This window comes from Lolium perenne, chromosome 3 (genome assembly GCF_019359855.2).
Source record: "Lolium perenne isolate Kyuss_39 chromosome 3, Kyuss_2.0, whole genome shotgun sequence".
In the NCBI taxonomy this organism is placed as follows: domain Eukaryota; kingdom Viridiplantae; phylum Streptophyta; class Magnoliopsida; order Poales; family Poaceae; genus Lolium; species Lolium perenne.
The window spans coordinates 303,149,792-303,221,880 of NC_067246.2; the positions used below are offsets into that span (position 1 = coordinate 303,149,792).

The 72,089-nt window shown below is 43.2% G+C and overlaps 1 protein-coding gene and 2 long non-coding RNA genes across 5 annotated transcripts; all 3 read left to right on the forward strand.

Annotated features, from left to right (window-relative positions):
- The first annotated feature begins 407 nt into the window (after positions 1-407).
- On the forward strand, positions 408-3,816 carry LOC127345276 (probable proline transporter 2). Of its 2 annotated transcripts, none has more exons than XM_051371721.2 (8): positions 408-642; positions 765-989; positions 1,725-1,869; positions 2,122-2,311; positions 2,538-2,662; positions 2,767-2,982; positions 3,070-3,300; positions 3,369-3,816. In XM_051371721.2, the coding sequence occupies exons 2-8, from the start codon at positions 769-771 to the stop codon at positions 3,516-3,518; spliced, it is 1,278 nt and encodes a 425-aa protein (XP_051227681.1). In that variant the 5' UTR covers positions 408-642; positions 765-768; the 3' UTR covers positions 3,519-3,816. The 2 variants fall into 2 exon arrangements, with proteins under 2 accessions (XP_051227681.1, XP_051227680.1); XM_051371720.2 differs by having other exon boundaries at positions 410-642; positions 1,775-1,869.
- Positions 3,817-27,242: 23,426 nt separating this feature from the next.
- Positions 27,243-29,117, forward strand: LOC139829855 (uncharacterized). The gene is made up of 5 exons (XR_007878609.2): positions 27,243-27,407; positions 27,496-27,592; positions 27,758-27,834; positions 28,709-28,799; positions 28,969-29,117. It is a non-coding gene; the product is annotated as an uncharacterized lncRNA (long non-coding RNA).
- A 5,484-nt stretch (positions 29,118-34,601) lies between these two features.
- Positions 34,602-38,913, forward strand: LOC127345277 (uncharacterized). Of its 2 annotated transcripts, XR_011756192.1 has the most exons (7): positions 34,602-35,342; positions 35,431-35,527; positions 35,693-35,769; positions 35,943-36,095; positions 36,642-36,732; positions 36,902-37,013; positions 38,737-38,913. It is a non-coding gene; the product is annotated as an uncharacterized lncRNA (long non-coding RNA). The 2 variants fall into 2 exon arrangements; XR_007878611.2 differs by lacking the exon at positions 35,943-36,095 and having other exon boundaries at positions 34,610-35,342; positions 38,737-38,909.
- Positions 38,914-72,089: the final 33,176 nt, after the last annotated feature.

The window sequence follows — 72,089 nt, forward strand, 5'->3', positions numbered from 1 at the left end:
AAACAGACATACTCCCTCCGTCCATAAATAGATGCCAAAAATTTATTTAATTTCAGATGTATCTGTACACTAAATCATATCTAGATACATTTAAATTTAGACAAATTTTTGGCATCTATTTTTGGACAGAGGTAGTATTTAGCTACATTTTACCTGCAGGAACCAGGTGATGTAGTACATGTTTGTCCCTGCCTAAATTAACCTGTGATAATTTAGAGCTTGGAGGGAGTAGCACATTTTTGCAGTTTAATCAGCAGCATTCTTGTAGGAGAGAGGGACCTACGCACGCACTGGATACTGAGAAGATCGACTTTAGTGCGTCTTCTGATTGATATACATAATCATATACCCGCAAAAAGAAGATGTACATAATCATATGCCATTTTGTGACTTCACCGCTTATATATGTGTTGGCTTATATGTCTGTTAGGCCAACCTCCTTCCATATCTTCTCCCCATGTCTGCCCACACTAATTCGCTAGCTTGAACACCTCGACGAACGGCCGGAAGCAGGTGAGGAAGAGAGAAGAAAGCAAAGCAATATAATGGCTTCCTCTTCGCTCGACACCGAGTCAGCCCAAGCACACAAGGCCGGCGACGGCGGATACACCACCGCAGCCACTGCTCACGCAGTAGACACAGGTTGCACACATGATCGGTCAATCAGCAAGCATATATATTCATCCGTTTGATCCAACGCCGCGATATCTCCACTCCTGAATATTGTGTCTGCTTGTTAACTTCGTGAAGCATGCATGTGGCAGATTCATGGCAGCAGGTTGGGTTGCTGCTGGTGACGGGGTTCAACTGCGCCTACGTGCTCAGCTTCTCCAACCTGATGATGGTGCCCCTGGGGTGGTGGTGGGGCGCCGCCTGCCTGCTCCTCGTCGCCGGCGCCGCCTGGTACGCCAACTGGCTCCTCGCCGGACTCCATCTCGTCGACGGCCACAGGTTCATCCGCTACAGGGACCTCATGGGCTACGTCTTCGGTACGTACGCATGCATACGCACGCCGCGTCTCTCGTCTCGTTTTAATAGCTCTCGCTCGTTTCTCCCCCAATGTGTATTGCAAGAAAAAAAACTACTCCCTTCATTTAAAAAAAGCTACTCAACTTTAGATATATTGGAGCAGTTTTTTTTGGAACGGAGGAAGTAGTATAAAATGTTGGCCCTGTATGATATTTTTATAGGCCTTTGCATCAAAATGATGCACAACTTTCACTTATATTACATAATTTTTAAATTTAGTTTACATGGTCTGATACGAGACTAGACTAGCGATAGTCCCGTGCACGAGACATCCCGTGCACAATATCATTAGATATCATCACGTTTCAATGTGTATGCTCAAACTGAAATACAATGTTTATCAATGAAACTTGGTGAAATAGATGGCACGACTCTTAAAGCAGGATATCGACCATAGAACCATGCACGAGACCTCATGTGCATAGGACAAACACATTTCTCAGCCTGATACAACTATCTACTTTCGGCTACCTCAGCCGCTTATATAGCGCAGTATATCTCTCTCTTTTGTTCTCTTTATGGAATCAATCAATGCGATACAGTTTATACTTTATTTTCTCTTAATAAAATTCGGCCTCCAGCTTTTAAAAATGTAATTAGTGATGGTGATTCATGGTAAATGAAGAAAATTAATGCATGCTATACTGCTATATATAAACCTCCCTTCATGGAAATTAATAAAGGTTATCTTGAAGGGACAAACATGACAGGAAAATGCAGGCTGACTCATCTTGTTGTTGTGAAGGGACAAACATGTACTACATCACCTGGTTCCTGCAGTTTACCACCCTGCTCCTGGGAAGCATGGGCTTCATTTTACTAGGTGGAAGAGCTCTCAAGGTATGTAATTATTTAATTATGTGAATTACTTTAGTGCATTAGGTTTGTAATTTTCGTTTGGAACCAAGAAAAACTTCGATACATGAAACACAATTCTATCTAATCGAGCGGCATGTCGGCTGCCTTAACCCTCAAAAGAAAACTTTAGTGCAGTTAGTCGATTATATGAATCATATCGCATTAGAGCAAGCAGCGTGTATGTTTAATTTAACAAATCCCAAAACTCAAATAATTGGCATGCGTTTTCACCAGGCAATCAGCGCCGAGTTCACCGGCGACTCCACTCCGAGGCTGCAGTGGTTCATCGCGGCGACGGGCGCCGTGTACTTCGCCTTCGCCTACTTCGTGCCGACGATATCCGCCATGAGGAACTGGCTAGCCACCTCCGCCGCACTCACCGTGACCTTCGACGTCGCCCTCCTGGCCGTCCTCGTCAAAGACGGTACTGATGAGTGATGACTGATGACTGATGACCATGCATCCATTTATTTTTTTCTTGTTGGTTTGAGATAGCTTATACATCCTTTTCTTCTCCTGTTAGCGAGGCTGCTAGTAGCACTTTTTTTAAAATGCTGTGACTGAATAACAGAAAGCGGTAACCGAGCTTTTTTAGTTTGACAGCGAAATCTCACCAAGTTCGCAATAAATATAATTTTGTGCGTGCGTAGGCAGATCGAGTAAGCAGACGGATTACACGATCCACGGGACCCAACAGGAGAAGGTGTTCAACGCGCTGGGCGCCGTCGCCGCTATCCTCGTCTGCAACACCTCCGGCCTGCTCCCCGAGATACAGGTGGGTAATTAACATGCATCTTCCATGCATCCAAGATGATGGTGACATGTTCATCTGACGATGTGGATGTGTTTCGTTTGACAAACAAAAACAAAAAATTATAGTCGACCCTGCGGAAGCCGTCGGTGTCCAACATGAGGCGCGCGCTGGCGCTGCAGTACACGGTGGGCGCCGCGGCATACTACGGGATCAGCGTCGCCGGCTACTGGGCCTACGGCGCCGCCGCGTCAGAGTACCTCCCGAACCAGCTCGGCGGGCCGCGCTGGGCGTCGGTGCTCATCAATGCCACCGCCTTCCTCCAGAGCATCGTCTCGCAGCACGTACGTGATCCCAATCTGTTCTTCAACCTCGCTCCTCTTACTCGATCCCGTTGTTCATCTTGTGCTAACTGCTAGCTGACCATGCAGCTGTTCACGGTGCCGATCCACGAGGCGATGGACACGCGGCTGCAGAGGCTGGATGAGGGGATGTTCTCGCGGCACAACATGGCGCGCCGCCTCGTCGCCAGGGCGGTCCTCTTCGGCGTCAACGTCTTCGTCACCGCGCTCTTCCCATTCATGGGCGACTTCGTCAACCTCTTCGGCTCCTTCGCGCTCTTCCCGCTCACCTTCATCTTCCCCAGCATGATCGTCCTCAAGGTGAACTCATTTTCGTAGCAAAGAGTGAAGGGATGGATGGCCGGATTTTTGACTTTGGTGTTGTGCAGATCAAAGGGGAATGCGACGGGAGATGGCACATGCTCTGGCACTGGGGCATCATCGTCGTCTCTTCGGTTCTCGGCGTTGCCACCACCGCCGCGGCTGTACGCCTGATCGTGCACAACGTCAGCGTGTACCGTTTCTTTGCCGACATATAGAAAGACACACCGGACGTCCAACACCGGTGCGCTTATGGGCGCTCAAGCGCAGGATACTGGATAAACATATGCACGAAGATTCAGCGCGTCCAGACGTGTCACGACTATACTAGTACTGTAGCAGAATATCTCATTCAGGCCAACTCGTGGGCTCGGTGGCATTGGACAAAATTAAGCAGTAATCGCCTCACTGGAATGGGGAAATATTAATTTCAGTTACTTCCTCCGTTTTTATATGTAAGAACACATTGTATTCCGAGGCAAAACTTTAACCAACAATTTGACCAATAGAATATAAGTTATATGACACAAAAAATATAGTTGGAAACATTTTCTAAATATGAATCAATAGTTTTTGATGACATATAGTCCATGTTTAGTTGATCACCTCGAAATGCGTTGTGGTCTTATATACCTTGAAAAACAAATAATCCTCTATCACCCCTCCTTTTTTTTTTTGATAATGGACACTTTATTACTCATCTAAAGCAATTACACCCGATCTCTGCATAGTTAAGATGCGCACACAGCCGTTCAAAGAGAGTTAATAATCTGGAGTGCTAAAAAAAGCGAATTACATATCAGGCATGAGGAAATGTAAAACGCCTAAGGTGAAGGCGGAGACCCAATCCGTAGATTATGATGCCACCCATGTAAGGAAAAAGTATCCCTCGCCGTGTCCTCCAACCATGTATAGACCTCCGTAAACATGTCGTGGTTCTCCACCTTCTGCAGTGCAGACCACGAACGGAGAGTAGTGGTACATCTGTAGATAACCTGCAAGAGAGAACAATTCTTATCATTAAAAACTTTATCATTTCTACACATCCATAGTGACCATATAATGGCAAGCGCCCCCACCCTAATAAACATTCTAAATATGTGATCGATCCCATGAAGCCAATTACCGAAGATGTTAGCCACACTAGACGGGGGATACAAATTAGAAGCTACTTGGATGCATGACCATATAGATCTGGCAAAGCGACATTGGAAGAACAAGTGTTTAATCGTCTCATCATGTTGACAAAAAACACACCGCGTACTCCCATGCCAATTGTGTTTCACAAGATTATCTTTGGTTAGGAATACTCCTCGACGCAAATACCAACCAAAAATCTTAATTTTGAGCGATATTTTCATTTTCCAAATCTTCTTGTTTTTATCAACCGGTATTTCTGATTGGATAATGGCATTGTACAATCAACTTACAGATAATTTTCCATTGAATTGTAAGTTCCAACGAAATTTATCTTGCCCTTCAGACAACTGGATGGATTCCAAACGCAATAGTAAGAGGTTCCATGCAAGAAGTCTCGGACCGATTAAATCTCGTCTAAACGTCACAGCCGGAGGTGAAATTGCCATTACTAATGCAATGGTATCACTTTTGCGACACACAATGCTGTATAACGCTGGATATTGTTCAGAGAGAGGCCTATTCCCTAGCCATGTATCCTCCCAGAACCGTATCTGTGATCCATCCTTAATAATGAAAGTACCATATCTGAAGAAAAATTTCTTCCTTGCCATTAGGCCAGCCCAAAAATTAACCAGTCTTTGTTAGAGCAAATATGAAACGAGCATGCAGAATCAAGGATCCACTCATCATTACCAGAAACACAACTAGGCAATCGCCATCAGAATTATCACTGGAAACAACAGCAGCCTTACCATCACCATCAGATTTGTTTTTCGGTTGGTAAGTACCATTTCTTTTCTCTTTGTTCTGCAACATCCAGAAATCATCAATATCGTGGTTAGTTTTCTTACAATATTTGCAGAATTTACCATATTGCCCCTTGGACTTTGAACGACCTTTGTCTGTCTTGCTCTTATCTCGGTTGTAGTTGTTGTTTATGTGCTCAGTCCTGCCTCGGAACTGCAGTGCTTCTGCCTTAGATGACGAACCCTCTGCATGCACCATAGATTTCATATTTTCCCTCTGCTGGAGGGCCTCATAAACTTCGTCAAGGGTTAGTTCATCACGGCTGTATAACCAGGTGTCTTGAAAATTCGTAAAAGAATTAGGAAATGAGACTAACAGTATTAGAGCGAGATCATCATCCTCATAATTTACCTCCATGGACAGCAAATCAGAAACGATTTCTCCAAAGATCGATAGGTGATTCATCATTGACGCACCTTCTTGCAGCTTGTGTGAAAACAACTTCATCTTCACATGCATCTTACTGGTTAGATCTTTAGACATGCAGATCGATTCTAGTTTCAACCACAATGCTATTGCATATTTCTAAGCCAGCACTTTCTACAAGATATTATTGGATAGATGAATCTGAATTAAAGACAAAGTCTTACGATCTTTCCTATTTTCATCGTCGATCCAGGTCTTAGCATCTTTCTTGCCAAATCCATCAAGATCTTCATGCAGATCAGAAGTTTGGGCAAGAATCGCCCTCATCTTCACTTGCCACAAAGAAAATCTCGTGGTGTAATCCAGCTGCGGTAGATCAAATTTCAAGGAAGACATTGATACGTCTCCAACGTATCTATAATTTCTGATGTTTCATGCTAGTTTTATGACAATATCTACATGTTTTGCTCACACTTTATAATGATTTTATGCATTTTCCGGAACTAACCTATTAACAAGATGCCGAAGTGCCAGTTCCTGTTTTCTGTTGTTTTTGGTTCCAGAAAGGCTGTTCGGGCAATATTCTCGGAATTCGACGGAACAAAGACCAAATATCTTATTTCCCCCGGAAGGTTCCAGAACACCGAAGGAGAGTCGGAGGAGGGCAGCAGGGGGCCCACACCATATGGCGGCGCGGGTGGCCCCCTGGCCGCGCCATCCTATGGGGAGGGAGCCCCGTGGCCCCTCCGACTCCGCCTCTTCGCCTATAAAGTCCCTCATGACCTAAAACCCCGATACCAATTGATGAAACTCCAGAAAGACTCCAGGGGCGCCGCCGCCATCGCGAAACTCCAATTCGGGGGACAGAAGTCTCTATTCCGGCACGCCACCGGGACGGGGAATTGCCCCCGGAGTCATCTCCATCGACACCACCGCCATCTTCATCGCCATTGCTGTCTCCCATGATGAGGAGGGAGTAGTTCTCCCCCGAGGCTGAGGGCTCTACCGGTAGCTATGTGGTTCATCTCTCTCTCCCATGTGATCTTTATGTGATCATGAGCTTTGTATCACTATTAATCTATGAGCTACTCTAGTGATGTCATTAAAGTAGTCTATTCCTCCTTCATGATGTAATGTTGACAGTGTGTGCATCATGTAGTACTTGGTGTAGGTTATGATTGTAATCTCTTGTAGATTATGAAGTTAACTATTACTATGATAGTATTGATGCGATCTATTCCCCCTTTCATAGCTATTGTTGACAGTGTGTATGCTATGTTAGTACTCGGTCTAAATTGCAACGGTCTATTATGCACTCTAAAGGTTACTTTAATATGAACTCCGGATGTTGTGGAGCTTGTTTACTCCGGCTTGAGGTGTGCTTTTGTAGCCCTACACAATGAATGGTGTTTGTTATCCAACAAGAGAGTGTAGAAAGTAGCATTTATTTATTCAGTTATGTGATCAATGTTGAGAGTGTCCACTAGTGAAAGTATGATCCCTAGGCCTTGTTTCTAAGCATTGAAACACCATTTCCAACAAGTTCTGCTACATGTTTGCTTGCTGCCATCTTTATTTCAGATTGTAATTACTACTTACAATCCTCCATATTACTTGTATTTTACTATCTCTTCGCCGAACTAGTGCACCTATACATCTGACAAGTGTATTAGGTGTGTTGGGGACACAAGAGACTTCTTGTATCGTAATTGCAGGGTTGCTTGAGAGGGGTATCTTTGACCTCTACCTCTCTGAGTTCGATAAACCTTGGGTGATTCACTTAAGGGAAACTTGCTGCTGTTCTACAAATCTCTGCTCTTGGAGGCCCAACACTGTCTACAGGAATAGAAGCGTGCGTAGACATCAAGCTATTTTATGGCGCCGTTGCCGGGGAGGTAAGGTAAAAGGTATTCACATCCTCCGACTACTAAGCTATTTCCTAGCACTGTTGCCGGTGTGTGAGTGCTCGAAGTTATTTCCTTTAGATCCTGCAATTATATCTTTTTGTTTCTTGTTTTTATTTTCACTAGTTAGGCTTAAGGGAAAACAACAAAAAAATTAGAGATCTTTATGAACTTTATATTGAATTAGGACATGATGTGTTTGAAGAAAGAATTAAAAAACCCATGGAACTTTGTTTGCAAAATAGTTGTAGCAATGTTATTAGCATGAACTCTTTGAACACTATTATTGCTAATGCTATGGAAGAATTTAAGCTTGGGGAAGCTGGTTGTGATATTTTTAGTCCCCCAAGTTTTGAGGAGAAAATTTTCTTTGATGATACTTTGCCTCCCATTTATGATGATTATAATGATAGTGGTATTTTGGTGCCACCTACTATGAAGGATAAAGTTTATTATGATTATACCATGCCTGCAATTGATGATGATTACAATGATGGTTGTGATAGTTTTGCTCCCACTACAATTAATAAGAATGATTATGCTTATGTTGGGAGTAGTAATTATTTTATGCATGAGACTCGTGATAAGAATTCTTTATGTGATAGTTATATTGTTGAGTTTGTTCATGATGCTATTGGAAAATATTATGAGAGAAGAAAATATGGTTGTAGAAATTTTCATGGTACTAAAACATCTCTCTACATGCTGAAAATTTTGAAGTTACTCGTGTTTTATCTTCCAATGCTTGTCATTTTGATCTTCATGAATTTATTTGTGTACAAGATTCCTATGCATAGGAAGCGGGTTAGGCTTAAATTTGTTTCATACTTGCTTTTTGATGCTCTCTTTGCTTCAACTCTCATCCTTATGTGAGCATCATTAAAATTACTGAGTCCATCTTAATGGCTATAAAGAAAGCACTTCTTGGGAGATAACGCATGTTTTTATTTTGCTACTGTTTTGTTGTGTCTTGAAGTTGTTACTACTGTAGCAACCTCTCCTTATCTTTATTTTATTGCATTGTTGTGCCAAGTAAAGTCTTTGATAGTAAGGTTGATACTAGATTTGGATTACTGCGCAGAAACAGATTTCTTGCTGTCACGAATTTGAGTAGCCCCCTCTGTAGGAAACTCAGAAAAATCTGCCAATTTTTGTGTGTGATCCTCAGATATGTACGCAACTTTCATTCAATTTGAGATTTTTCATCTGAGCAAGTTAAGTGCCTCTAAAAAATTTGTCTTTACGAACTGTTCTGTTTTGACAGATTCTGCCTTTTATTTCGCATTGCCTCTTTTGCTATGTTGGATGGATTTCTTTGTTCCATTAACTTTCAGTAGCTTTGTGCAATGTACAGAAGTGTTAAGAATGATTATGTCACCTCTGAATATGTGAATTTTTGACTATGCACTAACCCTCTAATGAGTTTGTTTTGAGTTTGGTGTGGAGGAAGTTTTCAAGGGTCAAGAGAGGAGGATGATACAATACGATCAAGAAGAGTGAAAAGTCTAAGCTTGGGGATGCCCCCGTGGTTCATCCCTACATATTTCAAGAAGACTCAAGCATCTAAGCTTGGGGATGCCCAAGGCATCCCCTTCTTCATCGACAACTTATCAGGTCACCTCTAGTGAAACTATATTTTTATTCCGTCACATCTTATGTGCTTTACTTGGAGCGTCTGTGTGCTTTTATTTTCATTTTGTTATCTTAGTTCTCTGAATAAATCTGATCCTATCATGCTTGTGTGGGAGAGAGACACGCTCCGCTTTTTCATTTGAACACTTGTGTTCTTCGTTTTACTTTTAATGTTCATGGCAAAAGTTAAAAGCTACTGCATTTATTGCTATTTGGTTGGAAACAGAAAATGCTTCATGTGGTAATTGGTCTATGGTCTCGAATAATTTGATACTTGGCAATTGTTTTGCTCAAATAGATCATGTTTAAGCTCTTGCATCATGTACTTTGCACCTATTAGTGGAGAATTACTGTAGAGCTTGTTGAAATTTGGTTTGCATGATTGGTCTCTCTAAAGTCTAGATATTTTCTGGTAAAGTGTTTGAACAACAAGGAAGACAGTGTAGAGTCTTATAATGCTTGCAATATGTTCTTATGTAAGTTTTGCTGTACCGGTTCATACTTGTGTTTGCTTTAAACAACCTTCCTAGCCAAAGCCTTGTACTGAGAGGGAATTCTTCTCGTGCATCCAAAACCTTGAGCCAAAACCTATGCCATTTGTGTCCACCATACCTACCTACTATGTGGTATTTCTCTGCCATTCCAAAGTAAATTGCTTGAGTGCTACCTTTAAAATTTCATTCCTTGTCTTTGCAATATATAGCTCATGGGAAAATAGCCTTAAAAACTATTGTGGTAAAGAATGTGTAGCTTATGTATCTTATTTCTTATAAGTTGCTTGTTGAGCGGTAACCATGTTTCTGGGGACGCCATCAACTATTACACCTTTGTTGAATATCATGTGAGTTGCTATGCATGTTCGTCTTGTCTGAAGTAAGGGTGATTTGTCATGATTAAATGGTTTGAGTATGCATATTGTTAGAGAAGAACTTTGGGCCGCCAAACAAAGCCATGTATCATGGTGGAAGTTTCAGTTTGGACATTAATCCTCAATCTCTTATGAGAATATTATCTGTTGTTGAATGCTTAAAACATTAAAGAGGAGTCCATTATCTGTTTTCTATGCTGTCCCGGTATGGATGTCCTCGAGTTGAGATCTATCAAAAACGAGAAATCAAATGCGATCTATCTCCTTGGGCCTTTGTACATGCGGCATAGAGGTACCCCTTTGTGACACTTGGTTGAAACATATGTTATGCAATGATAATCCATGTAAATCCAAGCTAATTATGACAAGGTGCGAGCACTATTGGTATTCTATGCATGAGGCTTGCAACTTATAGGATGTCTTATGCATAACACATATGAATTATTACTACCGTTGACAAAATTGTTTCTATGTTTTCAAAATAAAAGCTCTAGCACAAAAATAGTAATCCATGCTTCCCTCTGCGAAGGGCCCTTCTTTTACTTTATGTTGAGTCAGTTTACCTACTTCTTTCTATCTTAGAAGCAAACACTTGTGTCAACTGTGTGCATTGATTCCTACATACTTGCTTATTTGCATTCATCATATTACTTTGTGTTGACAATTATCCATGAGATATACATGTTGAAGTTGAAAGCAACTGCTGAAACTTATATCTTCCTTTGTGTTGCTTCAAAACTTTCTACTAAGAATTTATTGCTTTATGAGTTAACTCCTATGCAAGACTTATTGATGCTTGTCTTGAAAGTACTATTCATGAAAAGTCTTTGCTATATGATTCAGTTGTTTAGTCATTATCTTTACCATTGCTTTGAATCACTTCATTCATCTCATATGCTTTACAATAGTATGATCAAGATTATGTTAGTAGCATGTCACTTCAGAAATTATCCTTGTTATCGTTTACCTACTCAAGGGCGAGTAGAAACTAAGCTTGGGGATGCTTGATACGTCTCCAACGTATCTATAATTTCTGATGTTCCATGCTAGTTTTATGACAATACCTACATGTTTTGCTCACACTTTATAATGATTTTATGCATTTTCCGGAACTAACCTATTAACAAGATGTCGAAGTGCAAGTTCCTGTTTTCTGTTGTTTTTGGTTCCAGAAAGGCTGTTCGGGCAATATTCTCGGAATTCGACGAAACAAAGACCAAATATCTTATTTTCCCCGGAAGGTTCCAGAACACCGAAGGAGAGTCGGAGGCGGGCAGCAGGGGGCCCACACCATATGGCGGCGCGGGTGCCCCCTGGCCACGCCAGCCTATGGGGAGGGAGCCCCGTGGCCCCTCCGACTCCGCCTCTTCGCCTATAAAGTCCCTCGTGAACTAAAACCCCGATACCAATTGACGAAACTCCAGAAAGACTCCAGGGGCGCCGCGACCATCGCGAAACTCCAATTCGGGGGACAGAAGTCTCTGTTCCGGCACGCCGCCGGGACGGGTAATTGCCCCCGGAGTCATCTCCATCGACACCACCGCCATCTTCATCGCCATTGCTGTCTCCCATGATGAGGAGGGAGTAGTTCTCCCCCGAGGCTGAGGGCTCTACCGGTAGCTATGTAGTTCATCTCTCTCTCCCATGTGATCTTTATGTGATCATGAGCTTTGTATCACTATTAATCTATGAGCTACTCTAGTGATGTTATTAAAGTAGTATATTCCTCCTCCATGATGTAATGTTGACAGTGTGTGCATCTTGTAGTACTTGGTGTAGGTTATGATTGTAATCTCTTGTAGATTATGAAGTTAACTATTACTATGATAGTATTGATGCGATCTATTCCCCCTTTCATAGCTATTGTTGACAGTGTGTATGCTATGTTAGTACTCGGTCTAAATTGCAACGGTCTATTATGCACTCTAAAGGTTACTTTAATATGAACTCCGGATGTTGTGGATCTTGTTTACTCCGGCTTGAGGTGTGCTTTTGTAGCCCTACACAATGAATGGTGTTTGTTATCCAACAAGAGAGTGTAGAAAGTAGCATTTATTTATTCAGTTATGTGATTGCTTGTGACGGTAAAGCACTCGTCCGTTGGGAACCCCAAGAGGAAGGTGTGATGCGTACAGCGGCAAATTTTCCCTCAGTAAGAAACCAAGGTTTATCGAACCAGTAGGAGTCAAGAAGCACGTTGAAGGTTGATGGTGGCGGAGTGTAGTGCGGCGCAACACCAGGGATTCCGGCGCCAACGTGGAACCTGCACAACACAACCAAAATACTTTGCTCCAACTTGACAGTGAGGTTGTCAATCTCACCGGCTTGCTGTAACAAAGGATTAGATGTATAGTGTGGATGATGATGTTTGCAGAAAATAGTAGAACGAGTATTGCAGTAGATTGTATTCGATGTAAAAGAATGGACCGGGGTCCACAGTTCACTAGTGGTGTCTCTCCGATAAGATATAGCATGTTGGGTGAACAAATTACAGTTGGGCAATTGACAAATAAAGATGGCATGACAATGCACATACATGTTATGATGAGTAGTGTGAAATTCAATTGGGCATTACGACAAAGTACATAGACCGCTATCCAGCATGCATCTATGCCTAAAAAGTCCACCTTCAGGTTATCATCCAAACCCCTTCCAGTATTAAGTTGCAAACAACATACAATTGCATTAAGTATGGTGCGTAATGTAATCAACACATACATCCTTAGACATAGCATTGATGTTTTATCCCTAGTGGCAACAACACATCCACAACCTTAGAACTTTCTGTCACTGTCCCAGATTTAATGGAGGCATGAACCTACTATCGAGCATAAATACTCCCTCTTGGAGTTACAAGTAACGACTTGGCCAGAGCCTCTACTAATAACGGAGAGCATGCAAAATCATAAACAACACATAGATGATAGATTGATAATCAACATAACATAGCATTCAATATTCATCGGATCCCAACAAACGCAACATGTAGCATTACAAATAGATGATCTTGATCATGTTAGGCAGCTCACAAGATCCAACAATGATAGCACAATGAGGAGAAGACAACCATCTAGCTACTGCTATGGACCCATAGTCCAGGGGTGAACTACTCACACATCACTCCGGAGGCGACCATGGCAGTGAAGAGTCCTCCGGGAGATGATTCCCCTCTCCGGAAGGGTGCCGGAGGCGATCTCCTGAATCCCCCGAGATGGGATTGGCGGCGGCGGCGTCTCTGGAAGGTTTTCCGTATCGTGGCTCTCGGTACTGGAGTTATTATCGACGAAGGCTTATGTAGGCGGAAGGGTAGGTCAGGGGGCGCCACGAGGGGCCCACACGCTAGGGCCGCGCGGCCAGGGGGTGGGCCGCGCCGCCCTACTATGGCGTCGCCTCGTCGCCCCACTTCGTTTCCCTTTCGGACTTCTGGAAGCTTCGTGGAAAAATAGGATCCTGGGCATTGATTTCGTCCAATTCCAAGAATATTTCCTTACTAGGATTTCTGAAACCAAAAACAGCAGAAAACAGCAACTGGCTCTTCGGCATCTTGTTAATAGGTTAGTGCCGGAAAATGCATAAATATGACATAAAGTATGTATAAAACATGTAGGTATTGTCATAAAACAAGCATGGAACATAAGAAATTATCGATACGTTGGAGACGTATCAGCATCCCCAAGCTTAGTTCCTGCTCGTCCCGAGTAGGTAAACGATAACAAAGATAATTTCTGAAGTGACATGCTATGATAATCTTGATCAATACTATTGTAAGGACATGTAATGAATGCAGCGATTCGAAGCAATGGTAAAGAAAATGATTAAACAATTGAATCATATAGCAAAGACTTTTCATGAATAGTACTTTCAAGACAAGCATCAATGAGTCTTGCATAAGAGTTAACTCATAAAGCAGTAAATTCATAGTAAAGCCATTGAGGCAACACAAAGGAAGATTAAGTTTCAGCGGTTGCTTTCAACTTGTAACATGTGTATCTGATGGATAATTGTCAACATAAAGTAATATAATAAGTGCAAATATGCAAGTATGTAAGAATCAATGCACAGGTAACACAAGTATTTGCTTCTAAGATGGAAGGAAGTGGGTAAACTGACTCAACATGAAAGTAAAAGAAAGGCCCTTCGAAGAGGAAAGCATTGATTGCTATATTTGTGCTAGAGCTTTTATTTTGAAAACAAGAAACAATTTTGTCAACGGTAGTAATAAAGCATATGTATTATGTATAAGATATCCTACAAGTTGCAAGCCTCATGCATATTATACCAATAGTGCCCACTTATCCTAATTAGCTCGGATTTACATGGATTATCATCGCAATACATATGTTTTAACCAAGTATCACAAAGGGGTACCTCTATGCCGCCTGTACAAAGGTCTAAGGAGAAAGCTCGCATTGGATTTCTCGCTTTTGATTATTCTCAACTTAGACATCCATACCGGGACAACATAGACAACAGATAATGGACTCCTCTTTAATGCATAAGCATTCAACAACAAATAATATTCTCATAAGAGATTGAGGATTGTTGTCCAAAACTGAAACTTCCACCATGGATCATGGCTTTAGTTAGCGGCCCAATGTTCTTCTCTAACAATATGCATGCTCAAACCATTAAACTCATGATAAATCACCCTTACTTCAGACAAGACGAACATGCATAGCAACTCACATGATATTCAACAAAGTGTAGTTGATGGCGTCCCCAGGAACATGGTTATCGCTCAACAAGCAACTTAATAAGAAATAAGATACATAAGTACATATTCAATACCACAATAGTTTTTAGGCTATTTTTCCCATGAGCTATATATTACAAAGACAAAGAATGGAACTTTAAAGGTAGCACTCAAGCAATTTACTTTGGAATGGCAGAGAAATACCATGTAGTAGGTAGGTATGGTGGACACAAATGGCATAGTTATCGGCTCAAGGATTTTGGATGCATGAGAAGTATTCCCTCTCAATACAAGGCTTAGGCTAGCAAGGTTATTTGAAGCAAACACAAGTATGAACCGGTACAGGAAAACTCACATAAGAACATATTGCAAGCATTATAAGACTCTACACCGTCCTCCTTGTTGCTCAAACCCTTACTAGAAAATATCTAGACCTTATAGAGACCAATCATGCAAACCAAATTTTAGCAAGCTCTATGTATTTCTTCACCAATAGGTGCAAAGTATATGATGCAAGAGCTTAAACATGATCCATATGAGCACAACAATTGCCAAGTATCAAATTATTCAAGATATTATACCAATTACTACATGTAGCATTTCCTGTTTCCAACCATATAACAATTAACGAAGCAGTTTCAACCTTCGCCATGAACATTATGAGTAAAGCTAAGGACATATTTGTCCATATGCAATAGCGGAGCGTGTCTCTCTCCCACACAATGAATGCTAGGATCCAATTTTATTCAAACAAAATAAAAACAAAAACATACAGACGCTCCAAGTAAAGCACATAAGATGTGACGGAATAAAAATATAGTTTCACTAGAGGAACCTGATAATGTTGTCGATGAAAAAGGGGATGCCTTGGGCATCCCCAAGCTTAGATGCTTGAGTCTTCTTGAAATATGCAGGGATGAACCACCGGGGCATCCCAAGCTTAGAGCTTTCACTCTCCTTGATCATATTGTATCATCCTCCTCTCTTGATCCTTGAAAACTTCCTCCACACCAAACTCAAAACAACTCATTAGAGGGTTAGTGCATAATCAAAATTCACATGTTCAGAGGTGACATAATCATTCTTAACACTTCTGGACATTGCACAAAGCTACTGAAAGTTAATGGAATAAAGAAATCCATCAAACATAGCAAAACAGGCAATGCGAAATAAAAGGCAGAATCTGTCAAAACAGAACAGTCCGTAAAGACGAATTTTTTAGGTGCACCACACTTGCTCAAATGAAAATTCTCAAATTGATTGAAAGTTGCGTACATATCTGAGGATTACTCACGTAAATTGGCAGATTTTTCTGAGTTACCTACAGAGAACACTGCTCAAATTCGTGACAGCAAGAAATCTGTTTCTGCGCAGTAATCCAAATCTAGTATGAACCTTACTATCAAAGACTTTACTTGGCACAACAATGCAATAAAATAAAGATAAGGAGAGGTTGCTACAGTAGTAACAACTTCCAAGACTCAAATATAAATCAAAAGTGCAGAAGTAAAATCATGGGTTGTCTCCCATAAGCGCTTTTCTTTAACGCCTTTCAGCTAGGCGCAAAAAGTGTGTATCAAGTATTATCAAGAGATGAAGCATCAACATCATAATTTGTTCTAATGATAGAATCAAAAGGTAACTTCATTCTCTTTCTAGGGAAGTGTTCCATACCTTTCTTGAGAGGAAATTGATATTTAATATTACCTTCCTTCATATCAATAATAGCACCAACAGTTCGAAGAAAAGGTCTTCCCAATATAATGGGAGAAGATGCATTGCATTCAATATCCAAGACAACAAAATCAACGGGGACAAGGTTATTGTTAACCGTAATGCGAACATTATCAATCCTCCCCAAAGGTTTCTTTGTAGAGTTATCAGCAAGATTAACATCTAAATAACAATTTTTAAATGGTGGCAAGTCAAGCATATTATAAATTTTCTTAGGCATAACGGAAATACTTGCACCAAGATCACATAAAGCATTACAATCAAAATCATTGACCTTCATCTTAATGATGGACTCCCAACCATCCTCTAACTTCCTAGGAATAGAAGTTTCGCGATTTAGTTTCTGTTCTCTAGCTTTTATGAGAGCATTTGTAATATGTTTCGTAAAGGCCAAATTTATAGCACTAGCATTAGGACTTTTAGCAAGTTTTTGTAAGAACTTTATAACTTCAGAGATGTGACAATCAATAAAATCTAAACCATTATGATCTAAAGCAATGGGATCAATTTCCACAGTATGTGAAAAAGTTTCAGCAGTTTTATCACAAGCAATTTCAGCAGTTTTAGCAGGTTCAGGCAGTTTTGCAAGCTTTGCATTAAAAGTGGAAACATTGCCAACACCAATTATTTTACCATTGATAGTAGGAGGTGTAGCAACATGTGAAGCATTAGCATTGCTAGTGGTGGTAATAGTCCAAACTTTAGCTATATTATCCTCTTTAGCATTTTCTTCTTTCTCCCACCTAGCACGCAATTCGGCCATCAATCTCATATTCTCATTAATTCTAACTTGGATGGGATTTTCTGTAGTAACAATTTTATTATCAATATCCTCGGGTTTAGCAGCCATTTTATTAATTAAGGAAGATTGTGACGCAGACATGTATGAGATTCGGTTTTCAGCATTTGAAATCTTAGTTTGCAAACTTCAAGTTGATTTCCTATATTTTTCAACAAGGTAGATTGTTCATTCATAGTTTTAGTAAACAATTGATTTTGCTCATATTGTGATTGCATAAAGCTCTTAGTAGATCTTTCAATTTCTAGCATCTTTTCCTCATATCTACCATAAGAATTACCATAATCATTACCACTAGTGGGATATGGCTTATAGTTGTTGCCCAAATTATTCCTATTAGCATTGTTATTGAAATTATTATTTTTAATGAAGTTCACATCAACATGTTCTTCTTGGGCAACCAATGAAGCTAACGGAACATTATTAGGATCAACATTAGATCTACCATTCACAAGCATAGACATAATAGCATCAATCTTATCACTCAAGGAGGAGGTTTCTTCAACAAAATTTACCTTCTTACCTTGTGGAGCTCTTTCCGTGTGCCATTCAGAGTAATTAATCATGATATTATCAAGAAGCTTTGTTGCGGCGCCTAGAGTGATGGACATAAAAGTACCTCCAGCAGCTGAATCCAATAGGTTCCGTGAAGAAAAATTCAATCCTGCATAAAAGGTTTGGATGATCATCTAAGTAGTCAGTCCATGGGTTGGGCAATTTTTAACCAAAGATTTCATTCTTTCCCATGCTTGGGCAACATGCTCATTATCCAATTGCTTAAAATTCATTATGCTACTTCTCAAAGATATAATTTTAGCAGGAGGATAATATCTACCAATGAAAGCATCCTTACATTTAGTCCATGAATCAATACTATTCTTAGGCAAAGATAGCAACCAATACTTAGCTCTTCCTCTTAATGAGAAAGGAAACAATTTTAATTTTATAATGTCACCATCTACATCCTTATACTTTTGCATTTCACAAAGTTCAACAAAATTATTAAGATGGGAAACAGCATCATCAAAACTAACACCAGAAAATTGCTCTCTCATAACAAGATTCAGTAAAGCAGGTTTAATTTCAAAGAATTCTGTTGTAGTAGCAGGTGGAGCAATAGGTGTGCATAGGAAATCATTATTATTTGTGTTTGTGAAGTCACACAACTTAGTATTTTCAGGAGTACCCATTTTAGCAACAGTAAATAAAGCAAACTTGATAAAGTAAATACAAGTAACTAATTTTTTTGTGTTTTTAATATGGAGAACGCAAACAAGACAGTAAATAAAGTAAAGCTAGCAACTAATTTTTTTGTATTTTTTTTATAATACAGCAAACAAAGTAGTATATAAAATAAAGCAAGACAAAAAACAAAGTAAAGAGATTGGAAGTGGAGACTCCCCTTGCAGCGTGTCTTGATCTTCCCGGCAACGGCGCCAGAAAAAGTTGCTGCTTGTGACGGTAAAGCACTCGTCCGTTGGGAACCCCAAGAGGAAGGTGTGATGCGTACAGCGGCAAATTTTCCCTCAGTAAGAAACCAAGGTTTATCGAACCAGTAGGAGTCAAGAAGCACGTTGAAGGTTGATGGTGGCGGAGTGTAGTGCGGCGCAACACCAGGGATTCCGGCGCCAACGTGGAACCTGCACAACACAACCAAAATACTTTGCCCCAACTTAACAGTGAGGTTGTCAATCTCACCGGCTTGCTGTAACAAAGGATTAGATGTATAGTGTGGATGATGATGTTTGCAGAAAACAGTAGAACGAGTATTGCAGTAGATTGTATTCGATGTAAAAGAATGGACCGGGGTCCACAGTTCACTAGTGGTGTCTCTCCGATAAGATATAGCATGTTGGGTGAACAAATTACAGTTGGGCAATTGACAAATAAAGATGGCATGACAATGCACATACATGTTATGATGAGTAGTGTGAAATTCAATTGGGCATTACGACAAAGTACATAGACCGCTATCCAGCATGCATCTATGCCTAAAAAGTCCACCTTCAGGTTATCATCCAAACCCCTTCCAGTATTAAGTTGCAAACAACATACAATTGCATTAAGTATGGTGCGTAATGTAATCAACACATACATCCTTAGACATAGCATTGATGTTTTATCCCTAGTGGCAACAACACATCCACAACCTTAGAACTTTCTGTCACTGTCCCAGATTTAATGGAGGCATGAACCTACTATCGAGCATAAATACTCCCTCTTGGAGTTACAAGTAACGACTTGGCCAGAGCCTCTACTAATAACGGAGAGCATGCAAAATCATAAACAACACATAGATGATAGATTGATAATCAACATAACATAGCATTCAATATTCATCGGATCCCAACAAACGCAACATGTAGCATTACAAATAGATGATCTTGATCATGTTAGGCAGCTCACAAGATCCAACAATGATAGCACAATGAGGAGAAGACAACCATCTAGCTACTGCTATGGACCCATAGTCCAGGGGTGAACTACTCACACATCACTCCGGAGGCGACCATGGCGGTGAAGAGTCCTCCGGGAGATGATTCCCCTCTCCGGCAGGGTGCCGGAGGCGATCTCTTGAATACCCCGAGATGGGATTGGCGGCGGAGGCATCTCTGGAAGGTTTTCCGTATCATGGCTCTCGGTACTGGAGTTATTATCGACGAAGGCTTATGTAGGCGGAAGGGTAGGTCAGTGGGCGCCACGAGGGGCCCACACGCTAGGGCCGCGTGGGGCCCCCTTGGGCCGTGCCGCCCTAGTGTGGCGGCGCCTCGTCGCCCCACTTCGTTTCCCTTTCGGTGTTCTGGAAGCTTCGTGGAAAAATAAGATCCTGGGCGTTGATTTCGTCCAATTCCGAGAATATTTCCTTACTAGGATTTCTGAAACCAAAAACAGCAGAAAACAACAACTGTCTCTTCGACATCTTGTTAATAGGTTAGTGCCGGAAAATGCATAAATATGACATAAAGTATGTATAAAACATGTAGGTATTGTCATAAAACAAGCATGGAACATAATAAATTATCGATACGTTGGAGACGTATCAGTGATCAATGTTGAGAGTGTCCACTAGTGAAAGTATGATCCCTGGGCCTTGTTTCTAAGCATTGAAACACCGTTTCCAACAAATTCTGTTACATGTTTGCTTGCTGTCATCTTTATTTCAGATTGCAATTACTACTTACAATCTTCCATATTACTTGTATTTTACTATCTCTTCGCCGAACTAGTGCACCTATACATCTGACAAGTGTATTAGGTGTGTTGGGGACACAAGAGACTTCTTGTATCGTAATTGCAGGGTTGCTTGAGAGGGATATCTTTGACCTCTACCTCCCTGAGTTCGATAAACCTTGGGTGATTCACTTAAGGGAAACTTGCTGCTGTTCTACAAACCTCTGCTCTTGGAGGTCCAACACTGTCTACAGGAATAGAAGCGTGCGTAGACATCAGACATGTCGCAAATGCTAGATTGAAACACGGGCTCTGATACCACTTGTTATAAACGCGACAAGCAAATAATGAAGAATGATAAAAGAAAACGCAGCGGAGACACAAGATTTAACGTAGAAAACCCCTTCCAACACAGAAAGGAAAAAACCACGGACACCAGTCATCAAATACTTCACTATATCGGGGAGTGTTTACAAACGTCGTGGGTTATCTTATAATCTGGTAAACCCTAGTCGGTAGCTTACAAGATGTATATATAGGCGGTGGCAACGATCCGTACCAGCGACGTGCCTCGCTCCACTCGTCAGAAGTTAGCCTCCCTTTAGTATATGAATTTGGACCACAATATCACAACACTAGCTAGCTCTAAAATACGTACCTAGTTCGAGGTTTTCTTCTAAAAATACTACTAGGTATAAAGTATACTATCAAAAAAATTGAATATAGTTACCTAGAACATACGAGTACAGTTCCACATAAATCTGACTTCACCAACATGTAATTATAGTTACATATAACATACGAGTACAATTACGTACAACACACGATTACAGTTACGTATAGAGCATGAGTACAATGAAGGACGAGTACAACTCAGTGAACAGCCGAGTACAGTTACGTATAGAGCATTAGTACAGTCGCACACACGAACAAATACATGCACATTCGCGCACACGAGCAAGTACAGGTGCAGTCACGAAGTACAAATGCACACACGGACAAGTACAGGTACAGAAGTACAACTGCACACACGGACAAGTACAGATACAGAAGTACAGATGGACACATGAGCATGTACAGATACATAAGTACATCTGCACCACACGAGCAAGTACAGGTACAAAAATACAGATGCACACACGAGAAAGTATAAGTACAGTTGTGCACACAAGCGAGCACAATTACCTAGTTAAGGGAAAAACTACACCAAATATATTAAAACTAGAAGTACCTATCAGCGTAAGCATGAGTACAGTTACATACACACCCCGAGTACAACCGTACTAGTATTGGAAGTACGAATAAAAGTTTCTCGAAACCTATCAACATGAGATATAGTTTTGAAGATCTCGACGTGAGGATCTTGAAAATGAAAACGTTTTGTAATTTGGACTAACGGTTCTCAAGATATTTTATTTTATAAAAAAAATCCAAAAAAAGTAAAGGGAAAACTAGCACAACCGATCCTTCCCCATGTCCTTCTCTCTCATCTCTCATCCCCACCTTCCTTCGTTTTGCAACAATTGGTGAGGAGGGAGAGCACTTCCAACAAAAATGATGGCACCACAACTTACCACATGTCACATGCGAATAGAGTTTTGGACCTTCGCGAAGATCGATCTTTTTCTAGAGATTCCGACACCGAAAACCTCACATGTTCGCTCAGAAAGAAAAAGCAAACATCTCAAGCGATTAGGCACAAGCGCATGCATTTTTCTGTTCTTTTTCTTTCTTTTTATTTGTGAGTTTCATTTTAAATCATGAACCTTTTCACAACATCAATATTTTCAGCCACAAGCGCATGAATCACATTTTCGAAATAGTTGTGGTTTTCAAAATGTTTAGTTATTGAAAATTGTACTTAAATTTGAAAATGTTTTGATTATAAAAAGGTTCATCGGGTAAACGGGTTTAGATTTCAAAATGTTCAATTCTGAAAATTGTTCATTATTTTAAAAACTAGGTTTTAAAAGTTGCGCAAAATAATTCAAATGGTTCATAATTAAGAAAATGTTCAATTTTGAATTTTTTTCATTATTTTTCAAAATAGATTTTGAATTTTTTCATCGCGTAAAGGGTTGAAGTTTAAAAAATAGTTCATTGGGCAAAAAGTTTCAGATTTTAAAATCATCCAACTTCTCATCAGCAAAGGAAAGAAAAAAACTAAAACGAGAAAATAACACACAAAGAAATTAGAAAAGGAAAGAAATGAGAGGCGTTTGTGCCGACATTCCCATCGGCAACACGAAATGAAAAAGAGTAGGCGTATTCGTGCCTACTTCTCATCAGCAGAAAAAAGGAAAATCCTTACGATCATGATTGTCCGATTTTACCGAGCCACTGCACGAGACTCCTACCTTCATAGGCTAGTTAGTTTTTACGGCCCCTTAGGCTATAACTCCAGCCTTTTTCATGTTGTGTCTAATATGAGTTTGGCAGGGCCCGTTTAAGGTGTTGGCTCCCATATTATCAGCATATATGTTGCAAGTGTGTTTCTCGTTGGATTTTAAATTTTGCATACATGTTTTAAATTTCTAATAAATTCATAAGCGTTTTGATGTGAAAGCAGACGAGAGATGTTCCAATATTTTAATTGGGCGTTCCACTAGTTATGTTTTCCTCGATTTTTTATGTTGCGTAAGTCATTGCAAAATGTAACTAACACGTACAAGTTTTGTTGTGAAATCGCACATGAAATGTTGCAAGGTTTCTAGGCATTTGTTACAAGTTCTGTCTTTCCTCGGAATTTTTTGTAATGTTTACACTTTTTTCAATTAGCTACTAACTTTTGTTTACGCCAGCAACAAAAAGATGTTGCTTTTCATTACTGTAAACGCATGGTATTTGTTGTAATCATTTGGTATTTTTTGTTAAAATTACTAGGAAGTTTTTGTTGCAAATCAGTCCTAAAAGAGCAGAGTCTCTACTCCACTTAACTTTTGTGTGTTTGTTGACAACATGAGAAGAATTTTATCGTGTGCTAAGTGTGTAGGCTTAACCAAAAAGCACAAGATTGTCGGAGACCCGTTAAAAGATAGAAGATCAACATCGGGATAATACGATAGGCCTTAGTGTGTAGGACTTCAGGTTTTGTGTCTGTCTCGAAGTAATGATTAAGATAGAGCCTCAAGATTTTGGTGTCCCATAGACTGCATGGGCGGAACAACCGGCCTCCTTGGTGGCGGATATTTCAGCCTCGCGGGAGTTTCCAGCCTAGCTAAGCTAGAGTGGTCCGACCCCATTCCGGCGAAGGATACCCACTCTCAGATATCTTGTTGGATATATGGCGGGAGTGGTCCATCCAGCCCGTGCATAATAGTCGTTGTCTGGACCAAACTAGGCAGAGTGGTCCGGGGATGCCATAAAGAGGGGGCGGAATCTCTAACCATCGAGGTGCTATTTTTGCACCGGAGATCCCCCCAAATCTAGGTACATTTACCCTGAATATTCCAGCCTTGCGACAGCGCAATGGCTAGAAATCTGAGGGCGGACATAAATAGGCACTCCTTCTTTCCTAAGAAAAGACTAGTTGAGCTCGTGGTATTTATCTCTCCTCAATTGCTTCAAGTTGGTTGTCTACCTCTCCAGGCAATCAATTCACCCCACCTTTGGAGAATCAAAGCAGGAGGGCCCGATCTACCCTTTGAACAAAGGAATTGGAATTTCCTCTTGATTCTATTCTAGGACTTGTAGCCCTAGGTCTTCATAGTGGAGACCCTTGTGAAGAGCTCACCTTGAGAGCTGCTTGGTGTTGTAAGAGCTTCAAGTTGTTGTTGGGAGCCAACAATTGAGTTGTGGAGTTGTGCCCTAAGATTGTGAAGTTTTGGTAGCCACCTCGCCCGACACCGCTTATTGGAGATGTGGATTGACCTTTGTGGTGGGTTCACCAGAGAAGAAGGTGAGGCCTTGTGGCGTTGGTGGACATTTTGGTGCCACACCTCTCCAATGTAGACGTAGTTCCCTTTATATTGAAGGAACTATGGAAACAAATATTGTGTCTCATCGACGATTGCCTCACTCCTTTACCTTTCTCCTATTTGTTACTTGTTCTCTTTTATTTCTTTTGTGTTTGGGCACGTAGGTGGTGAATCAGGTTGAAAGGGAAAGTCACCAAAAATTGGCGGAATACTCTCGAAACCAATTCACTTCAGTGAGACAGGGGAGAGTGTAATTTCTTTATCATCTATATATGTTGCTCACTTTGCATTGTTCACCTTTACCTTGTTGCATTAAATCTAAAACTTTAAAAAGCTTAAAAATTTGTTAGCTCATATTTACCCCTTTAGTTGCAACTACATATATACCTTTCAATTGGCATCATAGCCTAGGATCTTATTCGGGCTTTACCACCTATGTGTATTGAAGACTAAAAGGCCACGAGTAGTGAAGCTATCGCCACGGGCAATGAAATACCACAAACAGCGGAGAGCATTCCGTCAACTTTGGATGACCTCAAATTGGAGTCATCCATTATGGCCCAAATGCAATCTATGCTTGTGGGGTTTCTTTTCCCTAAATAAAATCCAAATACAAATGTTGGAGCCTCCCTAAATGTCACTTCAGGTGTGCAACCCCTCGTTACATTTGTTCCGGGAACCGACAAGTCTATTGAGGAGAACCCGGAAGGCACCGACACATCTACTCCCATGGAAAAGTGTGAACCCAAGGGTAGGAGAGTTTGAAGGATAACCATGTGGTGGCTCCACCAAATGATTATACTATGAATTCTCCCATTCCTATTGTAACACCCCAACTTTTGCAACCTTGATTAGTTGTCCATATTTCAAAAATCAGGGGGAACAAAAACTTTTTCTTTAGACTAATTAAGACGAATTGCCTTGATCTGTCTGTTAAGATGAATTTCTTTGATCTGTTGGTAGATGTATTATCTTGTTTTGCTTGTTGAGTTTTGTCTTTAGTTACCTCAAAGAACAACACCTCTAGTGGTTAAACAAGCAACTCACCAAATAAAACACATGTGTGGCTTAGGAAGAATTATTTTCCTTCTTACTACATCAAACCTCTCTCCTGATGACAACATGAGTGTGCCACCTTGATTTTTCTCCTTGTGGTGCAACCTAGCTCAATCATCCTTAATTCAAAACTTGGGATCATCTTCCCCTAGCTACATCCCTCTCTTATACCCACTCATCCTTGTTGATTTTGAGGCCATGTCGACCATCTGTGTTGACAGGCTTAAATGTCCAGACTTTGGCAATTGATCTCTAAGCACCCACAACTGTTATTGTTGACTTCAATGCATGGATCTCATCCATGCAACATCCTCTTCAACCTCCACATCCTGCATGTCTCAATCTATCCTTGCAACTCCTATATTCAACTTGATCTCATACCTTATCCAGTGTTTCTGCACTAGATCACTTTCTTTATTTTCACCTCTTGTTTTTATTCAAGTTAAATCTTCACAAAACCAAGAGTGGGAATGATGGGTACATTTTGTATCCACCATCTACCCTTGAGAACACTTCTCCCTAAAATAAGTTTTCTCTCTCAAAGGTCCTATTGATTTTCCTTCTCTAGTTTTATCACAAAACTACTTCTAGTTTTATTAAATCTTTTCAAAATAATTCTTCAAAGAAAACAAGGAACTAAAATGGGTTTTGTTTTTCATCCCATTTCTACCAAGTACTGATTTCTAAAACATTACTCTCTGTTTTGTTTTGTTTTTAACAAAAGGCTTGTTTATGGTACCTATACCATTTCTTGTTTACTTTAAATTTGAGAAAAACTCTACTTTACTTGAGAAAGTAAGTAGAATATTTTGAACTCCTATGTTCCAACTAGTTTTCTCTCAACATCTTCAAAATTCCACTTGAGTTCATTCCCAATTGTCTCTAGACAATTGGGGTGTGTCCCATACCCTTCAATTAAACTCTTTTTCAAATGGCAACTCTTGCACATCTTATGCACATCTCTGATCCACCACATTGTATCCCCTCCATCCCCCAATTTTTGATCAAATGGATGATCATTTGATACTTTCAAATCACTCCCTATTGACCTCTTATTTGAATAGCAACTTATGTTTCATCATATCCATCTCAATCCTCTATTCTTTTCTATTATCACATTGACCTCATGAATTGATGATTTATGTCACAATATTCATCCTTGTGAGTATTGGAATACTTAACTCACCATCCCATCTACCTTGACAGGCTCATGCATTGTTGCATGTGATCAATCCCAATCCTTCCAAAATTGAATTCAAATAAAACTTCTAATCATCAAATATACCTTTGGGTCTATTTTTCATCTTTTGTTAGTCCCAACCATAGTGGTAACAATTATCCTTGGAGTACATGTCACCCTTCCCATTATTTCTATCTATATGTATCTACTTCTATTTTTATCATCATCAAAGTCACTCTTTGACATTTTCTCCTCAACATCATGCACATATCTATTCACATGGATGTTGTGCCTCTCCCTCACATTGTTCACTTGTATTTGGCAAGAATGGAGCCGGCCAATTATGTTGGCATGGCAAAAATTTCGGCCAGCCCCTTCCTCTTCTTTTCCTTCCTCCACAAGCTTTGCCTCCCAACTACCCCAATCACTAAATGGGCAGCCACCCACCTTGGCCAATCAAGTGAAGAGCTGCCACCACTCCCTCCCTCTATAAAACCTCATAGCCGGCCACCCCCTCCTCTCTTTGCTCTCATTTTTCACTCCCCACTCCTTCCTCCACTCCCTCACACTCCTCTCATACCTCTTACCCACGAGCTGCTGCTCCTCCCAAGCTCCATGGCCGGCCATGGCCATGGAAATCCACCTAGATGAAGCTCCCTCCTCCTCCCGCAAGCTTCCCCTCACCATGAGAGCCTCCCTCTCCTTCTTCTCCCCAACCCTAGATGGTTTTCTCTCCTCTTCTTCTTCCTCCCTTGCTAAGATTGGATCTTGATGCAGGTGCATGTTGGTCCAAGCATGGAGAAGCTTGAGCTATCCTCAGATCTGAAGTTCTTGAGCAAAGTTCGTCCAAAACCATGCAGTAATTTCTGTATCTTGCTGTTTCAGATTCTAGTACGAACTTGTAAAATCCGCCAAATCTTGTGTGCAGATCCAAATCGAGTGATTCAAAGTTCCGCAGATAGGTATTGAAAAGATCTACAACTTGGCGTTGGTCTCATACTCAAATTCGTTACGGATTTTGCAAGGTAAATAAAGTTCTGCAAACATGCAGAATCACTGTTTGTGAGATTTCTTCCGTTTTACGAAATCTTTTTGAGCAAACTCAACTGTGGGTGAAAGCCCTCTTCAGTACCTTCATTTTGGAGGTGGTTTCACTTCGATTGACCTCCTGAAACTGAAATGGTTCACAGATCAAGATCTGGTCAGATCTGACTTTGTCGAATTAAACCAGGAGCTTGGAAACGAATTTTTGAATGAAACCAATTGGGTAAGAACCACCTATTCAATACCTTTCAGATGCAGCAAGCCTCATATTTTTCTGATGTGTGTATGATTTTTGGTGAATTAAACTTATTCTGTGTGTTCTGCAGACATGGCTGTTAGCTTTTAATTCATCAAAAATCCATTTTTGAACCTAATTGAGTGATTCCACTTCTGTAGGATTACTGAATGTTTTCTTAATCATCTCCAACAAGTTTCAAACATTTATCTGTTGTGTAACTCCAGTGAGAAAGCAAATGGTACAGACATGCAGTAAACTTGTCAATCCATTTGTGAGAGTTTCAGAAACAATTTGAACCCAAATCCAATTGGGTATGCATCTCTGTTTAATTACCTTTCAAATGCAAGTGGCCTCATATTTTTAGGATTTTTCTACGATTTATGGCTTACAGATCTTGTTTTCTGTACAGTCAGATTCAAAGAAATTCCTAAAATTGTAGGTTTAATATTTTTAGGTGATTCCAATTGGGTTAGTCTTGTATTAGTACTGGCTATCTAGGAAAAATATTATTAGTCTCTGTTCATACATATTTGTTGCTGTTAGTAAGGTATATGTGTGACATGCATTGTTGAAGCAAAACTTTTCGGTTTATTTAAAACCCTTGACCAACTCTTTTTAGTAGAGATGGGCAACCTTTGTTTTATGCTTGCAAAACCAAACCTCTACAACCTAACATTAGCTCTTTTGTTTTGCTTAAGTTTTCAAATGATGTGGTATATGGTTTGCTTCCTATTTTTTTTTGGTTGTAGTGTTATGGGAACAAATTAAGTTAGGAAAACTGTTTTCTACTTTTTCAAAAATGTTTGAAAATGCTTTGTGATTGTATTTGATGTCAAACTAATGCACTTGTCCTCTTTAGGATGTTATCTACCAGGGGATATTTGGTTTATACCATGGTGATACCCGAGAAAGGCAATTGCTAAGTTGTGATACTCTCATACCTTTACTAGGTAAATAAAATGGGTTCTCTTTTAGTTGCTTTGCAGTATCTATAAGTTCTTTGTATGTTAGCCCGTAGTAAGGTGGTTAGCTATTGCTTGTTGATTGTTGAATGTTGCATGCTTGTTATGATTGGTGCAATATGATTGATTGTGTTCCTTTTATATTTTCCGACGATAGATGCGAACGATTCCGGAGAAGAAGAAGAAGTGGTTCGGACAAGGATTTTATTTATATTGACGGGATTCTTATATTGATGAAGTTGAAGAAGTCCAGGGACAAATAAGCCAAGGCAAGCCATCTCTTGATCTCTAAATATTGAATCACATATTGTGGTTACTTTGTTATTATTATTGTCTCTCGATCTATCTTGTGTGATTTCTACTTTTGTTGTCGGAGCATGCTTACCGTGAGCATGTTTACTCTCTTTGGCACCTCGCCGACAAACCCCTTTTTGTGAATGGTGGTTGTCAACATCATGATCATGGTGTACCCTCTAAATGTGATGGGTATGCCCACTTACCTTGAGTGTGTCGACCTCTCGACACCCTTTTTGCACCCCTTAGTGGTATGATGGTTAGTATCATGCCCTTGTTATACCTTCTACCTTGTGATGCTATGCATACTTACTCCCAAGTGTGCCGAACCTCTTGTTGATGCTATACATACTTACTCCCAAGTATGTTGAACCCCTTGTTGTTGTTATGCATGCTTACCCCGAGCATGTATGCCCCCTTGACCACCTATTTTACCATCTTCTTAGTGGTATGATGATCAACATCATGACCCTTTCTTGAATCCTCCTACTTATGTTGTCCCCATGCGTGCTTATCCTAAGCATGTATGATCCCCTTGACACCTCAATTATCATCTCCTTAGAGGTATGACGTCTAGCATCATGCCATTGTTATATCTTAGCTCCTACATAAAACTTTAGGTTGGGAACCCCTCAAGGTTTACCTTGTTGTAAATGTTTATGAAAACCTTGGGTAAGATAACCTTACCCAAGTGTATGGTTTATGAAGGCAAAAAGGATCTTGTCAAAGATGTTTGAGAAAAGGAATATGTGTGTGACTTGGGTTTTGAGAAAAAAAACGACACATGGTTCTTTGTATTCGCCCGGAACAATTACACAGCGCAACCATAGCTACTCCAACGTGGGCACGGGGCTTAACTTGACGTTTGTTCTTCTTAGCATGAGGCACCGCACAACTATACAAGGGTACGGTTACCCCCGAGTCCGGGTTGTCGAGGTTGGGACAATAGTATAACGGGAGGCCTTCGGGGCTGACCCGTCCGGAAGACACTATGGGTCTCTGGCTTGGCGGTGGAGCCACGCTCTAGAGGAGGTGAGCTGCCACGGTGCCGGGGAGGTACATACTCCATAGGGTAGGACCTCGTGTTAAGTCGAATGGGCGAAAGGTTATGTCCGGGTATCCGTCGTGGCATATGTCGTTATGCGGGGATGGTGCCCACACGATAGGTATCCGGATAGTTGTGGTGAAAGTGTGCAAACTCTGCAGAGTCAAAACTATTCGAATAGCCGCGTCCGCGGTCATGGACGGTTGGGATGGCCGTTACAGAGCTGTGTCGAGTTTTGGTTTTGAAAATGATTTCCAAAGGAAATGTGTGTTGGAAGTACCGGAAGGGTACGGGAAAGATGGTGTGCCGACCATGTGGAGATGGTCGAGGAAAATGAAACAAAAGAGGGTGACCCTTCCTAGTGTTTCATGTAGAGGAACTCTGCTTTAACAAAGATATAGAGATGTCATAGGACTTTCTTAGTGTCCCCTTCAACTGTGATGTGGGATGCTATATCCACAAGAGAAACTGATTCTCTTTCACATGCTATATCCACAAGAGAAACTGATTCTCTTTCACATGCTATATCCACCAGAGAAACTATTCTTCCTCTCTTGTCTTCTTTAGTTAGAATTGTTATCACATTCTTGTTGGTTTGCGAGTACAATTCAAATGTACTCACGGCTTTGTCCCTGGCTATTTACTTGGCCAGACACGGAGGACTTCGAGCAGATGAAGAAGGAGTTGACGACGTCTATGCGAGCTAGAACGTCTTCCCGATCGGTTGCTGTAGGGTTATGGCAGATGACTTGGGTACTGCTGCTGAAGTGATGATGCTACTACGATGTTTAGTTAGGCCCGTCGAGGCTATTTAGTAAGTATTGGTCATGTGACCTCATTGTAATTTTCTTTTTCCGCTTTGTAATGGATGGTGTAATTTGATATCAGTTCGGTTATGTGTTCACGACACACTGATCATGGGATCGTGAACTGTATACATAACAGGGTATTTCGGACCGTTAGTCCGGGGTACCCACAGAGCTGGTATCAGAGCCATCCTGACTGTAGGAGACCTTAGTTAGCATGGACGTTAGTTAGGAGACAAGTAATTGGGAAAAACTATTTACGAAACAAATTATTTCTTTAGTCGGAAGCATAGCTTCTACTCCTCTTGTTTCTTCAAAACTTCTAAATTCTTATCTCTCCGCTTTATAGAAGTGTTTGAAAATTCTTACTCTATTGTCTCATCCACTTCAAACCTACATATTGGACGATGTCTCCAACTCAGACCGGAGACTCGAACTCAAAGATACATCAATCCCACAGGAAGACTCATGAATCTCCAACGACAGCTATTGAAGATTGGAGGCCGACTTAGTGTGCACATAAAAGAATGATAATATCATGTCTTTGGTTATCACCAAAGTCTGTCAAGGAGCTGACCCTGTTCCTCCGTGGACATACACTTTTTGCAGTCGTCAGGGATCAAGTCCTCAGTTTCTTGACTAGTAATTTTTAGGCCAGCCACCAGAAGTTGCCAACTTCGGGAGCACCTCAATAGCTACCTCTTCAAAGACCTCATGTTTCCGGGATGTCGAGACTAGAAGTTCTACACAGTTTCCGCCTCCACTTCGACATCAACGGCTCAACACCCGGCCCCTTCACCACCAACTGCTACAATGATCCAAGTTGAAGTTGATGCGGACAATATGAAGAGGGCGACCTAAGTGTCCAGCCCCCAAACCTATAGGATGGATAGGACAAACTCAATCTCTTTGATTGAGCTACCCCAGCATTAGGAATTTCTGGTACTTAGAGTACCATGTCTGGTTTGATGATTGCTTGTATTTCCCTAGTGTGCTGCCTTGAGTGTTTGTATCTGTTTGTTGTGTGTGTGTTTGTCTTGCTATTTAGGTCTAAAAACATTCTGAGTGTGATAACCCAGCGTAGGAAGCCTCTCTAAGATGTTTTCACCCTCATCTACCTTGCCGTTAAAATGCTAACTGCTAGTTTTACGAGAAGTTAGCCTTGTTAACGATTGTTTTCAACCGTCGGAAAAACTAACCCAGGCCCCTATCTTCGATAACTACTTTCAAGATCAACTGAAGCATCTCTACTACGCCAAGAAAGCGAAGCCCATACCTTCAAGAGTGACTGCACCTCTGCAAGAAGACATACTAACTTGGTCTAACCTCAGAGCATAATCGCGCTAACCTCGAGGATATCTTTTTAAAACTACCCTCTAACACACTGTCTAACAAGCTGAGAGAGCAATAGCGTCAAAGCAAAGCTACATCACATGGTTCATCTGGTCCTCATCAAGTGAAGCTCCTGAAGATACCTCAAGACTCAAGGTTAGGTGTAATTTACCCGCTCACTTCTTATCTGGTATAAGTCAGCCCCGACTCTCAAGCTGAAGATTGTCTTCGACGCCCTCTCGTTGCGGCTTCATATGGATACCAACCATGCATTTCTTCAACTTACTAACTCACCGCGCGTCCCATATGGTTGAGTTAACACCGTGAGTGCCTCTTGAAGTTGTGGTCTGCACATCGCCCCGAAGATCCTTCGATTTGAACAAGGAAGACCGATGACTTCTTCAGAAGCCCCAGACAGAACTACAAGGCAGAAGCTCTGAGTTTTCCGAGAACCAGATGAAAAATCTTAAGGGTGGAAGACTTCGTCTTCCACTAAAATCAAGCTAACTCTAAAAAGGTTTTCAGCCCTGCTCAAGCACCGTTGGGTGCACTAAGCCTCCCACGGTCTTGAACCTCCGCCGGGATCGTGGAAGAAGCTACGGATCCAACACCCGCATGGAGTAGTCAACCCTTCACGAAGCTTTCCCTCGGAAGAAATCTAACATGTCTCTCAGAAGCTGAAGTTGCGACCCTCTCAACAACGGCACGCCGACAGAAGAATGGAGTCTAACTTTCGTTAAGCTTTACAACCCCTCCAGTTCTACGCTCAGTAATCTCGGGACGAGATTATTTTAAGGGTGGAAGATCTGTAACACCCCAACTTTTGCAACCTTGATTAGTTGTCCATATTTCAAAAATCAGGGGAACAAAAACTTTTTCTTTAGACTAATTAAGATGAATTGCCTTGATCTGTCTGTTAAGATGAATTTCTTTGATCTGTTGGTAGATGTATTATCTTGTTTTGCTTGTTGAGTTTTGTCTTTAGTTACCTCAAAGAACAACACCTCTAGTGGTTAAACAAGCAACTCACCAAATAAAACACATGTGTGGCTTAGGAAGAATTATTTTCCTTCTTACTACATCAAACCTCTCTCCTGATGACAACATGAGTGTGCCACCTTGATTTTTCTCCTTGTGGTGCAACCTAGCTCAATCATCCTTAATTCAAAACTTGGGATCATCTTCCCCTAGCTACATCCCTCTCTTATACCCACTCATCCTTGTTGATTTTGAGGCCATGTCGACCATCTGTGTTGACAGGCTTAAATGTCCAGACTTTGGCAATTGATCTCTAAGCACCCACAACTGTTATTGTTGACTTCAATGCATGGATCTCATCCATGCAACATCCTCTTCAACCTCCACATCCTGCATGTCTCAATCTATCCTTGCAACTCCTATATTCAACTTGATCTCATACCTTATCCGGTGTTTGCACTAGATCACTTTCTTTATTTTCACCTCTTGTTTTTATTCAAGTTAAATCTTCACAAAACCAAGAGTGGGAATGATGGGTACATTTTGTATCCACCATCTACCCTTGAGAACACTTCTCCCTAAAATAAGTTTTCTCTCTCAAAGGTCCTATTGATTTTCCTTCTCTAGTTTTATCACAAAACTACTTCTAGTTTTATTAAATCTTTTCAAAATAATTCTTCAAAGAAAACAAGGAACTAAAATGGGTTTTGTTTTCATCCCATTTCTACCAAGTACTGATTTCTAAAACATTACTCTCTGTTTTGTTTTGTTTTTAACAAAAGGCTTGTTTATGGTACCTATACCATTTCTTGTTTACTTTAAATTTGAGAAAAACTCTACTTTACTTGAGAAAGTAAGTAGAATATTTTGAACTCCTATGTTCCAACTAGTTTTCTCTCAACATCTTCAAAATTCCACTTGAGTTCATTCCCAATTGTCTCTAGACAATTGAGGTGTGTCCCATACCCTTCAATTAAACTCTTTTTCAAATGGCAACTCTTGCACATCTTATGCACATCTCTGATCCACCACATTGTATCCCCTCCATCCCCCAATTTTTGATCAAATGGATGATCATTTGATACTTTCAAATCACTCCCTATTGACCTCTTATTTGAATAGCAACTTATGTTTCATCATATCCATCTCAATCCTCTATTCTTTTCTATTATCACATTGACCTCATGAATTGATGATTTATGTCACAATATTCATCCTTGTGAGTATTGGAACACTTAACTCACCATCCCATCTACCTTGACAGGCTCATGCATTGTTGCATGTGATCAATCCCAATCCTTCCAAAATTGAATTCAAATAAAACTTCTAATCATCAAATATACCTTTGGGTCTATTTTTCATCTTTTGTTAGTCCCAACCATAGTGGTAACAATTATCCTTGGAGTACATGTCACCCTTCCCATTATTTCTATCTATATGTATCTACTTCTATTTTTATCATCATCAAAGTCACTCTTTGACATTTTCTCCTCAACATCATGCACATATCTATTCACATGGATGTTGTGCCTCTCCCTCACATTGTTCACTTGTATTTGGCAAGAATGGAGCCGGCCAATTATGTTGGCATGGCAAAAATTTCGGCCAGCCCCTTCCTCTTCTTTTCCTTCCTCCACAAGCTTTGCCTCCCAACTACCCCAATCACTAAATGGGCAGCCACCCACCTTGGCCAATCAAGTGAAGAGCTGCCACCACTCCCTCCCTCTATAAAACCTCATAGCCGGCCACCCCCTCCTCTCTTTGCTCTCATTTTTCACTCCCCACTCCTTCCTCCACTCCCTCACACTCCTCTCATACCTCTTACCCACGAGCTGCTGCTCCTCCCAAGCTCCATGGCCGGCCATGGCCATGGAAATCCACCTAGATGAAGCTCCCCTCCTCCCTCAAGCTTCCCCTCACCATGAGAGCCTCCCTCTCCTTCTTCTCCCCAACCCTAGATGGTTTTCTCTCCTCTTCTTCTTCCTCCCTTGCTAAGATTGGATCTTGATGCAGGTGCATGTTGGTCCAAGCATGGAGAAGCTTGAGCTATCCTCAGATCTGAAGTTCTTGAGCAAAGTTCGTCCAAAACCATGCAGTAATTTCTGTATCTTGCTGTTTCAGATTCTGGTACGAACTTGTAAAATCCGCCAAATCTTGTGTGCAGATCCAAATCGAGTGATTCAAAGTTCCGCAGATAGGTATTGAAAAGATCTACAACTTGGCGTTGGTCTCATACTCAAATTCGTTACGGATTTTGCAAGGTAAATAAAGTTCTGCAAACATGCAGAATCACTGTTTGTGAGATTTCTTCCGTTTTACGAAATCTTTTTGAGCAAACTCAACTGTGGGTGAAAGCCCTCTTCAGTACCTTCATTTTGGAGGTGGTTTCACTTCGATTGACCTCCTGAAACTGAAATGGTTCACAGATCAAGATCTGGTCAGATCTGACTTTGTCGAATTAAACCAGGAGCTTGGAAACGAATTTTTGAATGAAACCAATTGGGTAAGAACCACCTATTCAATACCTTTCAGATGCAGCAAGCCTCATATTTTTCTGATGTGTGTATGATTTTTGGTGAATTAAACTTATTCTGTGTGTTCTGCAGACATGACTGTTAGCTTTTAATTCATCAAAAATCCATTTTTGAACCTAATTGAGTGATTCCACTTCTGTAGGATTACTGAATGTTTTCTTAATCATCTCCAACAAGTTTCAAACATTTATCTGTTGTGTAACTCCAGTGAGAAAGCAAATGGTACAGACATGCAGTAAACTTGTCAATCCATTTGTGAGAGTTTCAGAAACAATTTGAACCCAAATCCAATTGGGTATGCATCTCTGTTTAATTACCTTTCAAATGCAAGTGGCCTCATATTTTTAGGATTTTTCTACGATTTATGGCTTACAGATCTTGTTTTCTGTACAGTCAGATTCAAAGAAATTCCTAAAATTGTAGGTTTAATATTTTTAGGTGATTCCAATTGGGTTAGTCTTGTATTAGTACTGGCTATCTAGGAAAAATATTATTAGTCTCTGTTCATACATATTTGTTGCTGTTAGTAAGGTATATGTGTGACATGCATTGTTGAAGCAAAACTTTTCGGTTTATTTAAAACCCTTGACCAACTCTTTTTAGTAGAGATGGGCAACCTTTGTTTTATGCTTGCAAAACCAAACCTCTACAACCTAACATTAGCTCTTTTGTTTTGCTTAAGTTTTCAAATGATGTGGTATATGGTTTGCTTCCTATTTTTTTGGTTGTAGTGTTATGGGAACAAATTAAGTTAGGAAAACTGTTTTCTACTTTTTCAAAAATGTTTGAAAATGCTTTGTGATTGTATTTGATGTCAAACTAATGCACTTGTCCTCTTTAGGATGTTATCTACCAGGGGATATTTGGTTTATACCATGGTGATACCCGAGAAAGGCAATTGCTAAGTTGTGATACTCTCATACCTTTACTAGGTAAATAAAATGGGTTCTCTTTTAGTTGCTTTGCAGTATCTATAAGTTCTTTGTATGTTAGCCCGTAGTAAGGTGGTTAGCTATTGCTTGTTGATTGTTGAATGTTGCATGCTTGTTATGATTGGTGCAATATGATTGATTGTGTTCCTTTTATATTTTCCGACGATAGATGCGAACGATTCCGGAGAAGAAGAAGAAGTGGTTCGGACAAGGATTTTATTTATATTGACGGGATTCTTATATTGATGAAGTTGAAGAAGTCCAGGGACAAATAAGCCAAGGCAAGCCATCTCTTGATCTCTAAATATTGAATCACATATTGTGGTTACTTTGTTATTATTATTGTCTCTCGATCTATCTTGTGTGATTTCTACTTTTGTTGTCGGAGCATGCTTACCGTGAGCATGTTTACTCTCTTTGGCACCTCGCCGACAAACCCCTTTTTGTGAATGGTGGTTGTCAACATCATGATCATGGTGTACCCTCTAAATGTGATGGGTATGCCCACTTACCTTGAGTGTGTCGACCTCTCGACACCCTTTTTGCACCCCTTAGTGGTATGATGGTTAGTATCATGCCCTTGTTATACCTTCTACCTTGTGATGCTATGCATACTTACTCCCAAGTGTGTCGAACCTCTTGTTGATGCTATACATACTTACTCCCAAGTATGTTGAACCCCTTGTTGTTGTTATGCATGCTTACCCCGAGCATGTATGCCCCCTTGACCACCTATTTTACCATCTTCTTAGTGGTATGATGATCAACATCATGACCCTTTCTTGAATCCTCCTACTTATGTTGTCCCCATGCGTGCTTATCCTAAGCATGTATGATCCCCTTGACACCTCAATTATCATCTCCTTAGAGGTATGACGTCTAGCATCATGCCATTGTTATATCTTAGCTCCTACATAAAACTTTAGGTTGGGAACCCCTCAAGGTTTACCTTGTTGTAAATGTTTATGAAAACCTTGGGTAAGATAACCTTACCCAAGTGTATGGTTTATGAAGGCAAAAAGGATCTTGTCAAAGATGTTTGAGAAAAGGAATATGTGTGTGACTTCGGTTTTGAGAAAAAAAACGACACATGGTTCTTTGTATTCGCCCGAAACAATTACACAGCGCAACCATAGCTACTCCAACGTGGGCACGGGGCTTAACTTGACGTTTGTTCTTCTTAGCATGAGGCACCGCACAACTATACAAGGGTACGGTTACCCCCGAGTCCGGGTTGTCGAGGTTGGGACAATAGTATAACGGGAGGCCTTCGGGGCTGACCCGTCCGGAAGACACTATGGGTCTCCTGGCTTGGCGGTGGAGCCACGCTCTAGAGGAGGTGAGCTGCCACGGTGCCGGGGAGGTACATACTCCATAGGGTAGGACCTCGTGTTAAGTCGAATGGGCGAAAGGTTATGTCCGGGTATCCGTCGTGGCATATGTCGTTATGCGGGGATGATGCCCACACGATAGGTATCCGGATAGTTGTGGTGAAAGTGTGCAAACTCTGCAGAGTCAAAACTATTCGAATAGCCGCGTCCGCGGTCATGGACGGTTGGGATGGCCGTTACAGAGCTGTGTCGAGTTTTGGTTTTGAAAATGATTTCCAAAGGAAATGTGTGTTGGAAGTACCGGAAGGGTACGGGAAAGATGGTGTGCCGACCATGTGGAGATGGTCGAGGAAAATGAAACAAAAGAGGGTGACCCTTCCTAGTGTTTCATGTAGAGGAACTCTGCTTTAACAAAGATATAGAGATGTCATAGGACTTTCTTAGTGTCCCCTTCAACTGTGATGTGGGATGCTATATCCACAAGAGAAACTGATTCTCTTTCACATGCTATATCCACAAGAGAAACTGATTCTCTTTCACATGCTATATCCACCAGAGAAACTATTCTTCCTCTCTTGTCTTCTTTAGTTAGAATTGTTATCACCTTCTTGATGGTTTGCGAGTACAATTCAAATGTACTCACGGCTTTGTCCCTGGCTATTTACTTGGCCAGACCTGGAGGACTTCGACAGATGAAGAAGGAGTTGACGACGTCTATGCGAGCTAGGAACGTCTTCCCAGTCAGTTGCCTGTAGGGTTATGGCAGATGACTTGGGTACTGCGCTGCTGAAGTGATGATGCTACTCTGATGTTTAGTTAGGACCTTCGAGGCTATTATGTAAGTATTGGTCATGTGACCTCATTGTAATTTTCTTTTTCCGCTTTGTAATGGATGGTGTAATTTGGTATCAGTTCGGTTATGTGTTCACGACACACTGATCATGGGATCGTGAACTGTATACATAACAGGGTATTTCGGACCGTTAGTCCGGGGTCCCCACACCTATGCCTCATATAGTTCTGTAAGCGCCCCCTGTCCATGCTAAGTGCATATAATTTCGTGAATTGGAAATTCCTAACAAAGTATCATATTTGCACCTCTTTGACCAAGTTGTGGAAAATCATCAGGAAGGATATAAGCCCCACAACTCCGCCAATATCACTCGAGGAGAGGTGGTGGATGATCAACTCAATGCCACCTCTCTTTACTTGATTCACTTGGGGGTTACTCTTAAGGACCGCACTCACGTTCGTTTCCTAGAGACCACCAAAGAAGCTTCTGATCATCTCACGAATCTTTTTTTGGGAAATGAGAGCACTCAAAGCTCAAAGTTTTATGAGGTCAACACCATGACCGATGGCTTCGTCATGAATGAAGGAGAAACCGCGGAGGGCATGTATTGTCACTTCACCCTATGTTTAAGCTACTTATTAGGGTGGGAGCGATAGCCATTATTTGATCGTTGTGGCTATATAGGAATGACCAGGATTTTAATGATAAAAATTCTTCATTTATGCAGGTCTCTACTAGTGCAAAACTATATTTCATTTATGGTCGTATGTACAATCTATGGGACATCGTGCCCCGTTTATGAAGGCGCCTATATGGTTGGAGGATGCAATACTTTTATCCTATATGGATGGCAACATAATCTATTGATTGGTCCTCCATCTCCATAGATGCTCTAATAGTTTCTGTCATGATTACTTGTCGAGAACCTTAGCTGTTTTCTTTTTTTGGTAACTCTGCTTGATTCAAAACGGTTGTGTGCATCTCAGTCATGGGAAACCAGGTGTAACGTTAAACCTTTTAAGTAAAAAATGCCATTTTTATTTTTCCTATTTTATTCACTTGCAAACCATTTTTATTTTGTTGAAGGGCTTAGATGGAGGCTCGGGCTTAAGCATGTTGTTACCTTTAGTGAAAAAGGAAAAGGGGGTGGCCTAGCTTTGTTTTGGGATGAGAGCATCCATGTTGAATTATTTAAGTTGGGGCGGCGCCTTATTGATGTGACCGTGCACAATGTGCCAGAAGGAATTAAATGGAGATCCACCTTTGTTTACAGCGAACATCGAACCCAAGATAGATATCATATGTGGAATTTGCTTCGCAGGATCAAACCTCTCCTCCCGGGAGCCTGGCTTATGATGGGTGATTTCAATGAATGCATGTGGCAAGATGAGCATTGGTCGAGAAGAAGGAGGGGAGAAAAACAAATGCTTGATTTTAGGGAGGTTTTGTCCCACTGTGATCTACATGACCTGGGGTATAAGGGCAAACCCTGGACGTATGACAACAAACAGGATGGAATAAGAAATGTTAGAGTGCGCCTCGACCGTGTGATAGCTAGCTCTGATTGGTCTGATATCTTTCCAAATAATCAGGTTACGCATCTGACTTCCTCTCGATCAGACCATTGTCCCATTTTATTTTCGTTGGACGGCACTTCTGCTGGGACTATGTCTGCTCCTACGCGCAGATATGAAGTGTACTGGGAAAGAGAAGCAAACCTGAGCGAAGAAATTCACTGTGCGTGGAACATGCACAAGAAGCCAACTGATCTAGGTGAAGTTGCTAATAACCTAAAGGGTGTCATGTCGTCCCTTCATACCTGGAGCAGACGTACTATTGGTTGTATCCCAAAACAAATAGAAAAGAAAAGGAAGAAGCTAGAGGAGGTTTGCATGCGGACTGACAGAGATAGTAGAAAACTAGCAAAGAAGCCGAGTACAGAACTGGACGAGTTACTAGAGAAAGAGGAGACAACGATCCCGTGTAGATTGGCTCCGATCAGGGGACAGAAATACTCTGTATTTCCACCGGAAAGCAACTTGGCGCGCAAAGAAAAATATGATTGAGAAACTAACTGTTGCGGATGGATCTGAAACGTCTGACGAGGCACAGATGCATGGCCTAGCAACTGAATACTTCAAAAATCTGTACACTAGCGATGGCTCTGTCCAACCTGATCTGATCACGAGTCTGCTTCAGGAAAAAGTGACACAGGAAGCAAATGATACTTTGTGCTCTGCTTTTACAGATGATGAAATTAGCTTCGCTTTATTTCAGATTGGGCCAACAAAAGCGCTAGATCCTAACGGCTTTCCGGCATGTTTTTACCAAAGAAATTGGGGTATACTAAAAGAAGATATTATTGCAGCCGTGAGGAATTTTTTTACTGATGGAACCATGCCGGATGGAGTAAATGACACTGCCATAGTTTTAGTCCCTAAGGTAAAAAACCCTGTCACTCTCAAGGATTTCAGACCGATAAGTTTATGTAATGTCATCTATAAAGTTGTCTCAAAATGCTTGGTGAATCGGTTAACTCCCTTGCTTCAAGAAATCATCTTAGAAACTCAGAGTGCTTTTATCCTAGGGCGTATGATCACAGATAATGCGATTATTGCTTTTGAATGCATTCATGCGCTACAGAATGGATCTGCAAATGCTGGCAAATTTTGTGCATATAAGCTTGACCTTATGAAGGCTTACGATCGTGTCGATTGGAACTTTTTAGAATCGGCTATGAGAAAAATTGGCTTCGCTGACAAGTGGATCAAATGGATTATGACCTGTGTCAAAACAGTAAAGTTCTCTGTGAGATTTAATGGAAAATTGCTGGAGAGTTTTACTCCTACTCGGGGTCTTCGCCAGGGCGACCCGCTTTCTCCATATTTGTTTCTCTTTGTTGTTGATGGCCTGTCTTCATTACTACAGAAACAGATAAATATGGGTAATATCCAGGAATTGCAAATATGCAGAAGAAGCCCTGGGATCTCACATCTTTTGTTTGCAGACGACAGCTTATTATTCTTCAAAGCTAATATGGAGCAAGCAAGTAAGATAAATGTGGTGCTACGTACTTATGAGGCGAGTACTGGACAACTCCTTAGCCCGGCAAAGTGCTCGTTAATGCTCGGCCGAAAATGTAGTGATGACGATGGGAAGGCACTGGCTCAGGTTCTAAACATTGAAAATACTTCTTTTGATGACAAGTATCTCGGTCTTCCAATTCCTGAGGGCCGTATGAAAAATGACAAGTTCCAACCATCAAAAGAAAAAATGAAGAAGAAATGCTCAGATTGGTCAAAAAAGTACATGTCGGGGGCTGCAAAAGAAACCTTGGTAAAGAGTGTGGCTCAATCTATCTCGACATATGCCATGAGTGTCTTCAAATTCTCGGCTGGGCTATGTGATGAACTATCTCAAATAATAAGGGATTTCTGGTGAATTTGACGGAAGGAAAGTTCATTGGATGGGTTGGGATAAAATGACAAGACCAAAAAGTCAAGGGGGATTGGCTTTAGAGACTTGAGACTTTTCAATCAAGCTCTGCTAGCTAAACAAGCTTGGAGACTGCTTGAGTACCCTGATAGCTTGTGTGCTAGGCTGTTAAAGGCAAAATATTATCCTTCAGGTGTATTAGTAGACACTGTCTTTTCACAGAACACTTCGCCCTGTTGGCAAGGCATCACCCACGGTTTAGAACTCCTCAAGCATGGTATGATTTGGCGAATAAATTCAGGAACAAAAGTAAGGGTGTGGAGAGACAATTGGTTACCAAAGGGAAACCTAAAATCCATAGGCAATGCTAGCAAATTGCGAATCAGATGGGTGTCAGAGCTAATAGATCCATCAACTAAAACTTGGAGAGAGGATCTTGTGAGAAAGGTGTTTTATCCCCCTGATGTAGACACGGTGTTGCAAATTAAATTGTCCGCATTTCATGGCGAAGACCACCTAGCTTGGCATTACGAGAAGACATGATTATTTACAGTTAAGAGTGCCTACAGACTTGCGTTGGATGTAAGAGATAAAGAAAATATGATTGGTATAAGTAAAAACCATGCAGGTGACAGAGATATGTGGAATATAATTTGGAAAACAAAAGTCCTACCGAAAGTCCGTGTATTCGGATGGAAACTTGCCTCTAATACTCTTGGCGTCCAAGCTTTGCAATGCGCCAGAAACATGAATCAGATTGCAACGTGCTCCATTTGTGGTATGGATCAAGAAACTAATCATCATGCAATGGTGGAGTGTACCAAGGCAAAAGCTATACGACAAAGATTAAAAGAAGCATGGGACTTGCCGGATGATCACATACTTAAGTTCACCGAAGATAATTGGGTGCTGGTTTTACTTAGCCAACTAAACGAATCAATGAGAGCAAAATTACTCTTTCTTTGGTGAAGACGGCATTTTTGGAGACGACAAAGTCGGGATAGAACAATCTGCCATCTATCTTCAATCCTATTATGATGCTTTCGAAAACCGGAATGATGATCATGCTGTGGAGGATGCCAAAGGTAAACTGGCAATCTCTATGCCAGTGCTGATCCACAATTATAAAACAAAGGAGGCTGTGGGAGTGTGGAGTAAGCCTCGTCCGGGATGGGCAAAGGTAAACACTGAGGCGTGTTATTCTGAAAATGAGTGTGCAGGTTCATGGGGAGCTGTCCTAAGAAATGAAGAAGGAGAAGTAATGTTGTCGGCCTGGGGACAAATTCCTCACTGCCCAAACACGGAATCAGCGGAGGCGATCGCCATGCTAAATGGCTTAAAATCGATTCTGACTTGTTATGCAGGCCCCCTCCAAATTGAGAGTGACAACACCTTCCTAGTGAATGAGCTGAAGAAGAAGGGGAGTAGCAAGTCTTTAATCGCTGGTATTGTACAGGACATAAAAAATACTATGTCTTCAATGTCGGATATTTACATTTCGAAGGTTAATAGGTCGGGGAACAAAGTTGCTAATGCTCTATCAAGGCTAGGAATTAGTGAATCGAGTGGGCGTGTGATGTTGGGTTCTGTTCCACCCTGTGTGGCGGAGATTCTTAAGCAAGATTGTAATCAAACGTATACTGGAATAAGACTAGTCACGATGGGAAGTATCATACACTAGTATCATGCACATGATACTAGTTTATGATACTACCCCCACAATGCATAGTATCATAAGATAGTATCATAGTATCATCACATTTAATGTTTTGTAGAATCTCAATACAAATTTGTGTACATGATGTGTTTGCCCCTAAGTTTTCTAGTTTTACGTGCTCTGATACGGTATCATATTATGATACCACTCTCATCTCTCACCTCATTAATTGGTGCGCCACATCAGATTTTTGCCAACATGACGTGCATGATACTAATTATGATATCCCCATTGGGCTAGTCTAATGTAATCAAATGCCCAAGTTCAAAAAAAAAAAAACGTTTTTCTTAGACTGCTCATAGTGGGAGTAACATAGCTAGTAACATCACACATCTCAAGGCATTTTGGTGACATGTCATGCGAATAAATGAAGAAAGAGAGTGAGGTGGTAACTAGCTATGTTACCATAACATCACACACCACAAGACAAAATGAGTCTACAACATAATAAATAACATAATGTATGACACCACATATAAGTTACTACCCAATATGAAGGTAGTAACCTAGACTAGTAACATGACGTATGTTACTAGTCTAAGTTACTCCCCACTATGAGCAGCCTTAGGGACTCGCAGCAACGCGCTGTGTATTCACTAGTACATGAATGGTCTACTGGCATTTACTAACGCAGAGACATACGCTCAATACACGATTAGAAATGCCGAATAACTAGGCATCTCGAAGACACGAGCGGTGGAATCCTCGAGCTGGCACCTTGTCCTCGTGTGTATTTTCGGAATAGCTAGCACATTGTTGCAGCTTAATGAGCACCATTCTTGTAGGGGAGAGAGGGACCTGCGCACGCACTGGAATCACTGCATACCGAGCAGATGGAATTTAGTGCGTCTTTTGATTCTGCCAAAGATATACATGATCATGTGCCCGTTGGCGACTTCACTGCTTTGTCTACTCCCTAGCTATCTGGGCTCTCTTAATATATCTGTCAGGCCAACGCCAACCTCTTCCATATCTTCTCCCTTGCATGTCATCAAAATAGTAGTATCATCGATGTTTTCATTAATTAGCTTGTAGATTTATTGTATCTTGGGAAGTGTGATGTACTCTATCTTCCTTTCTCCTCATTAAGGTCCTACCACATAAGCAAATTTGTTGAGTTGGACACTTAGTTACTAGTGAAGTTACTCCCACTATGAGTAGTCTTACTACAGTAGACCTGTCTAAACTAGTCCACCTTGACGACGGACGGACGAACAGAAGCACGCGAGGAAGAGACAAGCAAGCAAAGCAATGGTTTCCTCTAGCTCGACATCGAGGCAGCCCAAGCACACAAGGCCCGCGGCTAGGGGTGGACCTGAAGCTCGAGGCTCGGCTCGAGCTCGACAAGGCTCGGCTTTGGCTCGACTCGGCTCGAAGGTCAGGCAAGCCAAGCCTAAACCTTCCAACCGAGGCTCGAGGCTCGACAAGCCCGCTCGATGAAGCTTGCATGCCGGCTCGAAGGCTCGAAATAATTAAAAAAATTCCATAACTTATAGTAAAACATATAGCATTTTACAAGTATAAACAACAATGTATCAATACATCTAAAACAAGTTTCACAAAGTACCAAGAACAATGACAATAGCATACATGATGAGTTCACCACACAAAGTGCTTGCGAGCATGTTGTTGCGCTTCAGGAGATTGAGTGTGAGTCCCTTGTAAGCCCTATTGTCTAATAAAGGTCCAGTTTTACCCGCAAAAAAAAAGTGCTTGCGAGCCTTCACTGTCTCATACAGGATGCACTTTCTGTGGAGGAGAAAACAACAAGCTGCAGAAATTATGTATATAGGGATGAATTCAACAAAAGTGACTCGAATTTAATTTAATGAAATTTGAACTTCAAATTAGACCGAACCCAAATCTATTGGCCGTCCGTTGGGGCTTGCGTTGGGATTGCATCGTCGTCGTTCTTCCCCTTTGCCGTCTGCGTCTGTGCCCGCCTCTCCGCCCTTGTTTCACGCATCTGGCGGTGGAGCATTGTCGTCGGCAATACTTGCTCGCGGGTGGCCGCCTCGGCCTGGCGCCGAGCGTTGAGCTCAAGGAGCTTTTTTTCGCTCGGCCGCCATGAGGAGACGTCCCGCCTCCTCAGTGGCCGCCCGTTGGCACGAGATCTCGACGGTGTGCTCGAAGTTGGCATCGTTGAAGAAATCCTGCTCTTCCTCCTTCAGCTTCCGGAAGCGCTGCGTGCTGAAGGAGGCCAGGATTGCCGCCTGCTCCGGGTCGCTGGGGGCCTGCTGCTGCTCGCCCCACTACGCCGCCTCCTCCGACGCATCCGCTTCTACGTCTGTTTATGTACGCAATGTCCCACTCATCGAACTGGGAGTCGCCGGAGTCGTCGGAGTTGAAGTCGATCTCGACGTCGGGTTGTGGCTGCGGTGGTGGCTACGGTGCGATGGCAGCGTGCGGCCGTTATGTCCAATCATCAAATATGTGGTATGCAGCCATCACGACATTGTTCTGCATAAGAATGTGGCGGTAGTGGAGAGGAGAGGATAGTGCAGCAGCGGTGGTGGAGAGGAGAAGATAGCACGGCGGTGGTGGAGAGTACAGGGAATAGCACGGTGGAGGGCGTACTAATAAGCGGTGCTAACTAGCCGCACAGCTGCCGAGGCGTCGCATTTACGACGGTGTCTGCGCGTGGACGTACGGGTGGTTTCTTCGGCAGCCGGCCGCACAATAGCCGAGGCATCGCAATTATGATGCCGATGTCTCTTCGAGTTGCTGCCAAGACGACCCCACCCGCGAAAACCGACGTGCCGCGAGGCGCCAACGCGCCTGATTCGCGCCCTTCGCGAAGGGGTCGGCACGGGGTTGCCCGCTTCTATTGGGCTCGAAACCGTGCCGATGCTTTTTGAGGCGCCCGAGTATGAGCCCAAAAACCACGCCTGCCCCAAATAGCTATCGGGGCCGCTATCGGGGTCGCCGGTGAAGATGCTCTATTTTGGTCCAACACCTTGATACGTAGTACCGTGAGTATCAATATTTTCTTTGTCGATCTGCTGCTTGTCAATCTCCTGATGGCCGCACGCATTTCCGGCTCAAATTTAGCTAGAAAATGCGTCGGTCCGCATCCTCCCGGCCTTTTGGGACGTGTCGCTCGGACGTGTTTTGTACGTGTTCTTATTCGCGTTGACCAAAATATACAACCTCAGTCTATTTTGTTCTTCATCTTTCCTGCCTTTTGGGGCCGGTGATGGCAACCCTAAGGACATCGTTTCCTCCGTGGCGTCATCGAGGAGTTTCGGCACCTTCCTCGCTTAGGGTCTCATGTTCCAGGTTAAAACGTCAAATCTAGCTTGCCAAATCGGGTGACGATGGCATCTTTGATGTCGTACCCTCCATGGAGGCGTCGTTTTGAGAACTTGAGTTTGGGTTGTAGTTCTTCCTCGTGAATCTCGGTATTGGGCACATAGGAGGCGTCTTGCGATGCAGGTGGCGTGCCTCCCTCGCGAGTGGTATCGCACTGGCTTGGTGGCATGTGCGGCGAATATCTTTCTTGGATAGCGTGAGTAAGCATGTAGATGAGCAGCGGTGGGCTAGCCTCTGTGATTGATAGCGGGCTGCTGAAGACTGATTGCTCGTCTTCTGAGGTTGTTGGGAGGTAGCCGCTCCGCTGATGGCGTACCCCGGATTTGGGCCGAGGCCGGAGCAGCAATGCTCCCAGCTGAGCCGTGGTGGGCTCACAGGATTCGGGTGGTACACGTCTTGACTGCGGCTGGAAGGTTCTTGGTAATTTTAATGTTGCACAAGGATTACGATTTTCATCGGTAAGGGTTCTGTTTTGCGGAGGAGCTTACTCTACAGTGTGTTGGAGAGCACTTGATGGATTTTGACCATTTTGTCGTAGTCTTATTTTGAGTGTTATGTGTAATGTGGGTGTTTTGACCTTTTCTTATGCTTATAATGTAAACTCCTTTTTCCATCAATGAATGAAACGCAAAGGGCGGAGAAAACTGTTTTGTCTATACTGTATGTGTGCGCTTCTGCTCCGGTGCTCCCCCCCAGAGGAAAAGTGGAATCGTCAAAACACATGAACGGTTCAGATCGCTCCATACCTGTTCGGATTTAGGGTTAGTTTCGTCTTTCACGTTTCTGACATATATGTATAAGCCCTGTACAGGCCCGTATGCCCCGCGACTGTGCTGTACGTATTCTGTGTACCGTCTTGTACGTGGCGAAGTCACGTGCGTGTACCGAATCGGAAGGGACGTATAAAACCTTCGTCGGCTGCTCCGCCTCCCTCGCCCCACCATTTCCCCCCCAAATCAGGTACGGAGAAAACCCTCTCCCTCGGCCACTTCGTCTTCTCCGCTCCCTCTCCACTGCCAGTTCTCTTCTTTAATCCCGTCTTCTCCGCGGATTTCCGTCGAATCGGAGGCCGATGGAGGATAGCAGCTCCACCGCGAGGGCGGCCGCCGCTGCCTTGGTCAAGAACACCGGCGTGGCGGAGGCAGATGTGGTGCCGGGTGGATGGAGCCGTCGTGGTGCGGCCGCGTCAGGCGGAGGCTTGGTGCTGACGGCGGCGGATGAGCAGGAGCACGGATTCGGCGGCGAGCTGATGTTGCCAGATCTGAATGTGCAGCCAACGGTGGAAGACCCTCTGGTATGTGCTATCCTCTCAACTCCTCAGCTTATTTGCCCTTATTTGATGGTGATTAGGGTTAGATGAAACCGAGGAATAGACGAATCATATGATTTGTGATTAGGGCTTACTGTGGACCAAATGGATCTTTTTCCAAACGATCCAGATGGATCGGATTTCATTACCATGGGATAACGAAACCATACAACAAGTATCTCTTGTCCGCCTGGCAAGTTACACAAGGTCTAGCTAAAAAACGCAACACAAATATACAAAAAGGCACCTAAGGCTAGCAAGCAACATAACCAATTTATGTACCGTGTGCACAATTTATCTGGTTTGATTACTGTGTGCACAATTTATTTGTTAATAGTAGCATCAATTGTTTGCTACAAAGCTTCATTAGTATGTTTTTTATTACATGATTGCATAATTGCTTTAGGGATTCACATTGATTTGTAAATCTATGGTAATGTTGTTGTGCTCCAGGAGTGTTATCTTGCTATGATGGCAACAACATTGACATAATAATTTGTTCCCTGCTATGGGAAAATATGTAGTTACTATAATTGTACATCACCACAGTATGAATAATAGAATGTGTACCTATTATTTGAAATGGTATGATTTGGCAGGACCACCACTTCTGGGTGTTAGAAGCTAAAAACCCCTAAATGCTGCTTATTTAACATCTTATGGTGATAATTATTGCTTATTAAATTTATGGTACTACTGCTCCAGGGGAATTCCCATTTGTGCATAAGATATTTCCTTTTTCGGAATGTGTTGTAATCTATTAATTCCACCTGTATTAAACATGCTTTATGTAGTAATATTTAACATGCTTTGTATAGTAAGGTATAGTTGTCATGTTTTGAAAGTATAGTTGTAATTTAGAATGTGCTCCATTTCTTTGAAGCACCTATAATGTAGTAATGATTGCAATAGAATCTTGACTCTCTTTACTCTATGAAATTTACTTTTAAGAGCATTATTATGTTAAGGTGAAACATAATATTGTCTATGATTACTCTATGATATTAAGATCAGTATTAATGGTAGGTTGACAGAATTATGTTTCACCTTAACATAGGAGGAGAAATATAATGTTACTGGCCTATTATTGTAATGATTGCAATAAGGATTTGTAGTATATGTGTTATGCTGCCATGATTGCAATTTAGATTGACATAATAATTTGCTCCCCGCTAGTATATTAATTGAAATGGAATGATAGCACCTGTATATGGTACTATAAACTATAAATATGCTGAGTTATTAGTTCCCAAAGTTTTGTACTAGCATTATCCATTCGATAAACATTGTACAATTAATTGCAATGTGTACTCTTTAATTTATAATAATGCATCATTGAGTTTATTATTTGCTTAGTTTTCCCACTTATTTTCTTTAAATTAGGCAATGTGAAATCTGTATATATGAACATTGTTTTTAAATTTATTCTTATCAGGTTGGTGAGACCTCCTCTGTCCGCAAGAGGAAGTTTGAGGAGTTGGATGACTCGGAGTACAATGGCTAGTCCTACATTTCCTCCGAGGTCGAGTCCGGGGACGCCGTGTCGGTAAGATAGCTTTCTCAATATTGATTGTGCATGGTTGACAAGTTTATTGAACTCATTGTTGTACAATAGCTGTGACATATGATTGTGATATTGTTGTTTTGCAGTACAACTCAGATGCTTCATCTGATAATGAAGTCAGCAAGTACAATGTGCTGTCATATGAGAAGAAGGTGGAGGCGAAGATCTGGGCTGAGGGAATCAGTGCTTACATGAAACCTGATGGGAGGTACTACTGCAAGTTCCATCCCTCCAAGCAGGTTCCTAGGGATGGTCTGCGTGAAGGACTTGTTAGCCATGTGAAGGAGGTGCACCAGAAGGATATCCGCGACAAGGCGAACCATGCTGCCCTGACCAAAGTACTGGAGTACTATGGTCAGGATTGACTGAATGTCTCAAAAAGTTAGTGAAGAAGTGCATCATCAGTAGTTATGATGATGTTAAGTAATGTATGTTATTAAGAACTGCTAGTTTATGTGTGCACCTTCTGTTATGGTGCGGTAACTATGTATGGACTTGCTATGCATGTGAACTTTAGCTATGGTAGCTATGTATGCACTGCACCAGTGTGCTAGATGGTATGTAGCACACTGTGTTTGCTTTTGCTGGTTCTTCACTTTGTTATAAGATAAGTGAAGTTATGGATGGCTACAAAGTATTGTCAGCCTTTTTATCTACCATGCATGTTGTGTTGGAAAAATGGTAGTCCATAAATATTATCTTGTTTGCAAGGAAATGGTACTTCTAAAATTTTGCTTTTTTGAAAATTTGATAGTTCAGTAATATTGACTTATGTACCAATTTGATCTCTGACATAATGTTTTCAATAGTTTTAAAAACATAGTAGATAAGTTACATGAATGAATAGCAAGCCGCTATGTGATGAGAATAGCAACCACCAATGTCATGAGAATAAAACAGAGTAGAAATTTCATATGTTATTTGTATCTGATATTTCATATGTGAATTTAAATAATCGAATTTGTAAAAATTTCATATACAGTAAATGTACAAAAGATGCATTGAAGGTTGGCAGATCAACCCAACCTTGTATGTTTTCATTAATTTGTTTTAGAATTGTCCTTTATCAAAATATATACTTCAAAGTACAGTGATTGAAATAAAATTGTAAACTTTATTTGAAATGTTTTTTCAATAATAATTTATATTACATGCACGGGAGCATAAAAAATAGGATGAATTAGAGATGGTCGAAAAAAATCATTTGCTCTACGACGGACTGTTAGGTCTAACATTTAGCCCCATTTTTAAAGCAAGTGATTTTTCTACCTCCTCCAACTCACCTCAAATGTTTCTCACATTGTATGTAACACAAGAAAACATGGAATGTGATGTTTTTTTTCATTTTGATTATTTTTGAATTACTAATTGATGCTCCTTGGTTGGGAGGTGGCGAAACTAGGGTTTTAGGGTCAAAATGGGTCTACCATGGCCTAAACCAGACCCAACCACCTTGGATGGGGCCAATATTTGCCACACTTGTGCATGGTGGTGTGCCCCACCCTTTTTGGATTGCTTTTTCTAGGTTGGTTTTTACTTTCATGGTGATCTCATGGTTGGGAGGTGGCGAAACTAGGGTTTTAGGGTCAAAATGGGTCTACCATGCCCTAAACAAGACCCAACCACCTTGGATGGGGCCAATATTTGGCACACTTGTGCATGGTGGTGTGCCCCACCCTTTTTGGATTGCTTTTTATAGGTTGGTTTTTACTTTCATGGTGATCCCATGGTTGGGAGGTGCCGATAGTACGGTTTTAGGGTCAAAATGGGTCTACCATGGCCTAAAACAGACCCAACCACCTTGTATGGGGCCAGTATTTGGCACACTTGTGCATGGTGGTGTGCCCCACACTTTTTTAATTGCTTTTTCTAGGTTGGTTTTTACTTTCATCGTGATCCCATGGTTGGGAGGTGCCGATACTAGGGTTTTAAGGTCAAAATGGGTCTACCATGGCCTAAAACAGATCCAACCACCTTGGATGGGGCCAATATTTGGCACACTTGTGCATGGTGGTGTGCCCCAGCCTTTTTGGATTGCTTTTTCTAGGTTGGTTTTTACTTTCATGGTGATCCCATGGTTGGGAGGTGCCGATACTAGGGTTTTAGGGTCAAAATGGGTCTACCATGGCCTAAACCAGATCCAACCACCTTGGATGGGGCCAATATTTGGCAAACTTGTGCATGGTGGTGTGCCCCACCCTTTTTGGATTGCTTTTTCTAGGTTGGTTTTTACTTTCATGGTGATCCCATGGTTGAGAGGTGCCGATACTAGGGTTTTAGGGTCAAAATGGGTCTAACATGGCCTAAACCAGATCCAACCACCTTGGATGGGGCCAATATTTGGCACACTTGTGCATGGTGGTGTGCCCCACCCTTTTTGGATTGCTTTTTCTAGGTTTGTTTTTACATTCATGGTGATCCCATGGTTGGGAGGTGCCGATACTAGGGTTTTAGGGTCAAAATGGGTCTACCATGCCCTAAACCAGATCCAACCAGCTTGGATGGGGCCAATATTTGGCACACTTGTGCATGGTGGTGTGTCCCACCCTTTCTGGATTGCTTTTTCTAGGTTGGTTTTTACTTTCATGGTGATCCCATGGTTGGGAGGTACCGATACTAGGGTTTTAGGGTCAAAATGGGTCTACCATGCCCTAAAACAGACCCAACCACCTTGGATGGGGCCAATATTTGGCACACTTGTGCATTGTGGTGTGCCCCACCCTTTGTGGATTGCTTTTTATAGGTTGGTTTTTACTTTCATGGTGATCCCATGGTTGGGAGGTGCCGATACTAGGGTTTTAGGGTCAAAATGGGTCTACCATGGCCTAAAACAGACCCAACCACCTTGGATGGGGCCAATATTTGGCACACTTGTGCATGGTGGTGTGCCCCACCCTTTTTGGATTGCTTTTTCTAGGTTGGTTTTTTACTTTCATGGTGATCCCATGGTTGGGAGGTGTCGATACTAGGGTTTTAGGGTCAAAATGGGTCTACCCATGGCCTAAACCAGATCCAACCACCTTGGATGGGGCCAATATTTGGCACACTTGTGCATGGTGGTGTGCCCCACCCTTTTTGGATTGCTTTTTCTAGGTTGGTTTTTACTTTCATGGTGATCCCATGGTTGGGAGGTGCCGATACTAGGGTTTTAGGGTCAAAATGGGTCTACCATGGCCTAAACCAGATCCAACCACCTTGGATGGGGCCAATATTTGGCAAACTTGTGCATGGTGGTGTGCCCCACCCTTTTTGGATTTCTTTTTCTAAGTTGGTTTTTAATTTCATGGTGATCCCATGGTAGGGAGGTGCCGGTACTAGGGTTTTAGGGTCAAAATGGGTCTACCATGCCCTAAACCAGATCCAACCACCTTGGATGGGGCCAATATTCTGCACACTTGTGCATGGTGGTGTGCCCCACCCTTTTTGGAGTGCTTTTTCTAGGTTGGTTTTTTACTTTCATGGTGATCCCATGGTTGGGAGGTGCCGATACTAGGGTTTTAGGGTCAAAATGGGTCTACCATGGCCTAAACCAGACCCAACCACCTTGGATGGGGCCAATATTTGGCACACTTGTGCATGGTGGTGTGCCCCACCCTTTTTGGATTGCTTTTTCTAGGTTGGTTTTTACTTTCATGGTGATCCCATGGTTGGGAGGTGCCGATACTAGGGTTTTAGGGTCAAAATGGGTCTACCATGCCCTAAACCAGACCCAACCACCTTGGATGGGGCCAATATTTGGCACACTTGTGCATGGTGGTGTGCCCCACCCTTTTTGGATTGCTTTTTCTAGGTTGGTTTTTACTTTCATGGTGATCCCATGGTTGGGAGGTGCCGATACTAGGGTTTTAGGGTCAAAATGGGTCTACCATGCCCTAAACCAGACCCAACCACCTTGGATGGGGCCAATATTTGGCACACTTATGCATGGTGGTGTGCCCCACCCTTTTTGGATTGCTTTTTGTAGGTTGGTTTTTACTTTCATGGTGATCCCATGGTTGGGAGGTGCCGATACTAGGGTTTTAGGGTCAAAATGGGTCTACCATGCCCTAAACCAGACCCAACCACCTTGGATGGGGCCAATATTTGGCACACTTGTGTATGGTTGTGTGCCCCACCCTTTTTGCCTTGCGTTTTCTAGGTTGGTTTTTACTTTCATGGTGATCCCATGGTTGGGAGGTGCCGATACTAGGATTTTAGGGTCAAAATGGGTCTACCATGCCCTAAAACAGACCCAATAACCTTGGATGGGGCCAATATTTGGCACACTTGTGCATGGTGGTGTTCCCCACCCTTTTTGGATTGCTTTTTCTAGGTTGGTTTTTACTTTCATGGTAATCCCATGGTTGGGAGGTGCCGATACTAGGGTTTTAGGGTCAAAATGGTTCTACCATGCCCTAAAACAGACCCAACCACCTTGGATGGGGCCAATATTTGGCACACTTGTGCATGGTGGTGTGCCCCACCCTTTTTGGATTGCTTTTTCTATGTTGGTTTTTACTTTCATGGTGATCCCATGGTTGGGAGGTGCCGATACTAGGGTTTTAGGGTCAAAATGGATCTACCATGCCCTAAACCAGACCCAACCACCTTGGATGGGGCCAGTATTTGGTACAATTGTGCATGGTGGTGTGCCTCACCCTTTTTGAATTGCTTTTTCTAGGTTGGTTTTTACTTTCATGGTGATCCCATGGTTGGGAGGTGCCGATATTAGGGTTTTAGGGTCAAAATGGGTCTACCATGGCCTAAACCAGATCCAACCACCTTGGATGGGGCCAATATTTGGCACACTTGTGCATGGTGGTGTGCCCCACCCTTTATGGATTGTTTTTTCTAGGTTGTTTTTACTTTCATGTTGATCCCATGGTTGGGAGGTGCCGATACTAGGGTTTTAGGGTCAAAATGGGTCTACCATGCCCTAAAATAGACCCAACCACCTTGGATGGTGCCAATATTTGGCACACTTGTGCATGGTGGTGTGCCCCACCATTTTTTCCTTGCTTTTTATAGGTTGGTTTTTACTTTCACGGTGATCCCATGGTTGGGAGGTGCCGATACTAGGGTTTTAATTTAGGGTCAAAATGGGTCTACCATGGCCTAAAACAGATCCAACCACCTTGGATGGGGCCATTATTTGGCACACTTGTGCATGGTGGTGTGCCCCACCCTTTTTGGATTGCTTTTTCTAGGTTGGTTTTTACTTTCATGGTGATCCCATGGTTGGGAGGTGCCGATAGTAGGGTTTTAGGGTCAAAATGGGTCTACCCATGGCCTAAACCAGATCCAACCACCTTGGATGGGGCCAATATTTGGCACACTTGTGCATGGTGGTGTGCCCCACCCTTTTTGGATTGCTTTTTCTAGGTTGGTTTTTACTTTCATGGTGATCCCATGGTTGGGAGGTGCCGATACTAGGGTTTTAGGGTTAAAATGGGTCTACCATGGCCTAAACCAGATCCAACCACCTTGGATGGGGCCAATATTTGGCAAACTTGTGCATGGTGGTGTGCCCCACCCTTTTTGGATTGCTTTTTCTAGGTTGGTTTTTAATTTCATGGTGATCCCATGGTTGGGAGGTGCCGGTACTAGGGTTTTAGGGTCAAAATGGGTCTACCATGCCCTAAACCAGATCCAACCACCTTGGATGGGGCCAATATTCTGCACACTTGTGCATGGTGGTGTGCCCCACCCTTTTTGGATTGCTTTTTCTAGGTTGGTTTTTACTTTCATGGTGATCCCATGGTTGGGAGGTGCCGATACTAGGGTTTTAGGGTCAAAATGGGTCTACCATGGCCTAAACCAGACCCAACCACCTTGGATGGGGCCAATATTTGGCACACTTGTGCATGGTGGTGTGCCCCACCCTTTTTGGATTGCTTTTTCTAGGTTGGTTTTTACTTTCATGGTGATCCCATGGTTGGGAGGTGCCGATACTAGGGTTTTAGGGTAAAAATGGGTCTACCATGCCCTAAACCAGACCCACCACCTTGGATGGGGACAATATTTGGCACACTTGTGCATGGTGGTGTGCCCCACCCTTTTTGGATTGCTTTTTCTAGGTTGGTTTTTACTTTCATGGTGATCCCATGGTTGGGAGGTGCCGATACTAGGGTTTTAGGGTCAAAATGGGTCTACCATGCCCTAAACCAGACGCAACCACCTTGGATGGGGCCAATATTTGGCACACTTGTGTATGGTTGTGTGCCCCACCCTTTTTGCCTTGCGTTTTCTAGGTTGGTTTTTACTTTCATGGTGATCCCATGGTTGGGAGGTGCCGATACTAGGATTTTAGGGTCAAAATGGGTCTACCATGCCCTAAAACAGACCCAACCACCTTGGATGGGGCCAATATTTGACACACTTGTGCATGGTGGTGTTCCCCACCCTTTTTGGATTGCTTTTTCTAGGTTGGTTTTTACTTTCATGGTAATCCCATGGTTGGGAGGTGCCGATACTAGGGTTTTAGGGTCAAAATGGTTCTACCATGCCCTAAAACAGACCCAACCACCTTGGATGGGGCCAATATTTGGCACACTTGTGCATGGTGGTGTGCCCCACCCTTTTTGGATTGCTTTTTCTAGGTTGGTTTTTACTTTCATGGTGATCCCATGGTTGGGAGGTGCCGATACTAGGGTTTTAGGGTCAAAATGGATCTTCCATGCCCTAAACCAGACCCAACCACCTTGGATGGGGAAAGTATTTGGCACAATTGTGCATGGTGGTGTGCCCCACCCTTTTTGGATTGCTTTTTCTAGGTTGGTTTTTACTTTCATGGTGATCCCATGGTTGGGAGGTGCCGATACTAGGGTTTTAGGGTCAAAATGGGTCTACCCATGGCCTAAACCAGATCCAACCACCTTGGATGGGGCCAATATTTGGCACACTTGTGCATGGTGGTGAGCCCCACCCTTTTTGGATTGCTTTTTCTAGGTTGGTTTTTACTTTCATGGTGATCCCATGGTTGGGAGGTGCCGATACTAGGGTTTTAGGGTCAAAATGGGTCTACCATGGCCTAAACCAGATCAAACCACCTTGGATGGGGCCAATATTTGGCAAACTTGTGCATGGTGGTGTGCCCCACCCTTTTTGGATTGCTTTTTCTAGGTTGGTTTTTTACTTTCATGGTGATCCCATGGTTGGGAGGTGTCGATACTAGGGTTTTAGGGTCAAAATGGTTCTACCCATGGCCTAAACCAGATCCAACCACCTTGGATGGGGCCAATATTTGGCACACTTGTGCATGGTGGTGTGCCCCACCCTTTTTGGATTGCTTTTTCTAGGTTGGTTTTTACTTTCATGGTGATCCCATGGTTGGGAGGTGCCGATACTAGGGTTTTAGGGTCAAAATGGGTCTACCATGGCCTAAACCAGATCCAACCACCTTGGATGCGGCCAATATTTGGCAAACTTGTGCATGGTGGTGTGCCCCACCCTTTTTGGATTTCTTTTTCTAAGTTGGTTTTTAATTTCATGGTGATCCCATGGTTGGGAGGTGCCAGTACTAGGGTTTTAGGGTCAAATTGGGTCTACCATGCCCTAAACCAGATCCAACCACCCTGGATGGGGCCAATATTCTGCACACTTGTGCATGGTGGTGTGCCCCACCCTTTTTGGATTGCTTTTTCTAGGTTGGTTTTTACTTTCATGGTGATCCCATGGTTGGGAGGTGCCGATACTAGGGTTTTAGGGTCAAAATGGGTCTACCATGGCCTAAACCAGACCCAACCACCTTGGATGGGGCCAATATTTGGCACACTTGTGCATGGTGGTGTGCCCACCCTTTTTGGATTGCTTTTTCTAGGTTGGTTTTTACTTTCACGGTGATCCCATGGTTGGGAGGTGCCGATACTAGGGTTTTAGCGTCAAAATGGGTCTACCATGCCCTAAACCAGACCCAACAACCTTGGATGGGGTCAATATTTGGCACACTTGTGCATGGTGGTGTGCCCCACCATTTTTGGATTGCTTTTTCTAGGTTGGTTTTTACTTTCATGGTGATCCCATGGTTGGGAGGTGCCGATACTAGGGTTTTAGGGTCAAAATGGGTCTACCATGCCCTAAACCAGACCCAACCACCTTGGATGGGGCCAATATTTGGCACACTTGTGCATGGTGGTGTGCCCCACCCTTTTTGGCTTGCTTTTTCTAGGTTGGTTTTTACTTTCATGGTGATCCCATGGTTGGGAGGTGCCGATACTAGGGTTTTAGGGTCAAAATGGGTCTACCATGCCCTGAACCAGACCCAACCACCTTGGATGGGGCCAATATTTGGCACACTTGTGTATGGTTGTGTGCCCCACCCTTTTTGCCTTGCGTTTTCTAGGTTGGTTTTTACTTTCATGGTGATCCCATGGTTGGGAGGTGCCGATACTAGGATTTTAGGGTCAAAATGGGTCTACCATGCCCTAAAACAGACCCAACAACCTTGGATGGGGCCAATATTTGGCACACTTGTGCATGGTGGTGTTCCCCACCCTTTTTGGATTGCTTTTTCTAGGTTGGTTTTTACTTTCATGGTAATCCCATGGTTGGGAGGTGCCGATACTAGGGTTTTAGGGTCAAAATGGTTCTACCATGCCCTAAAACAGACCCAACCACCTTGGATGGGGCCAATATTTGGCACACTTGTGCATGGTGGTGTGCCCCACCCTTTTTGGATTGCTTTTTCTAGGTTGGTTTTTACTTTCATGGTGATCCCATGGTTGGGAGGTGCCGATACTAGGGTTTTAGGGTCAAAATGGGTCTACCATGGCCTAAACCAGATCCAACCACCTTGGATGGGGCCAATATTTGGCACACTTGTGCATGGTGGTGTGCCCCACCCTTTATGGATTGTTTTTTCTAGGTTGTTTTTACTTTCATGGTGATCCCATGGTTGGGAGGTGCCGATACTAGGGTTTTAGGGTCAAAATGGGTCTACCATGCCCTAAAACAGACCCAACCACCTTGGATGGTGCCAATATTTGGCACACTTGTGCATGGTGGTGTGCCCCACCATTTTTGCCTTGCTTTTTATAGGTTGGTTTTTACTTTCATGGTGATCCCATGGTTGGGAGGTGCCGATACTAGGGTTTTAATTTAGGGTCAAAATGGGTCTACCATGGCCTAAAACAGATCCAACCACCTTGGATGGGGCCAATATTTGGCACACTTGTGCATGGTGGTGTGCCCCACCCTTTTTGGATTGCTTTTTCTAGGTTGGTTTTTACTTTCATGGTGATCCCATGGTTGGGAGGTGCCGATACTAGGGTTTTAGGGTCAAAATGGGTCTACCCATGGCCTAAACCAGATCCAACCACCTTGGATGGGGCCAATATTTGGCACACTTGTGCATGGTGGTGTGCCCCACCCTTTTTGGATTGCTTTTTCTAGGTTGGTTTTTACTTTCATGGTGATCCCATGGTTGGGAGGTGCCGATACTAGGGTTTTAGGGTCAAAATGGGTCTACCATGGCCTAAACCTGATCCAACCACCTTGGATGGGGCCAATATTTGGCAAACTTGTGCATGGTGGTGTGCCCCACCCTTTTTGGATTGCTTTTTCTAGGTTGGTTTTTAATTTCATGGTGATCCCATGGTTGGGAGGTGCCGGTACTAGGGTTTTAGGGTCAAAATGGGTCTACCATGCCCTAAACCAGATCCAACCACCTTGGATGGGGCCAATATTCTGCACACTTGTGCATGGTGGTGTGCCCCACCCTTTTTGGATTGCTTTTTCTAGGTTGGTTTTTACTTTCATGGTGATCCCATTGTTGGGAGGTGCCGATACTAGGGTTTTAGGGTCAAAATGGGTCTACCATGGCCTAAACCAGACCCAACCACCTTGGATGGGGCCAATATTTGGCACACTTGTGCATGGTGGTGTGCCCCACCCTTTTTGGAATGCTTTTTCTAGTTTGGTTTTTACTTTCATGGTGATCCCATGGTTGGGAGGTGCCGATACTAGGGTTTTAGGGTCAAAATGGGTCTACCATGCCCTAAACCAGACCCACCACCTTGGATGGGGACAATATTTGGCACACTTGTGCATGGTGGTGTGCCCCACCCTTTTTGGATTGCTTTTTCTAGGTTGGTTTTTACTTTCATGGTGATCCCATGGTTGGGAGGTGCCGATACTAGGGTTTTAGGGTCAAAATGGGTCTACCATGCCCTAAACCAGACGCAACCACCTTGGATGGGGCCAATATTTGGCACACTTGTGTATGGTTGTGTGCCCCACCCTTTTTGCCTTGCGTTTTCTAGGTTGGTTTTTACTTTCATGGTGATCCCATGGTTGGGAGGTGCCGATACTAGGATTTTAGGGTCAAAATGGGTCTACCATGCCCTAAAACAGACCCAACCACCTTGGATGGGGCCAATATTTGACACACTTGTGCATGGTGGTGTTCCCCACCCTTTTTGGATTGCTTTTTCTAGGTTGGTTTTTACTTTCATGGTAATCCCATGGTTGGGAGGTGCCGATACTAGGGTTTTAGGGTCAAAATGGTTCTACCATGCCCTAAAACAGACCCAACCACCTTGGATGGGGCCAATATTTGGCACACTTGTGCATGGTGGTGTGCCCAACCCTTTTTGGATTGCTTTTTCTAGGTTGGTTTTTACTTTCATGGTGATCCCATGGTTGGGAGGTGCCGATACTAGGGTTTTAGGGTCAAAATGGATCTTCCATGCCCTAAACCAGACCCAACCACCTTGGATGGGGCCAGTATTTGGCACAATTGTGCATGGTGCTGTGCCCCACCCTTTTTGGATTGCTTTTTCTAGGTTGGTTTTTACTTTCATGGTGATCCCATGGTTGGGAGGTGCCGATACTAGGGTTTTAGGGTCAAAATGGGTCTACCATGGCCTAAACCAGATCCAACCACCTTGGATGGGGCCAATATTTGGCACACTTGTGCATGGTGGTGTGCCCCACCCTTTATGGATTGCTTTTTCTAAGTTGTTTTTACTTTCATGGTGATCCCATGGTTGGGAGGTGCCGATACTAGGGTTTTAGGGTCAAAATGGGTCTACCATGCCCTAAAATAGACCCAACCACCTTGGATGGTGCCAATATTTGGCACACTTGTGCATGGTGGTGTGCCCCACCATTTTTGCCTTGCTTTTTATAGGTTGGTTTTTACTTTCATGGTGATCCCATGGTTGGGAGGTGCCGATACTAGGGTTTTAATTTAGGGTCAAAATGGGTCTACCATGGCCTAAAACAGATCCAACCACCTTGGATGGGGCCAATATTTGGCACACTTGTGCATGGTGGTGTGCCCCACCCTTTTTGGATTGCTTTTTCTAGGTTGGTTTTTACTTTCATGGTGATCCCATGGTTGGGAGGTGCCGATACTAGGGTTTTAGGGTCAAAATGGGTCTACCCATGGCCTAAACCAGATCCAACCACCTTGGATGGGGCCAATATTTGGCACACTTGTGCATGGTGGTGTGCCCCACCCTTTTTGGATTGCTTTTTCTAGTTTGGTTTTTACTTTCATGGTGATCCCATGGTTGGGAGGTGCCGATACTAGGGTTTTAGGGTCAAAATGGGTCTACCATGGCCTAAACCTGATCCAACCACCTTGGATGGGGCCAATATTTCGCAAACTTGTGCATGGTGGTGTGCCCCACCCTTTTTGGATTGCTTTTTCTAGGTTGGTTTTTAATTTCATGGTGATCCCATGGTTGGGAGGTGCCGGTACTAGGGTTTTAGGGTCAAAATGGGTCTACCATGCCCTAAACCAGATCCAACCACCTTGGATGGGGCCAATATTCTGCACACTTGTGCATGGTGGTGTGCCCCACCCTTTTTGGATTGCTTTTTCTAGGTTGGTTTTTACTTTCATGGTGATCCCATGGTTGGGAGGTGCCGATACTAGGGTTTTAGGGTCAAAATGGGTCTACCATGGCCTAAACCAGACCCAACCACCTTGGATGGGGCCAATATTTGGCACACTTGTGCATGGTGGTGTGCCCCACCCTTTTTGGATTGCTTTTTCTAGGTTGGTTTTTACTTTCATTGTGATCCCATGGTTGGGAGGTGCCGATACTAGGGTTTTAGGGTCAAAATGGGTCTACCATGCCCTAAACCAGACCCACCACCTTGGATGGGGACAATATTTGGCACACTTGTGCATGGTGGTGTGCCCCACCCTTTTTGGATTGCTTTTTCTAGGTTGGTTTTTACTTTCATGGCGATCCCATGGTTGGGAGGTGCCGATACTAGGGTTTTAGGGTCAAAATGGGTCTACCATGCCCTAAACAAGACGCAACCACCTTGGATGGGGCCAATATTTGGCACACTTGTGTATGGTTGTGTGCCCCACCCTTTTTGCCTTGCGTTTTCTAGGTTGGTTTTTACTTTCATGGTGATCCCATGGTTGGGAGGTGCCGATACTAGGATTTTAGGGTCAAAATGGGTCTACCATGCCCTAAAACAGACCCAACCACCTTGGATGGGGCCAATATTTGACACACTTGTGCATGGTGGTGTTCCCCACCCTTTTTGGATTGCTTTTTCTAGGTTGGTTTTTACTTTCATGGTAATCCCATGGTTGGGAGGTGCCGATACTAGGGTTTTAGGGTCAAAATGGTTCTACCATGCCCTAAAACGGACCCAACCACCTTGGATGGGGCCAATATTTGGCACACTTGTGCATGGTGGTGTGCCCAACCCTTTTTGGATTGCTTTTTCTAGGTTGGTTTTTACTTTCATGGTGATCCCATGGTTGGGAGGTGCCGATACTAGGGTTTTAGGGTCAAAATGGATCTTCCATGCCCTAAACCAGACCCAACCACCTTGGATGGGGCCAGTATTTGGCACAATTGTGCATGGTGGTGTGCCCCACCCTTTTTGGATTGCTTTTTCTAGGTTGGTTTTTACTTTCATGGTGATCCCATGGTTGGGAGGTGCCGATACTAGGGTTTTAGGGTCAAAATGGATCTACCATGGCCTAAACCAGATCCAACCACCTTGGATGGGGCCAATATTTGGCACACTTGTGCATGGTGGTGTGCCCCACCCTTTATGGATTGCTTTTTCTAAGTTGTTTTTACTTTCATGGTGATCCCATGGTTGGGAGGTGCCGATACTAGGGTTTTAGGGTCAAAATGGGTCTACCATGCCCTAAAATAGACCCAACCACCTTGGATGGTGCCAATATTTGGCACACTTGTGCATGGTGGTGTGCCCCACCATTTTTGCCTTGATTTTTATAGGTTGGTTTTTACTTTCATGGTGATCCCATTGTTGGGAGGTGCCGATACTAGGTGTAAGAGCAAGATCCATATCCCGTGTTTTGTGTGTTTGATAACAACACTCAAACAATTCTAACCGTGCACAAAGTTTGTCATTGATAGGTTTGCAAGATGCACGGTACCCTCGCTGAGCACATTATGATCAGAAGACCGAAGCGTAGCTCTTAGGGTTTCTGGTTTTGCGTGTGTGTCGTGAGGTGACATGGTAGGAGAGGAAGAGAGGAAAACTGTTTTAGCCATAGCGGTACTACCGGTACCAGGAGCGGTAGTACCGCTACCTCTACTGGTACCGCCTGTGATACCGCTCTGAGCCTTGCAATAGGTTTTGCCCCACAGAACACGTTGCGGTACCTTCACGGTACCTGGAGCAGTAGTACCGCTTGAGGGCGGTAGTACCGCCCACGGTACCGCGCTAAGTACCGTAACGCGTTACGGTAGTACCGCTCAGGTACCGCTCGGGTACCGCTTGGGATCCAGTAAGGTCTGGACCCTATTGCGGTACCGCAAGTGGTACCGCGAGCGGTAGTACCGCAATGTGTCCACATGGACAAGTTCAGTGGGGAATTCGAACTCAGAGCGGTAGTACCGCTTTTAGGAGCGGTAGTACCGCTTAGGCAAAAACAGTGGGCAACGGTTGGATTTGGAGGGACCTATATAAAGGCCCCTTCTTCTCCACCCAGCTCTAGCTCTTCTCTCTCTCTCTCCTCCATTGTTGCTGAGCTCAAAATTGAAGGGATCTCCTCACCCACCCAACCAATCTTGCTCATACTTTGTGAGGTGGTGGAGGAGACCCCGATCAATCATTCCACCGAGAGAAAGTTCACCAATTCGTGGTAGTCCTTAGTGGATCTTGTTGTTAGGGTTCCTTGGTGGAAGAGCTTCTTGGTGGAGCACTGGAAGAGCCTCTTGGTGGAGCACTGGAAGAGCTTCTTGGTGGAGTATTGGAGGGGTTCCTTTGGTGGAGCATTGGAGATGGGTTCCTATGGTGGAGCATTGGAGATGTGCAGCTATGGAGTCTAGCTTGGTGATGTACTAGCTCCATAGGGTGTTGGGAGCATCCTTGTGTGTGTGGAGCTCGCCCCAACCTTGTGAAGGAATCACCGCTTCGACCGGTGCCTTAGTGGAAGAGGGAGAGCACTCCGTGGAGCTCTCTCGAGGAAGAGGGTGAGGCCTTCCTTCGTGGTGTGGCCGCCTAGTCTCTTGTGTGAGACTAGCACCTCCTCAACGCAGACGTACCTCCTTTAGTGGAGGGAACTGCGGGAAACAAACCTCGACTCGCCTCGCGCCCCCCCGGTTGTCTCGCTCCTCTCTCTTACTATCTTGTTGATTCCTTTACTTGTTGCACATGCTCTAGCTTCATTGTAGGAACACCGCTATAGCAAAAGTTATCACCTTTACCTTCCGTTGCGCTAAAACTTGAAAAAGGTTAAAACTTGCCGTAGCGCCATTCACCCCCCTCTTGTTCGCTACGATCCGTTCAAGTGGTATCAGAGCAAGGTTTTCTTGCTCGGGCTTTACCGCCTAAGAAATGGCCGAACAAGAGGTGGTTGTGAATGGAGCCCTTTCCCGTGAGCAATCATCTCCATCATCAATTGCCGATAACACTCCGGCTACTTTGTATGACCTCAAGAACTTGGAGTCATCCATTGTATCTCAATTGAAGGCCATGATGATGGAGTTGATTACTCCAAAGCCTAAACCCATCATAGATACTAATAGAGGTGTCAATGTTTTCCCATCACAAGTCGACTCTTTTCCTTGTGTTGAGATTGTTGAGCAATCAACAAATTCACATCGGGAAAAGGATCTTGAGGACGTTGACACCTCATCAAAGGGGAAAGATGCATCTCCATCAAGTGATTATGACTCAAATGCTCAAATACCCATGCCATGCATTTTACCTCATGGTCCTCCACCTCTACTACTTGATTATAATCGATTTGGTGATTGGAAATTCTTAATGCGTTCCCATATGCGCAGTGCTTCCATCGAGTTGTGGCGTATCATTGAGGAAGGCTATTCACCAAGAGACCGTATGAACTTGACAAGAAGAGAAGTGGTGGACAACCAACTCAACGTCATCGCCATCAACATGATCCACTTGGCAATTACTCCCAAGGATCGCGCTCTTATCCGCTCGCTCAAGACCGCCAAGGAAGCTTGGGACAAACTTGACATGCTCTTCCTCGAACATGTGAACAACCAACTCTCTTGCTCAAATAAAGTGAACAACATGGCCATGATGAAGCAAATGGCCATATCTAAGAAGAATGCGGAAGACCATCTTGCTCACCCACACTCTAACCGCAAGCTTGAGTTTGAGTTTGCGTTGTTTCGTGAACACATGAAGGGAATCAAGAAACGAAGCTCAAGATTATCATGCTCCAATTGTGGTGACAAAAGGCATCTTGTTGCGGAATGTATCTTTGAGAGAATAGATGAACATGATGGAAAGCTTGTTGGCAAGAGCGAGTGTATACCTCTTCTCAAAGGGCTCCCCAAGTTATTCCCCAACATTGAGGTCTCCAAGATTTCCTCCACCGAGAAGCCTAGAACTAATATGCTTGAAGATGAAGATCACATGGTAGAACATGAAGGGCTCGAAAAGAAGAAGGAATTGGAGCTTATCTCTCTCACCCAAGCTTATGAGAAAGAAGTGTGCATGCGCATGACTCTTGAAACTAGTGCTCTTATTCTTAAAGACTACAACAACTCTCTCATCTCCCAACTCAAGGATCGAGATTATGCTCTTGGTTGGTTGGACAAGCTCAAGACAAAGAAGAATTATCTTGAAGAAGATCATGAATGGTCAATTGAGGATGTTGCAACCTTTGCCAAGAAGAATGAAGATGAAGGTCCTAACTCATGTTGTGACAAGCTCCTTGACGAAGTATGCTTCTTGAGAAAACACAATGCAAAGTTCTTGGATGTCATCTCAACTCAAGAAGAGGCCTTAGATGAATACTATCGCTTGAGTAAAGAGAAGGTGCAATGTTGTGATCATGAAGAAGAGATTGCCACTCTAAAGAAACACAAGGCCAATCTAGTTGAAGTCAATGAGAGGCAAAATGAGTCCTTGTTGGAGTGGATCCGTTCGAGCAAAGAAAAGGTCACTTGTTGTAACCATGAGGATGAAATTGCTTATCTTAAGAGGAGCAAGGACAAACTTATGGTGATCAAGCTTATGCAAGATGAAGCCATAGAAGAATACAAACGCTCAAGCAAGGACTACATCTGTCGCAATCATGAGGACGACATTGCCACCTTGGAGAGACACAAGCATTCACTCGAGAGAAGGAATTCTCTTCTTGAGGAAGCTCTAGTGGACCGAGAAGATGAAGCTAATGACTTGAGGTCCGAGATTGAGAGTCTTCAAATTCAAGTCCAATTCTTGGAAGGAGTTATTGAAGCCCACGAGGACTTATGCCATGAAGGAGAAGTGGCAATTATGCCAAAGAAGATTGAGAGAGAAGGAAGGATCAATGAAGCAAAGGATATGGAGGTAGAGCCCATTGAAAAGTGGGCTCCTATTTCCAACTCTTGATCCATGAAGGGCCTTGCTTTCGGAGGTGCTTATTGGGTGGTTATCTTGAAGCCACAAGTCTTATGTCCGGAAGCAAGGAATTTGGTGTCGTCATCAAGTCCTTATATCCATCTTTCTCATGACGACGACACAATCAAGCTTAAAGGTATTGGAGCCTTGACAAAGTGGTGATCAAAGTCCTATCTTGTCAAGACTCCTACATATGTACTCTTTGTTCATTGCTCTACACTCTAGGGTCTTTGTACCTACTATTATGAACATGTTGTGGTTCTCTTGTGGAGCTAGTCTCCTCAAGGGGCCACGGTCTAGGACTAATGGAATTTGCTTCTTTGTGTAGAGATTGTGTCTTGTAGGAATTGTGTTGAAAGGAAATGCATCGTGATCAAGCTTCCCAAACAATTTCTATACAAGTTCTATGACATAATCCTTGCAAGAAGAGGCAACAATGGAATGGAGTTTGTTCTTAAGATCTTGGATTTCTTCATTGGCAAAGAAGGAATCCACCTTTTTTGCTCCTAGCCATACTCTTACCCTAACCTCATAGGGTTGCCAGAAGTGAGAGTCAAATCTAAGAAGACACTCAAGCATAATGATGGAGTATGAGTCTATTGAGAGGCTTGTGGTATTGTGTGATGAGACTTCTCGATAGATATGATAGTTCTTTGGAGAAGGCGAAGTGCTTCTTGTGAGAAAGGAGATGTAATTCCCCCGATTACCATAGGAAGGATGAGTGTTGGCTCTCACCAATCTCAAACCTACCTTCTATGTGTACCGGGGAAGGACGAAGTTCCATCTATATGGAGCCATCTACACCACAAGGCCAAGTCACCTTCCTTTGGACAACCAAGTGACAAGTCACCTCTTCCACAACCTCAAGTTCGGCATCAACATCAATGACGTCAAGGCGAGGATCCAAATCTCGATGATGATCAAGGAGCCTCACACAAACCTATCCTTTGATCTTCTCTCGCCGGGATGCTAATGCGTCAAGACTCCCTCATAATCCAAGCAAAGCACAAGATATTCTCAAGAGCAAGATGTGATGGGATTCAACGGTATAGCAATCCCAAGGATCTTTTCTTCCCAAATGTGCCCAATAAGACAATGGTCTCACTCTCTATCGTTTATCGTCAAGGTTTGCCTCTCTACCCTTGTGCTTCTCATTTGGACATTGTGTCATAAGTGGATACCTATACCACTCTTGTGCCATATGTATAGATGTAAAGCACGCATGGACATAGGGGGGGTGCGGTTTAAATTATTGAGCTATCCCTCCCCCCATGATGCACAAAGAAACCCAAAGCATGTGCTATTCGTCAATCAAGTGACTATGAGCTTCATGTTGAGTAGTAGTCGTGAGTCCTAGGTCTCTACGCGACCTCACACTACCAAACTCTTACACGGTGGTCTCGGCCACCAAACCTTCTCTTCGAGGAGGCGTTGTTCTTTGTGATTTCTTTTTCTTTTCTCTTCGTGTTTTTGTTTGTCGTTTCTTCTTTCCTCTTTGTTTCTTCTCGGGAGATTCACCCAAGCTTGGCTTTTCTAGCTTTGATTCTTGCAAGCTTGGTTGGGTAGTACCTTAACAGTTCCGTAATCTAATCCCAAGCTATCATCTACCTCTTGAGCCAATTCCGTCTAAAAGCACAAGTCTACACCAAAATCTGAGCTCTTTTTGAATTTGCGGACGGTACTACCGCTTCTTGGGGCGGTACTACCGCTCTGGGGCAGTTCTCTGACGAAACTGACAGTTATCCCCAGAACGGTACTACCGCTCTAAGTACCGGGCTAGTACCGGTAAGCGGTACTACCGCTTCTAGAAGCAGTACTACCGCTTGCTCCTTTTGACAAGAGGTACCGGTTGGGGTCGGGCAAGCCCCAACTCACCACTTCTCCTCTTCCACCTCAAGTCAAAGGGCATCCCCAAGTTCAAGAGCTCGAGGAGATCGGCCCCAATCTCCTTTTCCAGCCGCCGTCGGCCTAATCTCCTCCGTGGAGAAGCTTCCCCAACCTCTTCTCCGCCATGTCCTCCGGTATGAACCCTAACTTCTCTCTCTAGGGTGAGTTGATCTCCCTAGATGCATATGCTAGGGTTTGTTGGAGATTTGTGGTGGAGAAGCACTCTTGGAAGCTATTCATGTGTTAGGATACTAGCTAGCAACAATGTGTGACTCTAGAGTCGATTCTGCCATGAACCAACCTCGATCTGGCTGTGCGAGCTTGAGCGGTAGTACCGCTCATTCTTGGACGGTACTACCGGTCTAAGCGGCACTACCGGTTGAAAATTCCGGTACTACCGTTCTACATAGAGTCACCAATGTTGCTTGTTAGTGTCCAATTTGATCTCTAATTTCTCGGCTTGTGCACTTATCCCCTATTCCCTCCCAAACCTCTGCTGTTCACAGGTGCACCTAAGACCCGTGGTGGCAAGGTCAAGCCATCCTCTCGTCGTCATCGCGAGGATGAACAAGAGGAAATCATGCCAGCAAGGACCACCAAGAGACAGAGAGACGCAGCAGCAGGGGCAAGGGGACCTCAGAAGTCTATGCTTGACATAAAGAAAGGCCAGTTCTTAGAGGTGCGGGGAGCCAATCCTTATTTGCTCCCAAGAAATGCTCGCCAATGCCCCAATGCCTACTTTCATCATATCAATCAAGAGAAGATCTACTACGAGGTCTATGGGGCGAAAGATTCAAGTGTTGCCCCCAATACTCCATAAGCATGGACAAGCTCCGCTCCGACCTCGACTACTTTGGAGAAGCTCTGGAGATATGTGAAGAACAAGGTCTCATTCCTATCATGACCTTCTCTCAGGATTTCTCCCGGGAGGTGATTTGCCAATTCTATGCCACCGTGGTCTTTCTCGAGGATGAAGGAGGCTTCCGCTCCTTGAAGTGGATGACCAAGGAGCATGTGATGGAGGCCACATGGCAAGACTTTGCTCATTGCCTTGGCTATGAGCTCCCCGAAGACAACTCCAGCCACTTCCGCATTCATCTCCAAGCCAAGCCCATGGCCAAAGAGAAGATGGCAGACCTCTACATTCGAGGGAGGATGTTGTGTGGCAGCACCAAGGGACTCCTGCCGGTCTATGACATCATGAACCGCATCTACCGCAGCACCATCAACCCCAAGCATACCAACCATGACGAGGTGCACGGATTCCTTGTGAATCTCCTTGTGCGCACACATCAGTTGAGGGGCCGCGGCAAGCAACTGGACATCATGGACTACATTTGGCATGAGATGCGTGATTGTGCCTTCCTCCGCAAGCTTCCTCAGTACGCTCCCTATCTCATGAGGCTCATTTGTCACAAGTGGGATCAAGAAGGCCGCGGAGATCTTCTAGCGCAATGCCGCCCCAACGTCACCATTCACAAGGAGAAGAGTCCTCTTGTCAAGGACCATGACCTTCCAAGGTTTGGCAAAGGAGCTCCCAAGGACAAGGACGAAGACGAAGCCGACAGTGATGACTCCGACTATGTGCCCAACTCCATCAAGCAAAAGGGCCTCTTCGCCAAGCTCACCGCTCGCCTCAAGAAATCCTTTTGCTTCAAGTGGGACCTCGAGGATAGGATGTACCAAGCCCATCACGACAACAAGAAGATCCGCCAACACCAAAAGGCGATGATGAGGCATATGCAACTCCCGGTCTCCGAGGGCTCCGAGGACAACATCACCCCTCTCGGTGAGTGGAAGTCGAAGCTTGTTTGGTCTAGCTCCGAGGAGTCCATCCCGAGCCACCTCATGGCAAAGGACTTGCTCAAGATGAAGAGTATGAGGATGAAGAGGAGGACATCGAGGATGAAGGTGATGACAACGAGGGTGATGATGACGAGGAGGATGATGATGAGGAGGATGACGACGACGAGTGATTCCCTTGGGACGCTAGTATGCTCCTTCTCCCTTTTTGGTGTCTCGATGCCAAAGGGGGAGAAGTTGATCTATTAGGACGGGAATTTGTATGGGGATGCCAAGGGCTTGGTGACTTCGTTTTGGTTCTTTCGGCCTTGGCATCTGATGTCTACGGGTGCTTCTATTCTTGTAGACAGTGTTGGGCCTCCAAGAGCAGAGGTTTGTAGAACAGCAGCAAGTTTCCCTTAAGTGGATCACCCAAGGTTTATCGATCTCAGGGAGGAAGAGGTCAAAGATATCCCTCTCAAGCAACCCTGCAACCACAAAGCAAGAAGTCTCTTGTGTCCCCAACACACCAAATACACTTGTCAGATGTATAGGTGCACTAGTTCGGCAAAGAGATAGTGAAATGCAAGTAATATGGATGTATATGAGTGATAATAGCAATCTGAATAAAATATGGCAGCGAGTAAACATGCAATAAAACAGTAAACAAACGGAGATTCGATGCTTGGAAGCAAGGCCCAGGGATCCTGCTTTCACTAGTGGACACTCTCAACAATGATCACATAATAGGACTACTCTTCACCCTCTTGTTGGATGATGAACACCACTAATTGTGTAGGATTACACGAACCCTCAATGCCGGAGTTAACAAGCTCCACAATATTCGATATTCATATTTAAATAACCTTAGAGTGCAAGATAGATCAACACAATTACACCGAGAACTAACATAGCATGCACACTGTTACCATCACACTATGAAGGAGGCATAGATCACATCAATACTATCATAGCAATAGTTAACTTCATAATCTACAAGAGATTATAATCATAACCTACACCAAGTACTACACGCTGCACACACTGTCATCATTACACCGTGCAGGAGGAATAGAATACTTTAATAACATCACTAGAGTAGCACATAGATGATATTCAACTAGATCACATAAAGAGAGAGATGAACCACATAGCTACAGCGGAGCCCTCAGCCCCGGGGGTGAATTACTCCCTCCTCATCATGGAGACAGCGATGGCGGTGAAGATGGCAGTGGAGACGGTGGTGGAGATGACTCCGGGGGCAATTCCCCGTCCCGGTGGCGTGCCGGAACAGAGACTTCTGTCCCCCGAATTGGAGTTTCACGATGGCGGCGGCTCTGGATGGTTTTCTCTGGTTTTTGTCGAACGGGGTCGAGGATTTAGGTCAGGGATGACTAAATAGGCGAAGAGGCGGAGTCGGAGGGGCCACAGGGGGC

Excerpts from the sequence above, each read along its gene's own strand:
- LOC127345276 (XM_051371720.2), top strand. The coding sequence starts at position 546 with ATGGCTTCCTCTTCGCTCGACACCGAGTCAGCCCAAGCACACAAGGCC. Across the intron at positions 2,663-2,766 it reads GCCTGCTCCCCGAGATACAG|TCGACCCTGCGGAAGCCGTC; the intron begins GTGGGTAATTAA and ends AAAAAATTATAG. Across the intron at positions 3,301-3,368 it reads CCAGCATGATCGTCCTCAAG|ATCAAAGGGGAATGCGACGG; the intron begins GTGAACTCATTT and ends GGTGTTGTGCAG.